This window comes from Furipterus horrens, unplaced genomic scaffold, assembly GCF_987537825.1.
Source record: "Furipterus horrens unplaced genomic scaffold, mFurHor1.1.pri manual_scaffold_3, whole genome shotgun sequence".
NCBI classification, from domain to species: domain Eukaryota; kingdom Metazoa; phylum Chordata; class Mammalia; order Chiroptera; family Furipteridae; genus Furipterus; species Furipterus horrens.
Window position 1 is genome coordinate 78,840,916 of NW_028327173.1, and position 72,089 is coordinate 78,913,004.

The following is a 72,089-nucleotide window of genomic DNA, read 5'->3' on the forward strand; positions in this document are numbered from 1 at the left end:
TTCATGTCCATGGGTCATGCATGTAAGTTCTTTGGCTATTCTATTTACTATACTGTACTTTACATCCCCATGACTATTCTGTAACTACCTATTGGTACTTCTTAATCCCCTCACCTCTTTACCCATTCTCCCCCACCTCCCTCCCATCTTGAAATCATCAAAATGTTCTCCATATCTATGATCTTTGTTCTTATCTGCTCAGTTTGTTTTTCAGATTCAATTGTTGAAAGATATGTATTTTTTGGCCACTTTATTGTTCATAGTTTTGATCTACTTTTTATTAAATAAGTCCCTTTAACATTTCATATAATGATGGTTTGGTGATGATGAACCCCTTTAGTTTTTCTTGTCTGGGAAGCTCTTTATCTACCCTTTGATTCTAAATGATAGCTTTGCTGAATCAAACAATGTTGGCTGTAGGTTCTTGTTTTCATGACTTGGAATTTTTCTTGCCAATCCCTTCTAGCCTGCAAATTTTCTTTTAAGAAATCAGCTGACAGTATTATGGGAACTCCCCTGCAGATAACTAACTTCTTTTCTCTTGTAGCTTTTAAGATTCTCCCTTATCTTTAACCTTTGGTACTTAACTATGATATGTCTTGGAGTGGGCCTCTTTGCATCCATCTTATTCGGGACTCTGTGCCTCCTGGACTTCCATGTCTATTTCCTTCACCCAATTAGAGAAGTTTTCATTCATTATTTTTTCAAATAGATTTTCAATTTCTTGCTCTTTCTCTTCCCCTTCTGGTACCCCAATAATGTGAACGCTGAAATGCTTGAAGTTGTCCGAGAGGCTGCTTACACTATCCTCATTTCTTTTAAAATTATTTTTTCTTCTTATTATTCTGATTGGTTGTTTTTTTGTTTCCTTATGTTCCAAATCATTGATTTGATTCTCAGCTTCATCCACTCCACTGTTGTTTCCCTGTAAAATGTTCTTTATTTCAATTAGTGTCTCCTTTGTTTCTGACTGGGTCTTTTTTATGCTATTAAGGTCCTCACTAAATTCCTTGAGCATCCTTATAACCAGTGTTTTGAATTCTGCATCTGATAGATTGCTTATCTCCATTTGCTTACATCATTTTCTGGAGTTTTGATCTGTTCTTTCATTTGAGCCTTGTTTCTTTGTCTCCTCATTTTGGCAGCCTCCCTGTGTTTGTTTCTATGTATTAGATAGAGCTGCTATGACTCTGTGTCTTGCTTACTAATGTAGTAGGTGTCCTGTAGGGTCCAGTGACACAGCCTCCCCTAACACCTAATCTGGGTAATTCAAGGTACGTCCTTCGTGTGTGATGAGTATACCCTCTTCTTGTAGTTGAGCCTTGGTTGCTATTGGCAGATCAATGGGAGGGATTTACCTAGGCCTGTCAGCTGCAAGGACTGACTGTGACCACTGACCACCAACCTTGGCCCTCCTATGGAGAATGAGCTGTGCTAAGGCAGGGTGGTGGTGCTCCCCCATGGTCTGTAGCTGTCCACTGTATTCACAGGCTCTTGGATTTCCTGGGTGGTGCAGGGCAAGTTCAGTCCCCACTGTGTTTTGCCCAGGGCCACCCTGCCTGAGCTATAAAGCAATCTGAGATGGCTGCTACTTGTGCTGGGCTTGGAGATTCCCAGGCAAAGCCAACCTGTGAATCTAGGCTGGCTGCTGTTAGTGCTTGGCCTGGAACTCACTGAGGCCAGCTGCTGCTTGTTTGATAGGATTTAGTAAGTTGTGAAGTATGAGCCCAGACCAGCCATTCATATGGAAAAGCAGGCTGGGTGGGGCCATAAATTGGGTGGGATGGAGGATCTGGGATCTCTGAGGTAGGTCTAACAGTGTTAGCCAGGCTGATGGAGTCTTAAATATGGCACCAGCTTGCTGGCTCTATCAGGGGAGGGTTTAGAAAAGGGATAATGGCCTCTGCTGGTCTTGGTGCCAGACACTTAAGTTTCTCCCTGCATACCACTGGTGCCTTTCAAGCTGCTACCCAGGTGCTGGAGCTCAGAGAGAATGAGTCTGAGTAGGTGAGTTCAAGAGGAACTGCTTGGGGCTCCAGCAGTTTCTTCCATGGACTTAATTCCCACTGGTTTTTGCAGTGAGAAGTTGTGGAGACTTATCTTCCTGGAACTGGAATCCTGGGCGAGGGAGCCTGGTGTGGGCCTGGGACCCCTCACTCCCAAGATATCCCTTCCGAATTTTTATCCACCACATGGGGGTGTGGGACCAGCCTGTTCCGCATTCCACATCTGCACCCTGCTACAAGTCTGGATTGATGGAGTTTCTTTAATTCTGTAGTTGTCAGACTTCCATTCAACTCTATTTCTGACAGTTCTGAGTATGGCTGTTCTACATTTCAGTTGTAATTTTGATGTGGTTGTGCAAAGAGGTGAGCCATGTCTGTCTATGCCGTCATCTTGACCAGAGGCACATATAAAAAATTTAATTAGAAACAAATTTAACACCAGTTTGGGAAAGGAAACTCCTGCATGCCATACTAAGCAAAGTGCAGGGTGTGCATTCTTGTATGTCTTTGCCAAATCAGTTTCTTAAGGAACCAATATTCATGAAACAAAGTCAACACAGAAAGAACTGAATTCCATAGATACTAGGTGCTAGGGATGTAGAGGTAATTAAACCCAGTCCCCACTTACAGAGAGTCAATTAGTTGAGGAGATTGTCAACAAGTAGTTTCTTGTAATCATACACAAGACAATTTGTGGGTTTATAGCTTTAGTCACAAGTCCAGCAAAGAGAGAAATGAGATGTCTTATTCTATCTTTCCAAGAAAGACAAAGAACCAGTTGACTAAAGGTCTTGGACTCAGACTTATGACTGCAGAGGAATTAGAAAACAATGAAACATGGCTTTCCAGGTATGTTCTTTCATAGATACTACAAGTCATGTGATCAGAAGTATCTTGATCTATGATGAGAAGTTTCTCATTCCATATTGCAAAAGCATTGGTCACTTTTATTCTCTTTAATGAACTGTTTTCCATTTTTAAGTATCGTCGGCAGCCATCCGTCTCGAGAGACGATGGTGTAGCTTCTTAAGAGTCTATCTGCACCGCCGAGAATGGCTGTGCAGTCCGACTCGGGAGTGACACGGTATCTGTCTCCTCCCGTGTTGAATCGACATCTTGCGATGACGCCGGAGTGTCCTCTCCAGTGAAGCTGAAGCTACAGAGCCTGGGCAGGGTGATATGGAGGGTCTGCTGTTGCCCATGCAGCAGACCCCCCCTCTCTTCGCAGCTGAAGGGTCCAAGGGAAAGACGGAGTCAATACAGCTTGGCTTCAGGTGCGCCGCAGGAGTTGCCGGTGTTGACTACAACGTCAAACCGCCTTAGGGACTCCGGCTCCGGATTTTCTGTCGGGGTTTACTCCCTTAGCCTTTCCCCTGAAGAGGTATGCCGCAAGGCAGCGGAGGTTTTTTGGAGTCAGAGTTTTCCTTCTCTGATGTGCCCTGACTGGAAGATCGAACCAGCGACACTTAGCTCGCAGGCCGACGCTCAATCCACTGAGCCAAACCAGCCAGGGGCAATTTGTATAGTATCATCAAAAATAATACTGAGACAGGATAGAGGCCTAGACTGATATGCTCCGTCTCCCTCCACAACTAAGAAGGAATACAACATTTTTAAGTAACTACTACAGTATGATGCATTGAGTTGACAAGTACTCATTGACCAAGTAAATAACAAATGCCAAAGTTAATAAAAATAAAATTTTAGTACCAGACCTCCCACATATGCCTAAAAGTGAAAAAAAATTTTTTTTAATTTAAATAATTAAATAAATGGACTTAGATGTGGTTATGACTCTTCAGGTAACATCAGAGTTGAGATGACAAACATCAATGTATTTTTCACGCTCAGGTAAAACAACATGAATTGAGAACTAGCACTCTAGTTCAAAGTCACTTCCAAGCTTATGTGAATTACTTGAGGACAGAGGCCACATCTGATATAACTTTTTATTCTCAGCAGCTAGCATACATACACCTGACAAACAGTGGGCATTCAATATTACAGTAGATAAGTTTTCTGAATGTACATGGAAGAGAGAAAATATTAAAGGCCTGGTTCTCATCTGTATTACTTTCAGCAATTCAAACACTGAAAATATTGATAATATATTATAGCTAAGGAACTTCTATAAGTGAAGGCAGGCATCCCTGAAAAAAAAGTCACAGCACTCAGGAACAGTGGCTGCAGATACCTACTCCGCACAGCCCAGAGTGGAAAGCATGACTTGTGGGGCAGTTTGGCCCCTTTCCCATATCCAAAATAATTAGTTGCACAAACTATAAGTTTAGTTCCAAAACTGTTTGCACTTTGTTCCTCTATCAACATCTGGGTTCAGCATGACTCCTGACCTCTACCTCAAACTGGCGATTTCAAACACTACAACCTCACTTAACAAGAAAATAATGTCATTAGTCAAAGCCAACGGCACCACACAAACCAGAATTAGTAAAAACACTGCAGAGAAATGACTCTGATGACCCTATAAATGTTTCTAAACATCTAAAATATTAAAAGTACTTTTCAAAAAGAAAAATCTAAATGTATTTTCTCAGATAAAACATATTCATATTATTGAAGAGAAAGATAGTTTCCAGGAAGCTACTTAGGTAAACTAAACTTTTTTCTTTCTAGATAGAGCATAACTTCTCTCTCTGCTGTATAGTTTGGCTGAGAAAACTTGGTTCATAATCTGGGAACTCAAAAACTAATTATTATTAAAAAAAAAAAAAAAAAAAAAAAAAAGACATGTCTTAAACTGACCTAGTTTGGAAGCCTGAATGTCTAAATTGCCAATGACCTGAAACCATCCATGAGAATGGAGCTTTTGAATGCTGAGAATGTTCTTGGGGCTCAGCACAAAGATATTTGGCATTGGTGACTGTAAATATTTGTAAAATTCTGGGTTTAGACAGTGTTTGACCACATTCAAACCTCACTTCCAGCACAGTAGTGTAGGAGCAAGTTATCTAGGGTGATTGATTTGAGGGGGTGGGGAGGAGGCTGTTGGTTGGTTGGTTGAGTTTTCTGTTTGTTTTAAATAAAAAGCCAAGCAACCCAGTTCTGCAACTCAACATCTTTTTAACATTCTCTACACGTGTTTACAGTTTCAATTAGTCAGAGGCTGCTTTTAAAACAGGTTTTTTTTCCTTATCTATTTTCCCCAATTTATGCCCACTACAAAGAATAAAGTACCAGTCACAGGTATACAAGAGTAAGGCAGGAGTTGGGAAAATGAGGCCTTGGATTTCCTAATACAATTCTCTCCAAGTGGCTTTGTGGATCTGCTATAGCTCTAGTTCTTTTTCTCTCCACCTCTTCTCTTCAAATAGTTTTGGAAGTACTTAAAGGACTGCTGCCCATGAAAATGACTAGGGTTGGGAAGGGAGGACAGAGTGAAAAAAGGGGGAACCAGCAGAGGAATCAGATGAAAGGGACCAGAGCTGAAGAGGCTCATCTCAGTGAAAGCTGCAGCCATCTGACACTTTAATTAGCCAACAATTCAGGGAAGATTGGCTGGGTTCCTTCTGCCTCTTACCCACACCCTAAAAACTGAGTCATCTCAAAGTTCATTTTTTGCTCTGCTTAGATACCCCCTATCTGCTGCTTCAGAAATGTTAGATACATTTTTTTTTAAATTCATACCTGGCTATGTTCAAATAAACATCCAGAAATGCCGAGGTTTTCATTAGAAGAACACAGACAGTCCTATCAGGAGCCCCAGCTAATGTTCTGATATGTGTGTAGCAGAAAGAAGTAAGAATGTGAGAGACTATAGTGGAACCATGAAGGCAGAGAACATTTTCCCAAAAAGGGGAATTTATTTCTGAGAAACCTGAATGTGAGAAGTATATGCATCGGAAGCAGAATCACTGAAACTAACAACAAAAGCAAAAGGTACCTTGGAAAGGGTAAGCTAACAGGAATCAGTTTCATTTTAACTTAAATTTGAGAAGAGTAGTATAAGATCATAGTTTCACTTTGTTTTATCAGCAATAACCTGACAAAATAATCAGCATAATGTATGGCCAAGATCCCATGGGTAATGTAACATCTTATTCATATCTATGTGTGTCAATATATTGCTGTCCATTTCCAAGTAACAGAACGTAAACATCTGAGGTTATGCCAACTTTGGTTCTCCCCTTAAAACATTGGGAGGTTTGATCTAACCTTGAATTTTCCAACACATTCTGTAGAGACTGTTTTAGTAGAAATTTAACTAGTTTTTTATACCTTTATGAAGACATCTATTTTTTAAAGCAAACAGGTGTTTAAGGCATTCGGAATGATTTCAATTCAGTATGACTGAAGCATTAAACCCAGAACATAAAGCTAAAAACCCATGGTATCACAGTTTCCTGTCCATTTTGCTTTTCTTAGTCCAAAACCATTCCCATCTTACCACACCTGCAGCTTGTATTTATTTTTTAAACTTTATTTTTATTGCCTGCAGCTTTTTAAAAGCTTGCTAAACCTACCTGGCTGGAAGAGCTCCGTTCCTCCGCTGGGCTTCTCAGCAGCCTCCGGCTCGTACACCGAGGAGGAGGAGCTGTTTCATTCTCTCCCTCGTCCTCCGTGCTCTGCAGCTGACAGCTTTGCACCCTGCAGGACTGTTACAGGACTCGGGCTCCCAGACCTATTGGGCCGGAGGAGCAAGACCTATAACCAACCCCCTCCTGCCTTGGGTAGCTGCTGCGGTGCCCTGGAACCTCGCAGAGCTTGGGGCACAGCTCGCCAGCAGCAGCGCCGGGAGCCCCGCGTTTATTTATACAGGAAGCTCCGGCGCGGCACTTCCTACTTCCCATGTGAGTAGCACTTCAACTGCAGGTGATGGTCTTTTAACCCTGTCTGAACCGGCCGCCAGAGCTCCGGGGCAATCCCGTCTTCCTGCTCTGGCTCCACTTGGCAGGACCTCTCTCTCGTCCTTCTGGGACAGCTGCCGCAGAAATCCAGAGCAGGGTGTCAAGCGGCAGCCCCAGTGTCCTTCAGCCTGCCAGGCGGGGGCATGCCACCTCTTGGCTTTCAGAGCTTGCTGCTTCTCAGCACTGTGTCCTCCCACAGTACCTTGGTCTCCCTCCTTCCAGGCTCTTTAATTTTTTTCTTCTTCTACTTCCAACAACCCAGACCTGCTTTCCCACCTTGCCAGTCAACTGTTTTGATAAACACTTCCATGCACATCTCATCAAAACACCTTGTACCTAGTTATTCCCCATGCTATACTTTACATCCCCATGGCTGTTCTGTAACAACCAATACTTAATCCCTTCACCTTTTTAATCCATCTTTCCAGTCCTCCTCCCATCTGGTAACTATGGAAATGTTCCCTGTATCTATGAATTTGTTTCTGTTTTGCTTATTCACTTAGTTTGTTTTATAGATTCAATTGTTGATAGATATGTGTCTATTGCCATTTTATTGTTCTTTTGATATTTTCTTTTTTGTCATCGTCGTCTTCTTAAAGAAGACCCTTGAACATTTTATGTAATACTGATTTGGTGGTGATGAATTATGTATGGTATCAGATGGGTATGAGAATTATCAGTATAATCATTTAGTAAGTTATATAATGTCTAATCACTGGGGTGTACACCTGAAGCTTTTGTAATATTGTATGTCAACTATAATTGAAAAATAAAAAATGACTTAAATTTAAAAAAAAACACCTTGTACCTGATTTGTCCTTTTGTATCTAATGATAAAATGAAAACTCAGACAAATGAAATCAAGACCATCTTAGTTTACCCCATAAAATACACACACACCTTTATGAAACAACAACTTTTGCCTGAAATGCTTTGTCAACAAATTATGTGGGAAACAGTAACCTAACAAGTTGTACTCTCGATTAAAGAAAATGTAACAAAGTAATCCAGAAACTATGGGGGACTATGATGCACCTTCCTCTCTCCAAAATCTTAAGCCAGTTTGTGTAATGTTTAAAAAGAATATATACCTAGTTGTTCCCCAGATTTCAAAAAACAGTCCCAAATCTGTTGCAATTTAGAAATGCCTTTACTCTGATACAAGAATCTTTACGTGCTCACTCTGCAACCTCACTCTACTTTTTCGACTGCACACAGTAATGTGTTGCTTCCTAAAAGGAAAGGACTAGCAAACCCTTTGTGAAAGGGATCTGAGCATGCCAGCGAAGGAGGAGCACACAGCAAACTGCTTCTCAGCTCTTTCCATGTTGCAGAAAACCTTCAGGTCAAAGCCAGGTGCTGAAGAACAGTGTACCTGTGTGTGGGGGGGTAGGATAGGCAGGAGGACCAGCCCACTAGTGGGAGGGGAAAAAAAGCAAGTGGACAAGGGAAATAAGACACTAGGAATTCACAGTGGGGACACAAAGTAATAGAATCAGAGGATATTTCACTTTGAAAAGTTCTCCTAGCTAGTTTAGTATAAATGCTTAATTTTAAAAATGAGGAAACTGATGTCCAGAGAGATTTAAGTGTTTGGCTAGAACCAAATAGGGGACAGAACTGGAATGAGACCTAAATCTGTCTTAGATGAAAAAGGTACATGTTAATGAAAACCAACCCACAGATGTCTAACTTCAAATTTAGCAGTAGCTTAGGTTCTAAGATAATCAACCTCAAGGTATTTTCTTGGTGTAGTGACCACTGTTGATGCGTATGAATCAAGAAAGACAAATAAAGCACCTTTTAAGAGGTGAGTTTATTCATTAGTGTTGATGCAAAAAGTACCAAAGTTCCACAGAGTCCACTTTTTAAATACCATGCAATTGATTTATAATCTCTTATCAATGGGATAAAGGAAGAAGTTGCTGCCAATATGAATGAAAACATGGGTTAAGCAATTACCAGGCCACCTGTTGTTGGAACTGGCAAGAGGAAAGAAAAATATATTGTATAATTTAAAAAATCAGCATTATTTTCAACCACGCAAGTTTATAAAAATTGCATTCAAATTTTAGTTGAACTAAATAAACATGTAGAATTAGTATTATGTGAACAATTCTTTCCAATCTACCTAATGAGTCCGCTGTATGCATTCATTCATTCCCGCAGGCATTTATTGATCTCCCCCCAAGAAAAGCGCTGGATACTTGGAAGGCAAAGACAAGTTGGATGTGGTCCCTGTCCTCTGAGAGCGCTCAGTCCTGGGAAGAAGTCAGACAAGCAAATCAATTACCACGGTATTCTGATGAGTGATATGATAGACTTACACATGACGTGCCATGGGGGTACAGAGAAACATAATTTAATTTAAGGAAAGGGGTTGGTAAAAAGAATCAAGGAGAGCATCTCTGGAAAAGTGACTGAAAGCTGTGTCCTCAGTAGCTAATTGGGGAAGGTGGAGAAAGGTAAGCTGGTCAGAGGCAATGGCCAATGCAAAGGCCTAGAGATGTGAGGCTTTAGGTGATTCTTTTCATAATTCAGATAGAGTGGATGCACTCAGAATAAAAGAACGGGGGCCTGAATTAACAGTAGTGACAAGTGGCATGAAAAAGAAGGAAACAAATGGAGAGAGATTTCAGAAACAGAACTAATAAGACCTGACAGATCTGACTTAATGTGGGGGATAAGCGAGAGAGGAGAGCCCAAGCTGTTGGTGCCACTGAGATTGGGAATAAAGGAGGAGCAGTTGTAAGGAAAATGACGATGAATCCATTTTAATTCTGCAGGATCTGAGGTACCTCTGGGACACACTGGAAGACTTGTCTAGAAGGCCGGCAACAGAGAGAGATGTGGGGTAGAGAGTCTTTTAGGAATTACCATCCTTTAGGTTGTGGCCATGGATAAGATGACCAAGAGCTGAAATCTTCCACAATAGCTGGCATGCTGTTGAGAGAACCAGACAGAGGCTTTGGACCCATACAAACTCTATCACCCATGCATTATTATGTAAGTTCAAACAAGTTTTTAACATACCCAAAACTCAGTTTTCTCATCTATAAAATATGAATGATGACATTCATCTCACAGGCTGTTGTGAGGTTAAATGAAATGACACTATCTAATTCATGGGGTGCTGCAGTGAATGTCACTTTCTGGAGCTGTGCAGTACTGTACACAACCCGCTCAGCTGTATAGCATGGCCCTGTCCTACTACACAGCAGGAACTCAATCAATGTTCTTCATCTAAGAAGAAAGGAAAAGGGGAAGTGAAAAGAAAGGGATCATAAAAGAGAACCAAAGGAACATCAGCATTTAAAGGGCAAATTAAAGAGAGGCCCTCAAATAAATCTAAGAAGGATCTGCTTCTTTTAGACTGGAAAAATGAATGTAAAATTTGTTATCTCAGACCTAGAAGTAGAATCCAGCCACTATAATCTACAAACATGTTTTTTATCATTCTAAGCAATGACAGACATAATATTACAAATTGTTTACCAGAGATTACCGGAGTCAATGCTGACCTTCATCATAATAAAAAATTATTTCCTAATCAGAATTACAGACCTTCCTAAAGAAAAGGCAAACAATATCTTGACATGAATACTAAGTAGTTCAAATTGTAGTAATTGTATTAACTTCTAAGATACCTAAAGTCATATTAAATAACTAACTAACTAAATAAATAAATCCAAAGCATAGTTTCCCTGCATATGAGGCAAAACTATATAGAAATATATTTACTATATCACTAGATGTTTCTGTGTAAGATACATATAATAATATATGCCATGGTATATAATAGACAATATCAATAGATAGTAGATATATACTATAAAATTCACTGTAGTCCTACATAAGAAGAGAATCAATAAGTGGAATTTATTCTTTGGAAAATATTCTCTTTAATATAAAGAAAATTCAAGATTCATTCTTGTGCTATTGAAGTTAACCTCCTAATCTATCTTAATATGTAAATTATGTAACTTATATGTGACATCTTAGTTATATTCTGTGTTAAAACAAAAAAATTTTTTAATGATTTGTTCAGTTTCAAGAAATCATATGATAGAACACAAGTATTGAGAAACCGGCTTCTGCAGTAAGTGTAATTCTTTCTCCACAGAAAAAAATTTAAGGCAAAGGTCATGGTGTTCTGCCACTGACTATGTGGTGACTTCTCATTTCCAAACAGCTACAATTTCATTTGCATTTTTCTGTTGTATCTAGTGGTGCTCAACTGATACATTCAAGCCAACCTTTATCAAGGATATTGAGTATAGAACTAAGAATAAGACACAATACAAAATGAGACTAAGAATATTACAAAATAATGTGATGTAAACTATGCCAGAGATACATGAGATTGAAATGGAAGTCAAACTGCATGGGAAGTCAAAATTTGACTCGGAAATGATCATCCAGTTACCTCAGACATGATAACTAAAGTTTTTAAAAAGCTGGGGACACGTCATTTGGTTCTATTTCATACATACAAGAGCGTCTCAACAGCTCACAGCTGGGCCCCAAGAAGAAAAACTTGACCAGAATGCAGTCATGGGCTGCATAAGACTTTTCAGTCAACAATGGAACACATACATGATAGTGGGCTCATAGATTATAATGGAGCTGAACCAAAAGCAATAAATGAACAAACAAGCCAAACAAACAAACAAACTCACAGACACAGACAACAGCATGGTGGTTACCAAGGGAAAAGGGGATGGGGAAGGTAGTAAAGGGTAAAGGGAGTCAAATATATGGTGACAGAAGGAGAATTGACTTTGGGTGGTAAAGACACAATGCAATATAAAGATAATGTATTATAGAATTATACACTTGAAACATATATAATTTTATTAACTAATGCCACCTCAATAAAATTAACTCAAAAATCATCTGTTAAATTGCACATTAGGAAAAACTGAAATATACATAATATTTTAAATGACCTTTATTTTAACTGGTGACAAATAAGTATAAAGGAAAATTAAAATCATCAATAAACTCTATAGTATACATTCTTTAAAAAGAAATAATGGAGCTGAAAAATTCCTATTGCCTTGTAACACCGTAGCCGTCATAACATCACAACGCAATGCAGATCTCATGTGTTTGTGTTGATGCTGGTGTAAAACAAACCTACTCTGCGGCCAGTTGTATAAAAGCATAGTGCATACAGTTATGTACAGAACATACTTTCTGATAATGATAATAAACAACTATGTTACTGGTTTATGTGTTACTCTACTACACTTTGTTATTTTAGAGTGCATTCTTTCTATTCACAAAAAAAAAAAAAAGAAATTTGCTGCAAAACTATGCCACGTTATGCTGGCAGCAGCTGCATACATCTCATGTTTACCCTGTCTCTTGATTGCAACATTTTCTCTTGTGCATGATTTAATCTCATGCTGTTCTTTACACTAACATGCTGTACAAGCTTGTAGCCTAAAACAACAGGTGTGTAGTAGGCTATAACACCTAGGTTTAAGTTCACTCTATGAAGTTGGCACAACAAAGAAATCACCTAAAGAGGCATTTCTTGGAACAGATGCCCACTGTAAAGGAGCGCATGGCTGTTACCTCAAACTGTCACTGCTTTTGCACCACAAGAGAACCCACCATGACCCCAGATGGAGAGCTGAATGAGAGCAAGATTCCAAAGGATTCAATTGTTCAAGACTCTTAACATCCCACATATAACACCACTAGAAAGCTGGGCTTACGAGCCCAATGAGAAAATGTATTTCAGCACTCTTGTTCATCACCTAACTCTAGAAAAAAATGACTGCATTAGCCCTGAATTAAGATTCTCCACTAAAGAGTCAGATGAAATAGTCTTGAGAATCCTTATGTTTGCAAAGTTTGCATCAATCCTTCTACTAATATTATTACCATCTCCTCTAAATTCCTGTATTTCAGACAATCAATGAAAAAAAAATCCCCAAAAGTGTTCCCATTTATTGTCACCCCAGACAATATACTAACTGGTGTACAGGACATGAAGAGCTCAGTTTGCACATCCATATCCTATACGATACAAAGGGCTCAGCCTAAAAATCAAACTATTTCTTGGTTTAAATCATGAGGAACTTTATTCTTCAAATTAAGAGTCCACTCTACAAGGACCAAATCACTCACCGATGGGAATTTTATAGATGTTAATTTTCCAGTATAACTTCATTTTAAAGGCAATTTAAAAACTTTTCTTTGTAACACAGATGTTTGATTCCCTTTTTTTCCTGCTTTCTTCCTTTCACCCTACTTGTCCCTCTTCCTGCAAAGTTGTGAATCATAAAGTCCCCAGTGAAATCAGAAGCCAGATAAAACCAATAAACACTATCATCTGCAACAGATCAAAGAAACCAAAATCAAGGGCATGGATCCCAAGGCTAAATGAATGCTGGATAGAGAAATGCAGATACTTTGAGAGAGTCGGATCCTATTCTGTATTCTACAATAGAAAAAAAGAAAAGAAACCTACGCTGGGAAAGTCTATTTCACTCTCATATCTACCAATTTCATCTGAAATCCTCCATATCCTCCTAAGACTGTCTTAGAAGGGCTGGTTCAATATACAGTATTCCCTCACTTATCACGGATATTACGTTCTAGAACACCCCCCGCCCCCATGAAGTAGGAACATTACATTTATTCTACACTCTTAAACCTGCGTAACTTTAACAACATACATATACAGTACCGCAAAATCCCATGATATAGCAAAAAATCCACGATAGAGAATTAAATATAATATTGTTTACAATCCCGCGATACAGTGAGACCGCGATAAGTGAACCGAGATGTAGCGAGGGACTACTGTAACTCCCAGAGCACATGCCACAGCACAGCCCTCACAAGGAGCACCACAGAGATTCTGCTAGGTATTAATAGTTGTAGCAAAAATCATAGACTCTGTACAACAATGCCTTCCTGCATTGCCAAGAAAATGGAATGTCAGAGAGATCTCTTTTTATAAATCAGAGCTCCTTAAGTGGATCCCTCTCATTCCTCCTGGCCCTGGGAGAGGAATCATAATTGATTAACTGTATGAAGATCGGTTTCAATAAGCAATAATTGAAGTCATGTGATATGACTTTGCAAAGTAAAATACCTTTTTCCAAGGGACTCACAATAACTTCTAAACTCGTACTATGCCTGACCCAAATAACTATATTTATCTCATGGAAGTCACTGTGTCACTAGTTGCAAGTAATAAATGATCTCATAAGGCTAGTACTGAAGGAAATAAATTTCTGCCCAGAGTCATTGCCTTTCAGATACATAGGTTTTTCTTCCTCCTCTAATTCAGCTCTCACTTTATTCCTCAACTTGGGCACCCATGGGGCACTCTTTTTATATGTCTAGGTCTCTCAGTAGTCTGTGAGAAGAGCATCATAATATATTTTTTCACCTTCCACTCACATCAGCCCCATCACCCAGGTACCAAATTTAACAGCCTCTGGTGTCTTCTAAGCATTTTTCTCTGTGTTCCTTTAGTCATACTGAGGTATGCTAACACGCACACACACACACAAACACACACACACACACACGCACCATTTGTCTTAGCTCTGTGAATTGTCTTTTCATATTCTTTGTCCATTGTGCTTTAGTATATGTAGTTTAGTTTTCCTATTTATAAGAGCTCTTATAAATATGAACACTTGGCTGCAATACATTTTACAAATACCTTCCCACACATAGGTAATGTCTACTGATTTATTTTATGTTACTACTTTCATAAAATGGTTTTTGATTCTATTTGTTATAATATCCCTTCCTTTTCTAGGGCTTCTAGTTTTAAGATTTCCCAAGCTTCAGATTGTACATGTGTGCTTTCCTAGATATTCTTGTGAGATATTAATTGGTTAAAATGGGAAGTTTTATGTTATGTATATTTTACCACAATTTTTAAAAGAAAGAATTAAATTAAGCATAGATTTTTTTTAAAGTCAACCCTAACTTATTCCTAATTGTCAGTAGCATCCAGTGATTTCTTAAACCCAATGAGGCTCATTACTGATATTCAATACTTTCAGATTTTGTCTTTAGATTTAGATATTTTATAACTGCTCTGATAAGCATTAGTGAATAAAGATGAATAGTTCAGTCATGTGAAACCTGAGAAATGGGGTGAGGAGGAGAGACTCACTTATCTCCCTGGGTAACAGTGAGAACAAATAGAAACAAATGATAGAAACTTTGATTCAAGGTCTCTAGGCCATTCTGTGGGAACTAGGGGGCCCTTTCAAGCACTTGTCCTTCTTTCCTATGACCTCACACACACACTGGCCCCCCTCCTCAGTAGTTATATGGAAAATCGCATATCCAGATTGTCTTCTCTTTGACCAACAGAGACAAAACTGTTCAGAATAATCGATGTTATTATTTACATGTTGTTACTTAAATTCTGAGAAAATAATTCCAACCTTTTCAGCCTGCAATTTTTACACATACTCCCACAGGACCTTGGACAACATACATGTTGCAGTACCTACCTACAGCTACAAAAACCGGAGATGAGAAAGCAGATATCATCGTCAAATAAAATGCTGTCACCTGGGGTGGCTGACTGCCCAGCTCATACTGACTGCTTTAGTTCAACAGTTCAGATTGTTCGAGCTGTGCCTTTGACAGCATACCAGTTTATGCCTCTTACCAGAAAGCATAATGACTTCACAGTCGATGTTCCCAATGAGCAAAATGGAGATACTGTGAGCTACAGCATGCCCTGAATTGCACTATGCTTCATTTTCTACCTCATTCAAATATCAGATGGAGGTTGAAATGACAAAGGTGTGAACACTACTACCACTATTCTACAAAAACTGAATAAACAGTATTGAGCCCCCTCTGAAAACTAATCAAAAACTATATTACTATAGCAATGCTACCTCATCGGTGTTTTTACAAAGATCATCTCATTGAATAGTTATAACAACTTTTCAGTTGAAGTTTTATCATTCCATTTTTACAGATGAAAAACCTGAGCACTATAAAATGAAACCTCTTTCTTGAGGTCAAACAGGCAGTTACTCACACAGCTTCCACTAGAACCTAATAACCAAGTCAAGTGACTTTCTGCTAGAGTACCCATGCCTCCCAAAATAAAGTTATAGGTGAAATCAAGCTCTCCTTGTTTTCGGATCAGAACCTTTTTTGGAACGAGGGCAAAAATAGAAAGTAGATGCAGAACTTTTAATTCTATTTTTAAACATCTACTTAGGGCCAAAGGCCAGGTGTTATGGCAAAACATATTAAACACTACTGGGCAAAAGCCCAATCTTGACCAAGAAGAAAAATATAAAATATACATTGGGAAAGGAGTCTAACACGTCTGAGTATATTAGTTCTCAGCACTGGCCTTCTCCAAGAAGAAAGAGACAAGTTTCCTGGAAGAGTAAACAGTCAAAAAGAATGACTCAAAGACTATTTTAGTACAGGATCTTCTTTCAACCGTTTTGTCCATATGTTTGCTAAGAATGTAAAGAATTCTGGGTCCAAGTCAGAAAAGGGGGAGAAATCATCCACTAAAGCCACATATACAGGGGCTGCGATTACATTACACAGCCACGCAAACAGAGACCAACACGTGCCTTCCCGTTACGTGGCACCTGGCTGGACTGCTGTGCAGTCATGGCATCTCACCCCTGGGAGGTGAGTTCAGGGATTCAGCTAAACCAATGGGAAGTGCTGGAAAATTCTTTATTCATTTACTGCAAGCTAATCTAGAACAAACTCAAAGAATTACATGCAAGAGAAAAGCAATTAATAAATATTTTGAATGAAGGCACTGACTAATGACTATAGGTATTTGTTAAATATTGCAACCAGTCATTCTACCCTGCCAACTGCTCCTCCGCAGACTCTCCTATCCTTCCTATGGGATTCACAAAGGACATCCAAACTCACTACTCCCTACTCTACCCTGCCCTTACTTTTGTGGCATCTAGAAGCCCTGCACCTTTCAATACCTGGAGCCCACACCCATCATTCACAGGCATACCATTCTCCCTACCTCCTTTGGAGTGAAAGAAAATGGAACTTACAGGGAGCATCAAACTTGATAGAAGTTCAGTAACCACTGAAAGCTAATGAGTTAGGGCTCCAGACACAGAAGAGTCCAGATCCCAATTTTAAGGGCAAGAGAATTTCAAGATTATAATTGCCATTTCAGCTATGGTGTAGTCCAAATGCTCATTTGCAGTTTGACTAGAAACCTAAACTAGCAAGTATAATATTGTTTCCCAAGTAAAATGAGTTCCAAATTCTAAACTTACCTGTAAGCAAACTTTTGTAGCATTTAATGCTCATAAGATTGGATCACCTGTCAAGAAAATGCAACAACATTTGTCCTTAAGTTCCCTTCTCTTTACAGCTGCAAAAGAATCTAGAAAGTGTACATGTATATAACTGAGTGCTGAGACCTGACCTTCTTCCCTAGGAGCCATGACAACATATTGGCCAAGCCTGTCCTAGTCTTGTTTTCCCTTCAAACAGCTATAATCATGGGTCAAACCTGGAAGGGGATCCTTAGACATCTCCATGTAACAGTTAGAATACCAGAATGGGTGGTAGTCAAACCAGATGAGTAAGAAAAGACAAGAGTCAGACATTCTACCAGTAAAGAACTGTACCTCCAAATCCCATGGCAGCCATGGTTAGACAATGTAATTCTGCCTCTGCTGGTTGGGCCCAGAATGGATGTTTGTCTGAAATAGAGCCAATCAGGTCTTCTACCAGGAATGTGGAATTGGGATTTAGAGACAGCTACTATCTGTGCTTGGTTAAAGCTGTGCAGCAGCCATATTCCATCACCTATATGAGCAGCAGAAAAAGCCAGAGAGAGAACAATAGAGCCAATGTGCAAGAGAAAGAGTGAGATAAGAGTCAGAGAACAAGAACAGTTTAACAGTTCTCAGTTATAGTTCCTTCCACAAGCCACCCGCATTCCTATATTTAAGCTCCTAAAGACACTTCTTGTCCTTATAACAAATTTTTGTTACATCTAGTTCAAATCAATTTCGGTTATTTGAAATCAGAAACACCCTGATTGAACCATATTGCCATAAAGGAAATCAGCACCATGCTACAAATAGAGTATAGACTTTTGAATCAGCCAATGCTGGGTTCCAATCTCGGCTCCACTGAATAAGATGCTGTCTCATCCAGAGTTAAGTTCCCTAGTCTCTCTCTGAGCCTTGGTCCCCTCACTTATAAAATACAGATAATAACCGCCATATATAATTGTTGTGAAAATCAGAAAAAGTATATATAGAGCCTCTGGCACATAGTCATCATAAATTAAATGATAAGTTCTAGTAGAGTTCATTGGAGCAGTCATCCTGGTATCACCATGATATCTCAATAGCAGTGTTCTATACAAAAACTAGAACTTATGAATACAGAAGATGTTTTCCTTACATTCTGTACTTTACAAAATAATTCAACCCAAGTATCTTTACTGAGATATTCTAGTATGTGCAAAGTATGGCTTGGTTTTAAAATACTTTTTCATGTAGCATCTACCACAGCGTACTTCTGTATTTGTGGGGAAAGTCCTGGGGAAATCCCAGTAGCAATTCTAACCAGAGGATCAGTTCCTTCTCCATCAGTTTACACACTAGAGCAATGGTTCTAATCCTTGTGAAAATCATAGACCCTTTTGGGAAAATGATAAACGTATGAGCTCTCACATCACAAGATTCACATATATACATGAACTTAAAATTTGAACATTTTCCTGTGTGCATGGTGCAGCTGAATTTCACTCATGAATCCCCAAGGATTGAGCAATCCAATAATCTTATTTATTTGACAGTTCTTTAAATAAGTCTATGTGTCACAATGTACCCCTAGGTATGATCCACAGACAAGAGATAACCTGCACTAAGCTTCCCACCCCAGGCTAATATCCATACTGAAATGCAATACAGTAGGTAGGCACTTGTCCAGAAGGGGGATTTGCATGTCTCCCATACTAAAATATAAACGAGGACAGAATGTGTATCTTTTATTTCTAGGATTATGTTATATACAGTAAATATCAATAAATAATAAATAAATAAGCATGTAATATTTTGTAAATACAAATTATGATTTATGCTTGTCTTTCATTCAGGAAGTAGAAAATTCAAGATAGTGTGCAGGCAATAAAATGGTTTTAATCCATTTAAGAATACCCCAAAATATAATTTCCATAATAACCTTATCAGAGCTGAAGGAAGTCTCTGCTTGGTCAATTCTAAATAATTACATTTTTTGGCAATGGATCTCTTTACAATGCACAACTTCTGATTTTCTTTGATTCTCTTCTACACTAAGACATTTCTAAAACATATTCCACCATACACTCAAACTTGTGAACACACACGTACACATTAAAAATAAGTGTCAGATTTTCATGGGATTGTCTTATACCACAATTAGCCAAAATATATTCAGTTGTTGCTTCTGTATATATGTTAAGGGTAGTGATAAAAAGGATTAGAATATAGAAACACTTTGAGGCATGTACAAGGAATGCCCTCATTAAGATTTTGAATGAATAGTTAGCCAAAACACAAAGTTGAAACAAGTTAAAGATAGATACATAGGGCAAACTCTAGTCTTACCTCTATATTATTACTGCCATAATCCATTCATGGGTAATCTATCACCTTCTTACTCAAACATAGCCTTTTATTTATTCATTCAACAAATATTAAATAAATCCTTATTATGTTCCAGGCACAGTACTAGGCCCCAAAGGTAAACAAGGTACAAAGGTAAACAAGAAAGTCAGGGTGCCTGACTTCATAGAGATTATCTATCCTTTCTAGCAGGAAAGACAATTTTTTAAGTGATAATAATTGTGTGCTAAGAGATGCATACATGCTGTGAAAATACTTAGCTGGAGCCCAAACTTAGTCTAATCTAAAGCAATGATTTACAAGTGTGGTCCTCACGCCAGCAACACCAGTGTTACCCTGTGGTTTCAACAAGCCCTCCAGGTGATTCTGATTCACACCCCATCTCAGTGCTGTTAAAATAGGTCACTGATATTTTTAAATGTCCCTAGATGATACACTACTGTGGAACCAAGGACTGGTAACTACTGGTCCACAGAGTGAGGAAGGACCTGTGGATGTGACATTTAAGCTGAAATCTGGGTGAATAGGAGTCAGAAAACAAATAGGAAGAAGAGTTTCAAAGCAGAGAAAATTAGATGTTTAAAGGGCAGAGGGAAGAAACACACAGTGCATTTGAGGGATTTATAGAATTCAGGAGAGCTGGATTATAGAAAGTTTGAGGGCAAGTGCTTTGAGATTAGAGGGAAGGAATTTGACAAGATGGTAAAAGGAATCCATAAGCTTAGGAGTTGAACTAAAAGACACGAAAAGCCTTTTTAAGCAACTTGACATTACCAGGTTTTTGTTTAAATATCGCCCTGGCTGTGGGTGTTGAACTAAGTTGACCAGAAGCAAAACTTAATCAGGTGCTTCTAGGTGAGAACCTGTTTCACTAGTCCAGGTGAGAAATGATGCTGCTGGGAGCAGTGGGGTGGGAGAAAAGTAAATAGCTTCGCACATCACTTAAAAGCCAGAGTTGATAAGACTGGGGAATTAAGATTTTGGAGATGTGAGAGGTCAAGAACTCAATGTTCACTTACATATTTCTGATGAGAGCAATGAGGTGGATAAACACAAGTTCAGATTTAAGGATATTGAATTCAAGGTAAGCTATACAATTGAAAATGTCTAGTAGGCTCTTAGATGACAGGTCTGTGAAAACATCGATGTAGGAGTAGTCTGCTTATTCATGATTAATGAAGCATGAAGGTGAACAATATAACCTAAATAATTTAAGTTTGGGATGAAGAGCACTTAGAACCTAACCCTTTAGGCACACTAATGAATAAATTTGAAAGTGATAACAATGAAAGAGATAGCAAAGGATTAAAAAAAAAAAAGAAGTGGTCAAAAAGAAAGAGAGAGAGGGAATGGGCCAGAGAGTTAGGAGGGAAACCAAGGGACCAAGTGAATGCAGTGCATGAAGCCAAGGCAAGAGAAAGTTCTGAGAAGCAAAGAGAAGACTACAGACTCAAATGCTGGAAAAATTCAGACAAAGTTAAGACAAAACTAGCCCTCTAGACTGATGACATAGAGGTCAATGACAACCTGAACAAGAGAAGCTTCAGAAAGTGGGAGAGATAAATGCCAATTTGGAATGGGCTGAGAAGTAAGCAGGACGTAAAGAAAAGAAGATGGCAAGTGGACAGCATGGTCAAAAAAACTGATTATAAAGATGAGGAGCTAGATTGGTACCTACAGAGGGATGTGGAATTAATCAAATACTTTTTTAAAAAGATTTTTAAAATTTATTTTTAGAGAGAGGGGAAGAGAGGGAGAAAGAGAGGGAGAGAAATATCAATGTGTGGTTGCCTCTCATGCACCCCCAACTGGGGACCTGGCCTGCAACCCAGGCATGTGCCCTGACTAGGAATCAAACTGGTGACCCTTTGGTTTGCAGGCCGGTGCTCAATCCACTGAGCCACACCAGCCAGGACTCAAATACATTTTTAATACATGTTTAAGAGCAAATGTAAAAGACAGATAAGATACCAGAGAATGACAGGATAAATTATAGCACAAGGCCATTGAAAAGATGGAAGGAAGTGGACCATGAGTCCAAGAGATACATCTTCCTCAGGTGAGACTATGCAGTGGGGCACTTGCATCTGTATGCACTTTCATTTTAGTGTTTTCATTAGGAGACTACAAATCCTAGACTATTTGCAAATACTATTGTTAGGCTTATTATGGGAGCTGCTGAGAATGAGTCTTCTCTGGAGCATTTCAGTGTTTCAGTGAGCTCCAATATACATTCTCAGACAAGTCCCTGAGAACAGAAGAGCTGCTGCAGTCAGATCAACCACATAGTGATTGACTTGTCTCAAGTTGCTTGGGAGTTTTCCTGTTTCAACACTAAAATATCTGTGTCCCAGGAAACCCCCTCAGTCTCAGCAAACCGGAGCAATTGATCACACTAGATTTGGCTCAAATGAAGCCTCTTTGAATGTTACAAGTTTATTACTTTTGTATAAATGAGTCAAAATAACCCTTTCACACAAATGGTCAAACTTAACTTTATTTATATTTTTAATCCAAACTAAATCCTGGAATTTGCTGCTTAAGAGGTAAGGTAATACTCCTTTTTATTCCTTTCATGAGCCCTGTAAGAGTTGATGCCAATGACATGATTCATTTGTTCTATTTCCAGCCTTATTCTCTAAGAACCTGGAATGTCATGGGGTGCAAGTCCAGCTTATGGATCTGTTGAAAATTTTTCGCCTAAATGATTATTCAGTGTAAAGTACAAAAATATTGAATCTGTAACAGAAAGAAAATACTTTATCTGGCCTTTAATAATTCAAACTTTTCCTAGCTAGATAACTCTATAGGACTAAATTCCATAAATACTCAAATATGAGAATGATTTTCATTAGAATATACATTATCTAGAAGTAACCTAAAGCTAGGTTACTAATAAACCTAATGATTTAGAAGGAATAGGGAGGAGCCAAGCATTTTAAATAAAAAAGCAGACTTGAATTGGTATGGTTCAATTTTTTAAATAATTAGCTAAAATAAGATGTTTTTACAAATATAAATGACTAAATGACAATCCAAGCAAATTTCACCAAAAAATAGCAATCTCAATAAACAAATATGTACAAAAGTTAGTGCTTTTTTAGATGGCAATTAGATTTATTGTGGTGATCATTTCACAATGTACACAAATATGAAATTGTTATGTTGTATACCTGAAACTAATATAATGCTATGGGTCAATTGTACCTCAAACAAATGCTAGTGCTTTTCAGAAGTATTAATGTACTGATATTTCTAAAGCAGTATATTTTTCTCCAGCTTTATTAAGATTTCATTGACATACAATAATGTGTAAGTTTAAGGTGTACACATGTTGATTTGATACACTTATATACCACAAAATGATAACCACCATAACTGTAGCTGATATCTCTATTACCTCACATAATTATCATTTCTTTTTTGGAATGAGAAGATTTAAGATTTACTGTCTTAGTCACTTTCAAGTATATAATAAAGTATTGTTAACTATAATCTCCTGCTGTATATTAGATCCTCAAACTTACTCATCTTATAACTCATCTTATAACTGAAAGTTTGTGTCCTTTTACCAATATCACCCCATTTCCCCCACCCTCCACTCCCTGGTAACCACCATTCTACTGTTTCTATGAGTTCAGCTTTTTTAGATTCCACACACAAGTGATATCATACAGGATTTGTCTTCCTCTTCTGACTTATTTCCCTAAGCACAATGCCCTCAGGGTCCATCCATGTTGTCATAAATTTTAAGATTTCCCTCCTTTCTCATGCTGAATAACATTCCTCTGTGTGTGTGCATGTGTGTAACATATCTCTTTTATTCTTTTATCTGTTGGTGGACACTTAAGTTGTTTCCATATGTTGGCTACTGTAAATAATACTGCAATGATCATGAAAGTGCATATATCTCTTAATATCTTGTTTTCATTTCCTTCTGACATACATACCCAGAGTGGGATTTCTGGATCATATGGTAGTTCTAATTTTAATTTTTTGAGAAACCGCTATACTGTTTTCCACAGAGGCCGCACCTACAGTGCACAAGGATTCCCTTTCTTAACATCCTCACCAACACTTGTTATTTCTTGTCTTTTTTGATAATAGTCATTCTAACAGGTGTACGGTGATATATCATTGTAGTTTTGATTTCAATTTCCATGATGATTAGTGATGTTAAGCATCTTTTCATGTACCTGTTGGCCATTTGTAAGTTATTTTTTTTAATGTCTATTTAGTTCCTCTGCTCCTTTTTAATTGGATTTTGGGGGTTGCTCAGTGGTAGGAGTTCTTTATATATTTTGGGTATTAACCCCTCATCAGATATATGATTTGCAAGTATTTTCTCCCATTCCATATGTTGCCTTTCAGTTTGTTTCTTTTTGCTATGCAGCTTTCTAGTTTTATGTAGTCCCACTTATTAATTTTGGCTTTTGTTGCTTTTGTTTTTGGTGCATATCTAAAAAATCATCACCAATACCATTGTCAAGGAGCATTTCCCCCAAGTTTTTTTTTTTTTTCTAGTTTTATGGTTTTAGGTCTTATGTTTAAGTATTTAGTTCATTTCACATCATGATCCAAGATGCCTGCTGAAACTCCAGCCATCATATTCGAGATTATAAGAAGGAGGAAATGAGAAAGGAGCAAAAGAATGTCTGTGCCTCCTTTTCAATATTTCTGAACTTTCCAAACACTTTTACTTACATCTTTTTGGTTGAAACTTAATCATGTGGACACACTTGAATGTAATGGAGGCTTGGAAGTATAGTTTTAACTGAGGTGAAGTTCTTGCTAAAGGAAAAAATGAAAATGGAATTTGGAAAGGCAACTAGTAGACTGCCACAGATGGAGAAATCAGCAACAGAGCTCAGGCCCTCTCCATTCCATCTTTCTCTCTTCCTTGAATCAGCCTCATTGTGGCATGGTGTCCTAAACTGTTACTGGCCTTTGAGGACAAGTATGACAGGAAATGTGAAATTCTAAAACTTGACACCATTTTCTTCTGCCATGGTTGAATAAGCTGAACACACCAAACCATGTGCATAGCAAGACCTGTTGTCTATAAAGTCACAATGGACTCAGATTCAAAAATTGGGCTTAGAATCAAGGGATATTCATTTGGTACACAATATCATTACCCTTTGGGGCAAGGTATGCATAAAGCCAAGTCTTTTTTTTAACATAACTCTAAGCTAAGAATAGAGACAGAGATTCTTCTACATCACACTGAGTAGCAGGTATACAAAGAGGAAGTGACCATTGCAATATAAATCATCCAATTTTCTTACATATTTGATCCTCAGGCCATTTTTATAGACTTTGTATGTAATCAAGCAGCTAAAGAAAGATGCCTTTCTGTAATGGACAGAGCCATCTTGCACAGAAAGTAGATTACTACAAATTTATTATTTTAGTGTCCCAATACCTTCTTTATGAATTTTGCCCTGAGCCTTCTCCCACTCCTCCCATATTCATTAGGCACCCAGTGACCTCATGCTGCCCTACTTCCAACTGCCAGTATCTCAAACCATCCTAGAAGAGGCACTCTATTGCCTCACAGCAATGACCATAGAGTTAGTAAGACAAACTAAAGAATACGACCAGTTATTGCCCCTTCTAGGTAATGCCTTGTGAAAATGTATATCTAGGACTCTCTGAAGACTTCCGGCCAAGATGGAGGCCTAGACTGACATGCTCCATCTCCCTCCAAAACTAAGAAGAAATACATCTACCGCAAAATCAGAAATAACCAGAAGTTCCAGAAAATAAACCTACATGGAAGCCCAACGTATGAAGTTATAAACAAGTGGTGCTCATCTGGATGGGTAGGCGGGTTCGTGAAGCCAGGTCAGAGAGGTCAAGCTGTGCTGGCAGCAGCAGCAGCGGCGACGGCGGTAAGCACAGACGTCAGTATTTAAAAAGAGGCGAGAAACACCTGGGAAGCACCCCCGGCTGCAGACCAGACCCATCAGCTCGAGATTCCAATGCCGGGGAAGGCAGACCCCCATTGCCTTGGACTGTGAAGGCTAGAGAGGGTGGGGATGAAAGAAGAAGCTCCCAGTCTCTCAGGGGAGAGTAAACGGCAAGAATCCATATTGGACCCCTACCCCCACACACAAAACACCACAGCGTGGTGAGAAGGGTCACCCGGTAGTGATGAGTACACAGGGCTCCGCCCCCTATAGCATAGGAGGTGCGATATCCCCGCCCAGGAAGGAAAAGTAAACACAAAGCTGTCAGAATGGCACAGATCAGGATAGAGATCCCAATCATGCAGCTGACCAGACAGCAAATATCTGATCTAACAGATCAGCAGATAGGAAATATTTCTGAGGCACAGTTCAGAGCTTGGGTTATAAGAATGCTTACAGACCTAACAGCAGATCTTAAACAAGATGGGGAAGGAATGAAGGCTAGTCCTGCTGAAATGAACAAAAACACATATGAAACAAATGTGAGGGAAGGAAAACCAGGGATCAAATCAACAAATCGGAACATAGGAAAGGAACAAAGAGTCAACCAGTGCACAAAGAGGAAATGAAAAGTGAAGAAAATGAGGAGAGGATCAGAAAACTATGGGACAGCTATAAGTGGACCAACATCTGAATCACAGGGTTGCCAGAAGGTGAAGAAGAAGAACTAGAAATTGAAAAATTACGTGAAAAAATAATGAAGCAGAACTTCCCTAACCTAGGGAAGGAAATGGAATCGCAGGTCCAGGAAGCACAGAGAGTTCCAAAAAAAACTGGAGCCAGGGAGAACCACACCAAGACACATTATAATCAAAATGGCAAAAAATTAACGATAAAGAGAGAATCTTAAAAGCAGCAAGAGAGAAGAAGAGAATTACGTACAAAGGGGTTCCAATAAGACTATCAGCTGATTTCTCAAGAAAACCTCTGTAGGCAAGAAGAGACTGGCAAGAAATATTCAAAGTAATGAAAAACAAAAACCTACAACCACAATTACTCTATCCAGCGAAGCTGTCATTCAGAATAGAAGGGCAGAGAAAGTGCTTCTAGGACAAAGTAAAACTGAAGGAGTTCATCAGATCCAAACCACTGTTATATGAAATTTTAAAGGGACTTGTTTAGGAGAAAGAGGATCAAAACTATGAACATTAAAATGAAAACTGTATCACAACAACCAACAACAGAAGCTAGGGAATCAAAACAAAGGTAAACTAAGTAGGCAACGAGAGTGTGATAAGAAATATAGGTATGGGGAACATTATGGGGAGAGGTCAGCAGGGAGGGGGAAGGGGGAAAGGGAGGGAGATAGTACAGGAATTAAGAAGCATAGTAGGAGGGAGTGGAGTAGACAGGAAGGTGTTGAGAAGAACTATATGCACAACCAATGGGCATGTACTAAGGGGGAGGGGACAACTGGAGGGGGGTCACTGGGTGGAGGGGAACAAAGGGAATAGAAATTGGAACAACTGTAACAGCATAATCAATAAAGCATGTTAAAATTAATTAATTAATTAAATTTAAAAAGACTCCTTGAAGAAGTGTTATGGGCTGAACAGTGTCTTCCCAAAATTCATATGTTGAAGTCCTAACCCCTAATACCTCAGAATGTGAATATATTTAAAGACAGGCCATTTAAAGTGATGATTAAGTTAAATGAGGTCTTTAGTGTGGGTCCTACTCCAATAACACTGGTGTCCTTGTAAGAAGAGATTAGAACACAAACAAATCCAGAAGGAAAACCATGTCAGGACACAGAGAAGATGGCCCTCAACAAGCCTAGGAGAGAGGCCTCAAAAGAAACAACCATGCTCTGATACCTTGATCTCAGACTTCCACTCTCCAGGACTGTAAGAAATAAATTTATGTTGTTTAAGCTACCCAAGCTGTAGTACTTTGCCATTGCAGCTCTAGCAAACTAATACAAGGAGTAACTAAGTATTTCAAATGGCACTAATGTTAGAATTGGTAAGAAGCTCCACTGAAATCACACCAGTTAAGCAGTCTCTACCTTTGCATCCAGGTAGACCTAGACCCCAGTGAATAACTAAAGTCATATATTTCTAACGGACATTTCTTTTTAATCTATAATCTGAATGACAAGAGCAAGTAGTATTGGATTATAAACGAAGCATAATATAGGCATTCATGAGTTCATACTGATATAAATAAATGATGACTTGACCATTCTCCCAGACAGAAGAATTCCAAAAAACTGATGTAGATACTGCACCCTCAAGCATAACCCTTCAATTCATAAGAGTGGACAGTACATAGTGACTTTCTTCTAAAGAGTACGTCAGGGAAAGGGGGAGAACAGAGTAATTTTCAAGTGGAGAAACCCGACAAACACTCCTCAGCCACATAGTCAAGGCCAACATCAACCGTGTCAAGTCATGCTGATAGTATGCACCATCGATATGATATTTTACTTCTGTGGTTGTCCTCCTGAAAACCTATCCCAGCCTAATCATGAGCAAAACATCAGACAAGTTCCACTTGAAGGTCAGTCTCAAAATACCTGACCTGTATTTCTCAAAACTGTCAGGTCATTAAAAACAAGAAAAGTCTGAGAAACTTAGCCAAGAGGAGCCTAAGTAGGGCTGATGACTAAACACAATGGGGTATTGTAGATGAGATCCCAGGAAAGAAAAAGGGCATTAGGTAAAAACTAAGGAAGTTTGAATCGGGCTTTAGTTAATTTAAAAACGATTACAATAATCTATATAATTTGTATTATACAAATCATACATCTATACAAATGCACTCTAAATAATTTCAACAAGCAAAGCTCCTTTTCTTCACCACTGCAAAGACTCTCAGAAGCTGCTAAAGTCCTAGCTGGTGCCAAGCAGCTGGAGGAAGCATGCTCACGCAGCTGGAGAGGAGAAGAGTTCATTGCAGTGCACATGCTAGACTGGAAATGAGCCCCATGCAGTTATCTGAGGCAACATGTAGCGGATCTCAGTGCTGAAATTAAAGGGCAGACCACCTGAAGAAGGCCAGATGGCCAGTGACAGTCCCTTGGTGAATTCACCTCTGCTCAGGGTCACCTCTCAGCCTTACAGTTTCAGCAAACACTTAATCAGTATCTTGATGTTAATCAAACTCATAGACTCTGACTTACACTAAGCATCAGTGAGTATGACAGAGAAAAACAGAATGCCACATTGTCAGGCAAACCCAATGCACTAGGCTTGGTGGAGTGAGGCCTGCGGAGTCCGCATTTCTAACAAGCTCTCAGGTGATGCCAATCCTGCTGGCCCATGGACCACACTTTACATAGCAAGGGGTCTAGACAAGTTAAATGGAAACCAAAATATCAAGTTTACTAGTGAACTGAATATGAGTAAAATCACAGGGGAGGTGGACCACCTGTTTAATACCATCAGGCCTTGATTGCCTGATGCATCCATCTCCCACTACTAGCACTCAGTGGTGGCATCATCCTTGGCTGTTCACCCTTTCCCCTGGATGGGACTCCCATGGGTGCTGCCAATATACAGCTCCAGAGGCCCTTCTTGTGATGCTTTTATACTTACGTCCTCTCACCTCAACTGGGAGTATATTACAGAGTCTTCACATATGCAAAAAAATGCCTTCACTTAGTTTATGAGCTGGTTTTGCAGACCAAGAAGTCATTCCCTCCAAGAGGACCTGATAAATCTCTGTACTGATCTAGTGCATATAATACCCTAGATTAGCTCTCTAAAAACATTGTTGTTTTCCCTTAGTCTTAATGGAAAGAGGAAACGCTGCACTTAACTGTTGCGCAGTAGAGAGGATTCTGATTCCTAAACTATTTGCAGAGCCCCAGCTGTGTGTCAAACACGTGTTAGGCACTGAGGGTGCAGTGGTGAGCAAAAGCAGATGAGACTCCAGCCCTGAAGCAAACTGGCCATTTGAGAAAAGCAGCATGCTTTCTGTCTTTAAAATGGCTACATAAACATTTATGCTTATAAACTTCTATTTTCTCCATTTGGTCACCTCCACTTTTTCAGACCCTTGGTTTAACAGCCTTGAGAACACAGGCATCCTGGGCTGAGCTTCAACCTACTAAACCAGTCAATGTAGTTCACAGCACACTTCCCTGGCGTCATCATCTGACCTGTTATGTTCATGTAGCCATGCAAAAACCAAAAAATAACTCCCAGAAAATTCTGCCAGGTCAAATCAAACTGTGTTAAGAATTACACCATCATCTAGAAACCCCATACCTATCAAAGGAGAGCAAGCAACGAATTTACAAACAGTTCACATAAATAAGCGTGTTTCTAATAGGTCGGTTTAGAAGAAAGGAAATACTGTATTTTTCACTCCATAATATGTGCTCTTTTTCCCCAAAAAGTGGGGGCACATGTCTGTGTGTCTTGTGGAGCAAATATTGTGTCAGAGACCATGATGTGTATTTATTCCGCTAAACCTAGTGCGTCTTATAGTCAGGTCTGTCATATAATGTGAAAAATATGGTAATAATTTTGTTTCACTCATTCAGCCCCTTTCACACATGCCTACTAGGGGAAAACATCATTCAGTGTATAGTTCTTAAAGTCCAGCATGCAGACAAATCACCTGTAAAGTCCGTTTAGAATGCAGATTCCAGGGTCTCACTTCCCCAACCCATACCCCACCTCCTACTACCAGAGGGTGGAATTCAGCAGGCTGAGGCTAAGGCTGAGGCTTATTAATCTTCATTTTAACACAGACCCCAAATGATTCTTAGAAATACTGACTTAATTCTGATTCCATTTTAGTGGATTTCAACTTGACTCACATTACATTTCTGTGAGAAGCATTTATAAAAAAAAAAAAAAAAAAAAAAAGAGCCCTGACTGGTGTGACTCAGTGGGTTGAGCAGCGTCCACAAACTGAAAGGTCTCCTGTCAGGGCACATGCCTGGGTTGGGGGGCCAGGCTGCCCGTTGGGGGCATGTGAGAGGCAACTAATTGATGTTTCTCACATCCATGTTTCTCTCCCTCTCTTTCTCCCTCCCTTCCTCTCTCTCTAAAAATAAATAAATAAATAAAATCTTTTTAAAAAAGAGAGAGGGAGTCCTCATGCCTGTACACAAAGACCTCAAAAACAATCAGATCAGAACATCCAGTGCATGAGACCCAGGCATCAGTATTTTTTCAGGCTTCTCAGGTGATGGAGTATTTAGTGTTGCCCGGTGGTACTACTATTTGTCTGGGTTGTTAGCTATCAGATTCTAAGCCCCTCCCTGATTCTGATTCAGTAGGTCTGCCTAGGACAAGACCTTAGAGTTTGTCTCTAACAAGTGCCCAGAGTGATTCTTACAATGGAGTTTGAGAAATGTGTCTGTCTTACTTAGCTGAGTCAGAAACTCCCATCCCCAGCAAAGCTGTTCCAAAGGACATTTTGACCCCAGTTTTGGAGTGAGCCCCCATTCCATGCATTCAGCCCCAATCTGACCTGGGTTTTCTCGGAGAGAGAGAGACCTTGCCTTACTTTAGACTGTATAGCAATGCAAACCCACTGCAATGACCTCTGTCATAGCCCCGCTTCTATTACTAATATAACAGGACATGTCTCCCACTTTCTCAGTACTAGGTACCAGGCACATGGTCTCACCAGTACCTAATATACTAACAAACTTAATCTTCACAATAATGTTATGAATAGGAACTCTTAACGCTAACTCTATCAGTAAGGAAACTGAGGCACAGAGGTTAAGCAAGTTGCCTGTTACCCAAAGTCATGCAGATGATGAATTTGAACCCTAACAGTGGGACCAAGATCCCCTCTCTTACCCATAACACTGTAATGGTGCTCACCAAACAAGAGTTGAAGAGCCTGCCTACACATTGTTTGCTGTCAGAAAAAGAATACAGAAAGGATCAAGGAATCTAATGTTTATTGTACCCCTACCATGTGTACCAGGTGCTGGGCTAGGGGCTTTATGTATATGACTTCATCTAATCTAAGAGTCAGATATAATCCAAATTATGATGGATACACTCTACTGCCTTACCCAGTGATGGAAAGAGTTAACAGTTGTAGAGTGTTGTGGGAAAAAAATTAAATAACATAAATCAGCCAAAGAAACTTTCCAAGTGGATTTGGCAGGCTGGTTACTGAAGAGCCAGTTGTGGGGAGAGAGGAGGCTGAGCAGAGTGTGACTGGGGCTGACTGTGGAGTAGGAGGAGCCATGGGGATCTTTGACTCAAAAAAAGGCCCAGTATTCCTGAGGTCTCAGGAAGGAACAGGAGTTTCATTCAGACATGCTGCTTCTCGTGGCAAATCTTAACACGTCAGGACAAATGGCAGAGGTCCACCCACTCTGAGGAGTACATGATATGATACTGCCTTTAAAGATAAGCCAATTATCCCACTTTTGCAGAGAAATAAACAGCCATTCCTTTTGTCCTGCCTTAGGCTCCACCCTGAATAGTGGTAAGAGGGGGGCGGGGTGGGAGTGGGTTGCAAATCCAATGCTTTGTACTCCAAGGAACTTAAGCATTTGGCAAGTGGCCAAGAGAGCCTGCCTGTGTGTTTAGAGAAAACAATTGTGAATGGCTGCTGAGTGCCATGTTTTCCCATCTCTAACTGTTGAGAGATAATGACTGTCCCAAGCATCTAAGAAGAGCCACAAGGAAATGTACCTTGCCAACAGGATTCCAGAAGCCCCTTGCTATTAGCCAGGTCACAATATGGAAACTACGCGGACCAGCTGAGGAAAGGGTCTAAAGGAAACCATAGACTTGGATACACAGACAGGTTTCAGAAAGATTGAAAGGGAGGTCTAGGTTTGCTGGCAAAGAACCTGCCTCAACAGCACAAGCATTCAGGATTAACAGCTCTGATCCTAGAATATGAGCTATTCAATTTTTCCATGTGGGCTACGGGCTGCTCTACGCCCAAAGGCGTTAACTGGAATAAAAAGGCAGGCAAAATTATGCAAGTGAATCCCAATCTTAATGAAGCAGGGGTGGAAAAGCTAGGATCACTGTGAGAGATGTGTTCCCATACAAGACCAAGAACAAGTGAGTTAGGTCTGTGAAGGGGCAGGATCACAGGCATGAAGCGAGTAGATTAGAAGGCAAAGTCTATAGAAGGGCCAATGAGCAAAAGGAAACACATGCAATGATTTTCACGGAAGGCAATAAATAATAAGAATAATAAGTAAATATTTAAAATCATTCTATATTTCCCTTTTTTATTGAGCTCCTACAATGATTTATCAACAAATTTGACAAAACAAGCATTGCTGCAACAACAAAAGTTGATTAAAGCTGATTGAAGAGTTTATTACTTTCAAAACCTTCAACTATGTGTTTTATTCCCCCTGGGCCTGTGGGACTGAGTAGACCACATGTATCAGCAAGTCAGAATTAATGTTTCAAGGTTTTTTACTTTCTCTATCCAAGAAATAATAGCTGACAGCATTTATAATTTAACATTGTTTCAAGACAGACTGCTCACATTTCCCACCTTTAATGCATTCTATTTAATATCCACACCTATTATTTTCCCTTTGTATATTATAAAGTCATAATCTCCTTTATGTACTAGACCAATAATGACTTCTCTGGTGGCAAACAATGCAATACCTGCGTGCAACCCACTGAATCTTGAAAACATGTAACACCACTAAATGTTTAGCACATCCTCAGGCATACCAAATAAAAAACAAGCCTATTGTTTCTAAGAATTATTTGATGTAAATCCATGAGCAACAAACCTCAGAAAAAAATGCTTCTGAAAATACCTATTATTGGATTAAGGAAATCAACCTTTCCCCAAACTGGACAAATCCCTATGAGAGCAAATAGCCTGCTACTTTACCGATCTCTTTGTCCCTGTCTCTCACTTAACCATAACCACCACAGGGCAGGGACCTTGTCTAGTTCTTCACCCATTATGCCTAATATGTTACCTGGAACATAACAAATGCTCAATAAACACTGGTTAGAAGAATGGAGGTTGCCTAAGGTTAAAAACAAACCTGTGTTCATTTATGAAATATCCTTGTCTAAAACCATAAAATATAAAGAACTGCATTTGATTAGGCTCTCAAGCAAACACCTACAAGCAGATCTACAGTATATTACATTCACCTGGCACTTGTACACCTTATTTGATAGAAAGGAATACACATGAAAGAGGTTCTTAATGACATTCATTTAGAAAACCACGGAGCATGGCATTAGAATTCTGAGCATCACTGTGCCTTTGTGTGCGGTGGTTCCCTAGGAAATTTCTTGACCTTTCAAGACTCATTTTCCTCATCTATATAATGAGATCACCATAAAAGCTTCCTATGAGAAATAAATATGGTGATAATATCTAACATTTATTGTGTACTTATTATTTGCTAGAAATTGTATTAAACTCTTTATATGTATATATTTTATATTTATGTATTACATAAAAATATAATCTCACTTAATCCTCACAACAACCCTATGATTATTCCCTCCATCCTTCAGATGAAAAAACAAAGGCATTTAGACATTTAGTTACTTGCTTAATGGTTATACATATAGCAAGTATCAAAATCAGGACTAAAATGCAGGTAGTCTGCCTCCAAAGCCTGTGCCCCAATCTCTATGCTGTATTTGCATCTATGGGCCTATATTGTCTCTAGGCACACACACACAAAATAAAATTGGTAATATTCTTGCCTTCCAGGAAAACTAGGTGTCTGGAGTACAGAAAGCACACTTTTAATTTAATACACCCTTATGTATTCCTTGAACTTTATAAGTGTATTCCATACTCTGAAATATATATATATATATATATATATAAGTTTCTTGGAAACCAAATTACTACAAGTTGACAAAATCAGCAACAATACTACCCTTTATATAAAGAGTTGGGGAGGGTATCATTTCCACTATTTAGCACTAAAAGCATTGTGAAATTTTATTATCACACAAAGGCCCACCCATCCAGCTGCCTGTTTAATACATGCTGAAATTTCTAATATAATCATTGCATTAATTCTTTCCTCTACTTATGAAGGTTTCATTGACTGTGCCAGGAGTGTATCCACCTCAGGGTCTTTGTACTTGCTGTTTCTCCTGACAGGTGACAGGAGCAGTCCTCCCCCATTCATCTAGAGGCTCCACCTCCACTGCCTCCTTCAGGTCCTGCTTAGATGTCATCTTCTCACACTCTTTAAAAACTTGCAATGTTTTCTTTCTCCACAGGACATTTTCCCATCTGATGACACACTAGGTTGTTACTTATTTACTTGCTGTATCATCTGTCCACTCATGTTAACTACATGAGAGCCAGAATGCTTGTCTCTTCAGTTCCTGCTGTTTCCCCAGTCCCTAGCAGAGTGGACCCTCATTTAACTGTTGAATGAATGATATGACTGTGGCCTATGAAATCCTCCTACGTTAACATTTTGAAATTCTTAATTTAATATGTTTTGTATTTATTTCACAGGGCCTTCTTTAGGAAAGGATGCAGAGTGACCTATGTAGTATTTTAAGGAAGAAAGAAAATCCATTTGTCAAACTGTCACAATAAGTAACAGTCGACCTTTACAAATTCATTTTTGGGGGCTCCTCTACTGAAAATGTTTTAAATTGCAAAAAGGGGTGTGTCATTTGACCTGAGCTGGTGAAGGAGAAAGACCATAAGAGTTGAGTTCAGACTACAGGTTTCCATGTCAACATGCCCAGCAAGTTATTTCACCTTCCTACTCTTCAGTTTCCTAATCTATAAAAAGTGATCATTATAACATGCTTAACTTTATAAACACATTGTGAGACTTACATTGGTTTAAGTTTGAGTGAAGCATTGGTAAACTGTTAAAATGTAATTATATGCTAACTTAGTGCAGATTCTTGAAAGGAATAACATAAATGTTTCTCTCAAAGTTACCACCAAAACATCTAGTAAAAATCCAGTGAAATGTAAAGAATAGAAGAGAAAGTCAAATTTGGTAGAAAGTATAAACTTAAAAGGTCACGTAAAAAATTAATGCCAGTTTACTTGAGCTTTACATTCTTAAGCTTTGTGAAGCAAATTTGTAACAACCCTACAGAAAATAATGTGGTTTGGCTGTCAGTAGGCACCGTTTAAGAATTTCCAGAGAGGGGAAAACGTTTTTTAACATAGCCCAACTGAAACAAGCATTTATTTAACTTCACAGAAGCAGTGGTGACTTGCTCTTGGTAAGGAGGAAAAAATGAGTGCAAAATCAAAATTCTCTTGCTTCCTTTTCTTCCCATTTATAAAAGTTTAAGTGACAATCTTCTGAAGGCTAGTCAACCTTCATTTAAAGGGTATGGAGTGACTGACAGGTGTTCAACAGTCATTCAATCCTTATGATTTGCATTACAAATCAGAGCATGTGAGGACAGAGCAGGTCTGAGCCTTGGTCCAACTCCCTTGTTTATAAACTGACGCATAGGCAAATTAAATGGCTTTCCCAGCTCTCATATTCATTCATTAAAATAGACACCAGAGTCTAAGTGTTTCATTTAATGTGGAAATTACTTCCTTAAGGAAAAATAATTTTCCTCCTTAGCCAAAGAAATTAAACATATTGGATTAATAAATAGCCCAGAGCAGTGTCCTGGGGTTTTTCTCAAAGGCCACTAACGCTCCTTAATATTTCAGTTGGGGTTTTTCATATAAGGGAGAGTAATCACCTTTTTCTCCCTCTCAAGTGGAAAACTCTGAGACTTATCATTTTAACATATATTCAAGCTCTAATTCTGTGCCTGTCTTGGGGTGGTCACTAGATCCATATATGTAAATGGAAGAGACTCTTCCAAAATATTTTCTTACCATTATTATGACCATATGTAAAATCACCCCCATATTCAAGAGGCAAACTTCAGCCCTCTTTCAAAAAGATGCTCTTCTCTTCAAATGAACACATTATACCTTTAACCTTCAAATTATTCAGTGATCAGCACCACAACTACTGTAAAAGATGCCAATAAATTCAAAGGGAGATGATTCAAGAATAATAAAACAACTACAAGAAGCAAATAATAAACCTGCCGTCCAGACTAATAATTTCCAAATGTCTGGGTACCATTTTCAATTAAAAGCATTTTCCTATGCATCCTAAGGAAAACCAATGCTTTGTATCAGCTATCCAAGCAGAAACTGACACGTAATGAGGCTTCAGGGAAGCCTAAAATAGCCCTAAATATCACAGTTACACTTGTTAATTAATGGAGCCCACTAAATGCTAAACATTAGTATTATATGTTATTCCACCTAATCCAAAGAGCCTGCCAATTGGAATTATCGTCCCCGTTTTTGAGGTGAGAAAACAAAGTCTCCTAGAGGTCAATCATTTGCCAAGATCACCTAGTTAATAGATTAAAGAACCAGGATTTAAGTTTTAATGCTGATGATTCTAATGCTGAAGCAAGAATTCCTTCTCCAGAAATACCATGTGACTTTTCCTCCGCTAGCCTGAAGTTCACACCATGGTTTCCTCTCTTTAAAAGTCTTCAGGAAATATCTTTGTTTTACCTGAAACAGTGACATACTCTTTGGCTAATGCATTCACTCTGATGAATGTATTTGATTAACAATTACTGTCATCTAATAAAAAGGAGACTGTGGGAAGAGGCCAAAGGACAGGAAGGTTTTGCCTGTGCCAAACAAAGCGGAGAAAATTAAAGGCTGGTGGTGGGGGAGGCCTTGGAGGTGGGCCCACACTGGCTGGCTTCTTGACAGAAGGATGGTAATATCCAGATAGCAAGCCACCCTATCATAGATATCTTTTTCATTTTTTTAAAGATTTTATTTATTTATTTTTAGAGAGAGGGCAAAGGGAGGGAGAAAGAGAAGGAAAGTAACACCAATGTCTGGTTGCCTCTAGCATACCCCCAAATGTGGACCTGGCCTACAACCCAGGCATGTGCCCTGAATGGGAATCAAACCAGTGACCCTTTGGTTTGCAGGCTGGTGTTCAATCCACTGAGCCATACCAGCCAGGATTCATTTTTTGAACTAATAAAATGAATTACAGAGAAATTCAGCCCAAACCATTCTATGAAAAGAGCTCTTCTGAAAATACATTTAGGAAACCTCACAAATGACTATATCTAGGTCTGGGAATATGAAAATATTAAAAGAACGTACAGCTACTCCTTAAGAACAGTAAGGGACATTCGGAAATTCCTGGGTGATTTGTGGTAGGCAGTTAGACAGACATGAGCAGAGCAAGGACTACAGGCCAGGTACAGAAGGTGACCAGGGCAAAAAGTCCCAGGTACCTAGCAATGGGAAAAACTGGGAAAACAAGGACCTCACCCCCAGGGTAACCTTGCCTCCCCTAGGATACCACTGGTCATGCAGTATGGACCCCCTGACCTTTCAAATCACTGGTCATGAGGCTGGGGCTCTCCCCTGACCTCCCCTCCCCTGGCATGTCACTAGTCATGTGGTACACCCTTTGGAGGAGGAACAAGGGGCTGAAGAGTGGCTTCATTCAACTCTCATGCAGACCCTTGCATGACCACTCCCTTAAGCATTAACTCCTAGGGGTAACATCTAGGCCTCAGTTGTGTTTCAGCTCCAGGCCCAGAAAAGCAGCAAAACCATCCAGAAATGCCATGGCTGGCATCAGGACAAGCTGCTCTGACAAACAACCCCCTGCCCTGGTGCTAATCCACCAGTGGAGACCATGACCCTGAAAGGACACAACTGGAAAGCTGATGAATATTCTATTAAGATCCTTCCCTGGGATCTCCTTTAAAATCCCTGCCCTTAAAAGCCCTTAGGACAGAGGACCCAGCAAGCTCTCCCTCTCAGGAGTATGTGGCACCTGTTCTGCCCACCCTCATTGTCCCCCTCAGCATGTTACCTTTACCTTTCTCTCTCCTAAGCTTCAAGGGCCCTTCTTTTGCCTCTGTAATGGGTTTCCTGTCCCCATTTCTTCTATGGCTCACTTCTTCTACCTCTGTGACTTACAAATAAACTTTCTCTTGTATTTTGAGTCTTGGCTCTGAATTCTTCGCTAAGGCAAAAACTCAAGTACTAAGGCTGCTGAACTAAGGTCTGGTCTGACTCCACCAGTCTAACATTTGATGACATTATCCCTGCCAACAGATTGTTAACATTATGTCTGAGGAGCTCATTCCTTTAACTAATATATTCAAGCACATATTATGTGCCGGTTCCCAGATATAATTTCCATCTACCATGTTCTCAGGCTGCATCGGGAACTCAAAAATGTCTTCATCTTTAGCCTGAATGGATCATGAACTGTCTTTGACAGAGAACTTTTTGCTTTTTTGGTTCTAGCTGGTTCTAGCCTGTGACTTCAAAGTTACATGAAACAGTCAGTAACACAAGGGAGGATCATGAGGCTGAAATAAAATTGTTTCAGAGCTGAAATGAGCTCTCTCAATCAGAGCAAGCAGTAGCATGCATGGGAGAAGCTTCTAGTATTTTTTGTTCAGAACATAGAATATCCCTTAATGGGTGCCTCCTGCTTCTCTTTTAAGAGAAAATGGAGAAATGGCAAGTGTGTTGTAACCACATAGAAACGAAAGTAGATTACTTGTATGTTCTATAAAATATATTTTAAATATCTCTGTTTTCCAAAGATTCTAATTACATACAAGGAACATGTTGTCTATGAAAGCTGTATATGCTTACTTGACTAAGTATGGAGTACAAGGAAAGTTATTGGAGATGATAAAGTTTATATGGAAAATTATTCCAGAAGCAATGACATACTTAGCAAATTTGAACTCGAGTAAATCATCTAATGCCACCACTCTCTCTATGACAAAACTAACTATTTTTAGTTATAATTATAAAAGGGAACAAATAATAACAAAGGCCAGAAAAGAATAAGCAGAGACACTTTTATTTTACCTAATATATGTAATCATGCCAACAAAAAAGATAAAGAATAAAAGAGAAAAGAAATATTACCATTCAGAAAAGGGAGAAAATCAATGGACTAATACCCTTTAATTACTTTAATGTATTTTTGAAATAAAGGGAGGTCTACGGCCATACCACCCTGAATGCAACCGATCTTGTCTGAAATAAAGGGGGAAAACACTTGTATCTATATATTGGCCTATCTTTATTATGAATAATTAATATTAATTTATCTATGTATAATTAATAATATTACAGTAACAGAATAAGTTCTACCTAAACATAGAAACAAACACTGGGAAGCTGCCAAAATGAGGAGACAAAGAAACACAGCAAAATGAGAATAGACAAAACTCTAGAAAAAGAACTAAACAAAATGGAGATAAGCAATCTATCAGATGCAGAGTTCAAAATACTGGTTATAAGGATGATCAAGGAACTTAGCGATGACCTCAACAGTATAAAAAAGATCCAGCAAAAAACAAAGGATTCAGTAATTGAAATAAAGAACAATTTACAGGTAAACAGCAGGAGGGTGGATGAAGCAGAGAATCAAATCAATGATTTAAAACATAAGGAAGCAAAAAACAACCAACCAGAACAAGAAGAAAAAAGAATTTTAAAAAATGAAGATAGTAGGCGCCTTCCGGCTCTACAGCCTTTTAAAAATTCCGACTTCCGGCCAAGATGGAGGCTTAGACGGACACGCTAGGTCTCCCTCTACAACTAGAGAGGAATACAACTACTTCAAAACAAAGGATAACTAGAAATTCCAGAAAATAAAACTACACGGAAGTCCAACATATGAAGTTATAAACCAGCGGTGCCATTTGGGCAGGTAAGAGTTAAAGAGGGCAGTGCTGTTTGCGGTCGCACCCGGAGCGGCGGGCGGCGAGGAGTCCCGGCTGCGCAAGCCCCTGGCGGTGCGCGACTCCGGCGCTGGGGAGAGCGGCCGCCGCATCGCCTTGAACAGTGAGGCCCAGGGGGACGGGAGGACGGATCCCGGTCTCCTAGCTGAATAACTCTGTGAATCCATCTTGGACCCCCGCCCCCAAAGAAAGCACCACAGGGCTGCGAAATAGGTCGCGGACAGGCAGGCGCCGGTCGCTGATTTGTGACGCCAAACGGCGCCCGCCGGTCGCTGGGTCATTACGAGTACACAGGCACTGCCCCCGATAGCCGGCCCAAGAAAACAAAACGCATCTGTCAAAATGAGGCAGACAACTATAGAAATACCGGTGACACAACTCACCAGACAGCAGATAGAGAACCTGACAGATGAACAGATAAGAAACCTGTCAGAGGCTCAGTTCTGGGCCATTGTTATCAGGTGGCTTACAGAATTCACAAAAGAGCAGGAAAAAGATAAGAAAGAAGCGAAAAAATTTCATAACGAAAGGAACAAAACCGCATACGAGATAGAAGGTGAGAAAAAATCCAGAGTTCATTTCAACAAACTGGAATATGGAGAAGGAACAAGCAGTCAACCAATGCAGCGAGAGGTAATGGGAAGCAACAATGAGAGGATCAGAAACCTCTGGGACAGCTATAAAAGGCCCAACATAAGAATCATTGGTTTGCCAGAGAATGAGGAAGATGAACTAGAACTTGAAAAATTGAGTGAAAATATAATAAAGGAGAACTTCCCAGACTTGGGGAAGGGAATAGACTTGCAGGTCCAAGAAGCAAGGAGAGTTCCCAAGAGACTGGACCCAGGGAGAACCACTCCAAGACACATTATAATCAAAATGTCAAAAATTAAAGATAAAGAGAGAATCTTAAAAGCAGCAAGAGAGAAGAAAAGAATTATGTACAAAGGGGTCCCAATTAGACTATCAGCTGACTTCTCAAGGGAGACCCTACAGGCAAGAAGGGACTGGCAAGAAATATTCAAAGTAATGAAAATCCAAAACCTACAACCACGAATACTCTATCCAGCGAAATTGTCATTCAGAATAGAAGGACAGAGAAAGTGTTTCCAGGACAAAATAAAACTGAAAGAGTTCATTAGATCCAAACCACTGTTATATGAGATGTTAAAGGGACTGGTTTAAAAAAACAGAAGCTAGGGAGATGAAACAAAGGCAAACTAAATAGGCAACGAGAGTGGAAAAGGAACTGTGGGTACGGGAAGCATATTGGGGGGAGGTCAACAGGGAGGGGGAATGGGGAAAGGGAGGGAGATGATATAGGAATTGGGGATTAAGGTAGGAGGGAATGGAATAGACGGAGAGAGGTTGGGAGGAACTGTATGCACAACTAATGGACATAATCTAAAAGGGGGGGACAACTGGAGGGAGGGGGGCCACCGGGTGGAGGGGAGCAGAGGGAAGGGAAATTGGCACAAATGTAATATTTTAATCAATAAAACACATTAAATCTGAAAAAAAAAAAATGAAGATAGTATAAACAGCCTCTGGGACAACTTCAAGAGGTCCAACATTTGCATCATAGAGGTGCCAGAAAAATAAGAAAAAGAGCAAGAAATTGGAAATCAACTTGAAAAAATAATAAAGGAAAATTTCTCTAATTTTGTGAAGGAAATAGACATGCAAGTCCAGGAAGCACAGAGAGTCCCAAACAAGATGCATGCAAAGAGGCCCACTCCAAGATACATAATAATTAAAATGCCAAAGGTTAAAGATAGAGAATCTTAAAAGCAGCAAGAGGAAAGCAGTTAGTTACCTACAGGGGAGCTCCCATAAGGCTGTTAGCTGATTTCTCAAAAGAAACTTTGCAGGATAGAAGGGATTGGCAAGAAATATTCCAAGTCAGGAAGAGCAGGGGCCTGCAACCAAGATTGCTCTACTCAGCAAAGTTATCATTTAGAATCAAAAGGCAGCTAAAGAGCTTTCCAGACAAGAAAAAAAACTAAAGAACTTCATCATCACCAAACTATCATTAAATGAAATATTAAAGGGACTTACGTAAGAAAAAGAAGATCAAAACTATAAACAGGAAAATGGCAATAAATCCATATCTATCAACAAGTGAATCTAAAAAGCAAACTAAGCAAACAAGAAGAACAGAGGCAGAATCATAGATATGAAGGTTCTTATGGCTGCCAGACAGGAGACGAGTATGGAGCAATGGGTGAAGAGGTGAGGGAATTAAGAAGCACAAATAGTTAGTTGCAGAATAGTCACGGGATGTAAAGTGCAGTATAGGAAACAGAATAGCCAAAAAACTTGTATGCATGACCCATGGACATGAACAATGGTGTGGGGATTGTCTGAGGGAGTGGGGGGGGGGTGCTGAATGGAGGAGGACAATGGGGGAAAAATTGGAACAACTTTAATAGCATAATCAATACAATATAATTTAAATAAACAAACAAATAAATAAAACTCACCAGCGCCCTGTTTAAGTAGATCTCCAAATTAACTTCCATATAGAAATAATGTTTACTAAAAAATAAGTAATACAGCTGTGCTAATTTATAGCTCACATATAAATGATTAAAATTCAACCGTGCCCTGGCCACGTTGCTCAGTTGGTTGGAGTGTCATCCAGTACATCAAAAAAGTTGCAGGTTCATTCCTGGTTAGGGCACATAACTAGGTTATGGGTTCAATCCCCAGTTAGGGCACTCACAGCATACAACCAAGCAAAGTTTCTCTCTCACAATGATGTCTCTGTCTCTGTCTCTCTGTCTCTCTGTCTCTCACTGTCTCTCTCTCCTCTCTCAAATCAATTTTCTAAAAAAACATATACTCAGGAAAGGATCAAAACAAAAACAAACTCAACAGTAACCACATCAGCACTTAGAACTTAGGCCAACAAAAGATGTTTTTAAGGGAAGAATATTTTGTCATTGATATTTATTTAGAACTGTCATCACATGGTGATATTTAAAAGCAGACCGATATTTATTGGTTTTGGCTTAGAACTATACACAGATAAGACACCCCTCATAGGGTTCACCCATGGCAGGTCACTCTTACTGTCCTGCCCTTGGTGGGTCATGGCCAGGGAAAAAGGAGTTTTAAGTCAATTCTCGAAGAAAATAAGAAATCTGGACTCACTCACTAAATGGGGAATTATAACAGGAAGAAGAATATATATTTAAATTCTACCACCTTCTCAAGAATACCAAACTATCAAAAAGGAATCTACACTTAAACTGCAATCTATGTAACAGATGTGGCAATTACATAAAAATTTTCTACATAAAAATGGCTCATAGATATTTTTATATTTAAAAATGTAACTGTTGGTGTTATTTTTGACTGCCACCATACATGGAACAACTTGTTCCCATTTTCTTAAAAAGGGTACTGAAGGACACAAAAGTAAACCTGTGCCTCAGTGGAGGCTACAAATAAAGAGAGAGATACCCCTATTGACAGGTTAAAAATTTAAACAGCCTCACCAGGAAAACCTTGACATCTGAGCCAATTGCTAAACTTGTTTCTCAGCCGTTATTCCCTATTGCCACAGTGGCAATCCTTCCTTAATTCCAGAAGGCTATTCATTTCCCAAAGAGCAGCCAATCCACTTGTAAAGCCTCAAGAAACCTGACATTGTTTGTCTGCAATGACAACTGCAGTCCTGGGTGGCATCAAATGTGATGTGCAACCTGGTGTTAAGCCAAGACTGAGGCCCTGGAATCAAAAACAAGGCTGTTCAATGAGACACCTCACAGACTCAGCTAGCAGTCTTATGAGCCCCAAATATTTTGCATGCTCCTGTTCTCTGCACAGGTATTTCATTTAATTAAAATCAATCTATTCCTTTTTTTTTTGAAGGACAAAAATACATTTTTAATTGTATGACTACTTTTCAAATGGCAGAGGCTAGAGAGGTTCCTAGCACTTCACTGCTTTTGAAGCTGTTACAACAGTTACCCAATCGACTATAGTCATGTATCTTATTCATTGAATTTCCCAAGAAGTCTGAGGTGACTGGGATCAAGTTGATAAGGTTTATGATTCAGAGCCTGCTAATATAGCTTTTGTGTTTTATGAACACATAAGGACATGGTGCTATCTTTGAACTGAAACAAAAACCAAAGGAACAACCTACCTGTATTTATTTTCAAGTTGTCATATCATTATAGCCAAAAGAAATGGAAACCTCTTCCAACCTGCCTGCTTCTAATAATACACACAGTGAACTTTGATGTGAATGTCAGACACGCTTACTGTAGGCTTCTGGTCAAATGTGCATGAGGATAATTAAATTCTGAGTGTCCAAAAACCGCCTTTGTGAATTCAACAGATATGATATATTTCTCTGCTTGTACTAAGTTATTGTTTACTGTTTCTCTGAACTACTTCGTCGTCGTCGTCGGCAGCCGTCCGTCTCAAGAGACAATGGTGTAGCTTCTCAAGAGTCTATCTGCACCGCCGAGAATGGCTGTGCAGTCCGACTCGGGAGTGACACGGTATCTGTCTCCTCCCGTGTTGAATCGACATCTTGCGATGACGCTGGAGTGTCCTCTCCAGTGAAGCTGAAGCTACAGAGCTCTGAACTACTTAACACCTTTCATATTGCAATTCAGTGGGTATCAAAGGGTATAACAAGTATAGAGATCTGAACGTGTGTAAACTCAAAACTTGATCCCACCACAATGATGTTACACTAAAACCACATTTCCCTACTCCCACAACACAACCCTCCGCTTCAACTGGTTCACTTCTCCAGAGACCTAGTGACCTCTAGTCAGTTTTTCTTCGCTATACACACTCATTAGTTATATCCTGTCTACTGTGATAAGGTCACTAGCCACATGTGGCTAGTGAGCACCTGAGATGTGGCTAGTCTAAATTGAGATATTCTAAAAGTGTAAAATTACACACCAGATTTTGAAGATTTAGTATGACAAAATAATGTAAAATACCTCTCAATCTATTTCAATCCAAGTAATATTTATGCCTGGTCCTTTGTTAAGACAGTGGGGTCTGGGGACTAGGAATAGGGAAGTAAGTATGAATAAAACAATTATTGTTTCAAAATGCTCTCAGTCTAAAAGAGGAGTCTGCAAGAACCCTGAAATAAAGGTAACAACAGAAGAGAGGCTCTGGTACAAAGGAAACACAGAGGAAAGAGCCATCTGGAGGATTAGGGAAGATGATAAAGAGCTGGGTTTAAAGGACAAACAGTTCACCAGGCAAGAGGCAGGAAAGTTGCCTCAAGTTATATCAACAGTTGTGAAGGTCATGTCCATTTACTTTATCTATGGGTACCTTTAATATTGAATACGTTCTTATTTCAACTAGACAAGAGCCACGAAGAAATTGTAATGTCTGCTTCTCTTGGTACACACATGACAAAATATTTGTGAATAAACACATTTATAAATACATGTATTAGATATCACAATAGGTACGTTAGTTCCACAATATCCCTTAAATATTATGTATGTTATTATCTTTACAGATGAAAGCCCCTTAGTTATATCAAGGTCAACCTGGCTTGTCAACAGCTGAGCCAGATTTTGAACCAGGTTTATCTAATGTCAGTGGTTCTAGTCCTTTTCCCCAATGGTTCTAGTCTTAATCACCACTCCAGATTTCCTCTTTATAAATCACATGCATATCTAAACCAATTCCTTGTTTCTCTATTTAGTAAGAATCTCCAGGTTGACAGAGTTATGTTCTCCTTTTGCTACGCTATGCAACTAGAGCTAACGGTTTCCCTCTCACAATTGCTTAAGTCAGAGCTCTGCCTTTCAGCACTGACCAAATCATAAATCAAATGTTGGACTTACATGGGGAAGTGGAAGAAAGTTTGTAGAACATAGAGCTTTTTTAGTTTGGGGAGTCCCTGCTTCCAAAGCTTCCCATTTTCTGAGCAGCAGAATAAAACTTCTGCAGCTGAAATGACTCAAGAAGAAACTTGAGATCATTTAATATCTCTGCATGCTTCATTCCACTTAAAGTTTTTCTGATACACAGGGTAACAATTTTTAACATAATTCCTGTTGAGTTCGATTTTTAGACTTACCTAGGCATGCTGATTTCAAAATCTCAGTTAGTTTTCTCCTATCACATCAAGTTTTTTTTTGTACAGCTTATCTTAATGCAACCACTCTAGGCTGGATCGAGCCTGGATCGAGGGAAACACTAGTGCTCTCCTATTGACTGAGAGCAAACCTCCTCTGAGTGGGGAGGGGTGGGGAATGACCTTGGAGACCAGCAACAGGTTCATACTTGTCTAGGCTATTCAGTTACACATGAGACAGTGTGGTGAGAGGTTGTGTGCCGTTCTATACAGTGAATTGTATTCTGAAGTGTAGTCCAAGTTCTTGTCCGTATACAAGAAGTAAGTAGAATTAATTTTTTTATTTACATATGTACTTATTTCCTTTCCTTCAGATCATGTCTGCTTCTGCTATTTCTTGTTGTAAGTGCCTAAACAACCCTGATTCATTTTGTTCTATCTGTGGCAGTTTCACCATTCCCAGTCGAAGGATAAACATCAACGCATTTGTCAGGCAAGCCTATTTTGCATATTTTAAAGTAAAACTTGGTGATCAAGATAAGTCTTGGGCCCCTCACAAGGTGTGCAAGCAGCATGTCGAGAGTTTACGGATGGAGACAAAGGGAACACGTGATAAATTGCCAATTGGTATACCTGTGGTTTGGTGAGAGCCCAGAGATCATTCAAGTGACTGTTACTTTTGTATAGTGAAAACGTCAGGATATAACAAGAAAAATAAATGTAAAATAGAGTATCCTAGTCTACCATCAGCTATACACCCAGTGCCTCATTCAGCTGAAATCCCAGTGCCAGTTTTCATTAAACTACCCTCTTTCGAAAAACATGAGTATGGGGAAGAACAAAGTGACAGCAGTGATGAAGATTCTGAAATTGAAGATGACTCAGTTTGTAAGGGATTTGATCAGTATGAGTTGAATGATTTGGCATGAGATTTGGGACTATCCAAAAAGGCTTCAGAACTCCTAGCATCAAGACTGCATGAGGAAAACTTGCTTGAAAAAGGAGCGAAGGTATCCTATTTTCGATCAAGAGAAAGTGCATTTTGACTTTTGAAGTGATGGTGGCTTTGTGTATCGCCACAACATACATGGTTTAATGGAGGAATTGGGAATTCCAATCTAGAACACAACTGAATGGCGACACATCAATAGCTCAAAGTGGAGCTTGAAGCTTGTCCTCCTCCACAATGGCAATTTATTTGGTGCAGTTCCAACTGGCCATTCGGTTTCTTTTCGTGAAGAATATGAAGATATAAAGAGAATCACTGATCTGTTGCAATATCACAAGCACAATTGGATCATCTGTGTTGACCTTAAAATGGTCTGTTTCCTTCTTGATCAGCAATACGGATACACCAAGTATCCCTGTTTTCTGTGTATGTGGGACAGCAGAGCTCATGAGAAGCACTGGGTGGAATCGAATTGGCCTCCAAGATCTGACCTCAAACCTGGTGATCCAAACATTCTACATGAGCCACTCGTTGAGAGAAAGAACACTATATTCCCACCTCTGCACATAAAACTGGGTCTCATGAAACAATTTGTTAAAGCTTTGCCAACTGAAGGAGACTGTTTCAAGTGTCTCATTTTGGCATTTCTTAGCCTGTCGTTTGAAAAGATAAAATTCCTTAATATGTATGTTTGGTAGCAGAACTTTACTACTTACATACAACTTGACTTACAGTAACAATATATAGCCTTTCTATGAATAAAATAACTCTAAATAAACAGTATATTCGGGTAATTTTTAAAAATTTTTCTTTGTATGTATATTTTGTATGATTTTTGGGTCAAAGGGAAGGTATCCTGTACCTTAAAAAAGTTTACATGATAGAGAAAAACCGAGATCATTTTTGGATTCGGATGCCAAAAGAGAGTAAAAAACAAGTGTCAGATCTAACTCAATGAAAACTTAGTTATCCAGTGAATATAGTATGAAAACACAACAGAACTAAATGGACCCAGTGAACTAAACCCGAAGCTCAGAGGGCATCCACATATCACCATTTTTTAAATGCTTATATATATTTTTGTTGTTGTTGTTTTTGTTTTTGTTTTTTAATGAGAAGAAATGGGAGAGGAGAAAGAGTCCACATAAAAACAAAGACCCACTCAAATGCTAAGGTCAAAAATGGAGAATCCCACCTTGACAATTCTTCCTCTTAATGTAAGCTGAGTAAGACTCACCCTTGGTTTCCCAGCCCTAATTCCCTTCCACTACATCTTACCCTTGAACAATATGGTTTTGAGCTATGTGGATCCACTTATAAACAGATTTTTTTCAATAAATGTTTTCTCCTTCTTATGATTTTCTTAATAAACTTTTCTTTCTTCTAGCTTTCTCTGTTGTAAAATTACAGTATATAATACATATAACATACAAAATATGTGTTAATTGTGTTATTGGTAAGGCTTAACAATAGGTTATTAGTAGTTAGGTTTTTAGTGAGTCAAAAGTTCTATGTGAATATTTGACTATGTGGGAGGTCAGTGCCCTTAATTCTCATGTTGTTCAAGGATCAACTGTACTTATAAAAGAAAATAGTACATGGTGGTCCACTTAATTTCTCCCATCATCTGAAACAGCTCCTAAACAACTAAATCTAGGATCTTTGAATGTGGCACAATTTTCTGGCTTTTTAAGGAAATTAACTCAAATTGTGGTTGGAAAAAGAACTGACTAAGCATTCTTTTAAAAGTTCAGAACACTCTAAATGATGGGTTTGGACACACAAGAAAAAGAAAGTTTTGTTTTGTTTTAATCTGATTTTAAACTGAATTAGTTGAGGCTGCTGAAAAGATGAACCATATAATTACAGAAATCTATGCAGATAATACAGCATAGTAAGGAATACAGTCAGACTCAAGGACAGAGACCTAAAACGTTTCTCTCGCTTTCTCCACTGAATAGATCTTTCTTTTCAGTAACAGAAAGAGAAAATGCAAATATTATATTGCATAGTTAATGTGAAAAACCTGATGACATTAAATAAATTTAAAATCAGATTTCTTACAAAATATAAATTTTACCACTTCTTGTAAAATAAGTGTACCTTTTCATGGAAGAGGAGAAATTATTCCTTAAAAATTTACTAAATGTATTTATTTACACTTAACATAGGTTTCAAACACATAAACAGGCGCCATTTAGCAACAGAGATATATCCTGAGAAATGCATTGTTAGGTGATTTCGCTGTTGTGTGAACATCATAAAGTGCACTTATACAAACAACAGTATAGCCTACTACATACCCAAGCTCTATGGTATAGCCTATTGTTCTGGGCTACAAGACTGTACAGCATGTTACAGTAAAACAGCATGATATTAAATCAAGCACAAGAGAAAATGATGGAATCAAGAGACTCAGTAAACACTGCCATTAACATGACATAACATACTGTTTTACAGCAAACATTTTTAAAAATAGAAAGAATGCACCGGCAAAAAATGATAAAAAGTATAGTATAGTAAATACAAAACCAGTAACACAGTCATTTATTATCATTATCAAGCAGTATGTATACGACATCACTAGGCAACAGAAGTTTTTTAGCTTTGTTATAATCTTATGAAACCACCATAGTATATGCAGCTCATCACTGACTAAATCAATAACACTTATAATACATATAACAGGAAAGGACGAACACTGCCTGAAGACTCATTCCTATTGCAATTTCTTGATTATTAAAATAATTTTTAAGCAATGACATCTTGTTATTAACCATTTTTAAAAGTCATGCTTAATCAAATTATTATTCCCACTTAACTTTTAGAACTGAAGAGAATCTCAAAATGTACTGACTATCAGAGAAGGGATACAAAAATCAAATTTACACAAGAGACTTTTCATTGTCATACCAGCATAAATTGGACATAACTGAACAAGGTTTAGAAATAAGAAAGGCATGCTGTCATGAGTTTGAATATTAACTTAGAATGCCTCTCTAATGTTCAACCTAACATAAATATAACATGAGTATCAAAATACAATGATAACACATATTTTTTAAATTGACTTGTTTAAATGTTTTCATTGAAACTAAAACACAACTAAATAACTTGTTTAACAGATTTCAGAGGCAGCGAGAGAAAGCCACATCTAGTGACACATATCTAATCACTCAAGGAAGGTGATTAAAGCAAAAAGATAAGAGAATTAGGCATCATTTTCCTCTGAATATCCAGGGATCGTGTATTATTGACCTTTTATACATAGTACTTAGTACCCATTTTTGTTTGTGCATGTATGGTATATAGCTTGAAGCCACTAAATCCCCTCAATGAAAAGATGTAGGTTAAAAAAAGCTTTTAGGACTTCTGGCCAAGATGGAGGCCTAGACTGACATGCCCTACTCCTTCCACAACTAAGAAGGAATACAACTACTGCAAAACCAAAAATAACCAAAAGTTCCAGAAAATAAATGGAAGTCCAACGTTTGAAGTTATAAAGAAGTGGTGCTTGTCCAGACGGGTGGGAGGGTTGAAGCCGGGGAGGAGAGGTCAAGCTGTGCTGGCATCAATAGCAGCAGCAATGGCGGCGGTACAGCGGTAAGCAACAGAGACCCGTATTTAAAGGGAGGCAAGAAGTTCCTGGGGAGCACCCCTGGCTGCAGACAAGACCCGTCAGCTTGCGATTCCAATGCCAGGGAAGGCAGACCCCCATTGCCTTGGACTGTGAGGCCTAGAGAGGGTGGGGACGGAGGAGGAGGCTCCTGGTCTGTCATCAGAGAGTGAACAGCAGGAATCCATCTTGGACCCCCGCCCACACAGAAAATACCACAGCATGGTGAGAAGGGTCGCCCGGTTGTGATGAGTGCACAGGGCTCTGCCCCCTATAATGTAGTAGGTGTGACAGCGCCACCCAGGAAGCAAAGGAAAACACAAAACTGTCAGGATGGCACAGATCATGATAGAGATCCCTGTGACGCAGCTGACCAGACAGCAAATATCTAATCTAACGAAGCAGCAGATAGGAAATCTTTCTGAGGCACAGTTCAGAGCTTTGGTTATAAAAATGCTTGCAGACCTAACAGCATATCTTAAACAACACGGGGAAGGAACGAAGGTTAGTCTTGCTGAAATGAACGAAAAACGCATATGAAACTAGTGGTGAGGGAAAAAAAACATGGATCAAATCAACAAATTGAAACATAGGGAAGGAACAGTCAACCAGTGCAGAAAGAGGAAACAAAAAATGAGGAAAATGAGAGGATCAGAAACCTATGGGACAGCTATAAGAGGGCCAACATCCAAATCATAGGGTTGCCAGAAGGTGAAGAAGAAGAACTAGAAATTGAAAAATTATGTGATAAAATAATGAAGCAGAACTTACCTAACTTGGGGAAGGAAATAGACTTACAGGTCCAGGAAGTACAGAGTTTTCAAAAAAAAACTGGAGCCAGGGAGAACCACACCAAGACACATTATAATCAAAATGGCAAAAAATTAACAATAAAGAGAGAATCTTCAAAGCAGCAAGAGAGAAGAGAATTACGTACAAAGGGGTCCCAATAAGACTATCAGCTGATTTATCAAAAGAAACTCTGCATGCAAGAAGGGACTGGCAAGAAATATTCAAAGTAATGAAAAGCAAAAACCTACAACCACGATTACTCTATCCAGCGATGCTGTCATTCAGAATAGAAGGGCAGAGGAAGTGCTTCCAGGACAAAGTAAAACTGAAGGAGTTCATCAGATCCAAACCACTGTTATATGAAATGTTAAAGGGAGTTGTCTAGGAGAAAGAGGATTAAAACTATGAACATTGAAATGAAAACTATCACAACAACCAACAACAGAAGCTAGAGAACCCAAACAAAGGCAAACTAAGTAGGCAACAAGAGTGGGAAAAGAATTATAGGTATGGGGAACACTATGAAAGGAGGTCAGCAGGGAGGGGAAAAGGGGAAAAGGAGGGAGATGGTGCAAGAATTAAGAAGCATAGTAGGAGGGAGTAGACAGGAAGATGTTGAGAAGAACTATATGCACAAGCAATGGGCATGGACTAAGAGGGGGGACCACTGGACAGAAGGGGGTCACTGGGTGGAGGGGAGCAAAGGGAAAATAAATTGGGACAACTGTGACAGGATAATCAATAAAGCTTATTTTTTAAAAAGCTTTTAAAAATTGTTTTTTCTCACATTATATGACTTCAAGGTTGTTAACCTGGTCATCTCATGCTAATTAGAAGCCCTGATTGGCAGCTTTAGATTTCTTCATTAAAAACCTAAATAAAGACTTCCAGTCAAGATGGATTCATAGGTAAACATTCTTCACCTCCTGCACAATCATAGAAAGGATTACAACCAAATTTCAAAAAACAAATAACAACCAGTACCATCAGAAAACAGAGCTATACGGAAGTCTGATAACCAAGGATTTGAAGAAGCCACATTCATCCAGACAGGTAGGAGGGGTGGAGTTGCAGAGATGAGGCAGAGAAGCAGTGGAGGCAGTGGTAGAACTGACGGTCCCACATTCACATGTGGTGAATAAAGATCAGGAGGGATACCCTGGGAGCAAGCAATCCCAGGCCCAGGCCAGACCACACTGCCCAGGGTTCCAGCACCAGAAAGATAAACCCTTATTACCTCTGGATGTAAAAACTGGTGGGGGTTAGGATGACAAAAGAAACTGCCAGATTTGCCACTTAAAGGGCCTTCAAGGTCTTAGAACATATGCAGACCTCAGGGCAGCATCTGGAACGGTGTCAATAGCATACAGGAAGTAGGTGAAGTGACTGGAAACAGGGAGAGTGCTGGGAAAATTGCTAGAAGCCTGGCAGCAACAATATCCCCTTTCTGAGCCCTCCACCACACAAAGAGCCAGAAAGCAGTGAAGTCGATTGTCCTGCCCTGTCAATTACCTAAGGTTCTGCCCCACACAACTTACAAGTCCTTTGCTACATAGGCCATGCTACTAAAACAAGGAGTAAAAGCAGTTCTATCTAATACACAGAAACAAACACAAGGAGGCTGCCAAATTGAGGAAGCAAAGAAATACAGCCCAAATGAAAGAACAGAACAAAACCCCAGAAAAAGAAATAAATGAAATGGAAATAGCTAACCTATTAGAAGCAGAGTTCAAAACACTGGTTATCAGAATGCTCAGAGAAATCATTAAGTACAGGAAAAAAATAAAGGAAGAAATGAAGTTTACACAAAGTGAAATAAAGATATATATACAGAGCCAACAGTAAAGGGAAGGAAGCCAGGATTCAAATCAACAATTTGTAACAAAAGGAAGAAATAAACATTCAACCAGAACAGAAAGAAGAATGCAAAAAAACGAGGAGATGCTTAGGAAGCTCTGGGATAACTTCAAATGTACCAACATCTGAATCATAGCAGTGCCAAGAGAGGAGGAAGAACAATAAATTGAAAAATTGTTTGAAATAATAATGAAAGAAAACTTCCCTAATTTGTCAAAGGAAATAATCATACAAGTCTAGGAAGCACAGAGAGTCCCAAACAAGTTGGACCAAAAGAGGACCACACCAAGACACATCATAATTAAAATGCCAAAGGTTAAAGATAAAGAGGGAATCTTAAAAGCAGCAAGAGAAGAGTTACCTACAAAGGAGTTCCCATAAGACTGTCAGTTGATTTCTCAAAAGATACTTTGCAGGCAAGAAGGGACTGGCAAGAAGTATTCAATGTGATGAAAAGCAAGGACCTACAACCAAGATTACTCTATCCAGCAAAGCTATCATTTAGAATAGAAGGGCAGATAAAGTGCTTCCCAGACAAGGTAAAGCTAAAGAAATATATCATCATTAAGCCATTATTATATAAAATGTTAAAGGGACTTACTTCATAAAAAGAAGATCAAAATTATCAACATTAAAATGACAACAAACTCACAACTATCAACGATTGAATCTAAAAAACAAAAACAAAAGCAAACTAAGCAAATAACCAGAAGAGAAACAGAATCATAGGTATGGGGATCATTTGGAGGGTTATCAGCTGGGAGGGGGAAGGGGGAGAATGGGGGAAAGGTAAAGGGTTAAGAAGCATAATTGGGACTTCCGGCCAAGATGGAGGCTTAGACGGACACGCTAGGTCTCCCTCTACAACTATAGAGGAATACAACTACTTCAAAACAAAGGATAACTAGAAATTCCAGAAAATAAAACTACACGGAAGTCCAACATATGAAGTTATAAACCAGCGGTGCCATTTGGGCAGGTAAGAGTTAAAGTGGGCAGTGCTGTTTGCGGTCGCACCCGGAGCGGCGGGCGGCGAGGAGTCCCGGTGGCCAAGCCCCTGGCGGTGCGCGACTCCGGAGCTGGGGAGAGCGGCCGCCGCATCGCCTTGAACAGTGAGGCCCAGGGGGGCGGGAGGACGGATCCCGGTCTCCTAGCTGAATAACTGTGTGAATCCATCTTGGACCCCCGCCCCAAAGAAAGCACCACAGGGCTGCGAAATAGGTCGCGGACAAGCAGGCGCCGGTCGCTAATTTGTGACGCGTACACAGGCACTGCCCCCGACAGCCAGCCCAAGAAAACAAAACGCATCTGTCAAAATGAGGCAGGCAACTTTAGAAATACTGGTAACACAACTCACCAGACAGCAGATAGAGAACCTGACAGATGAACAGATAAGAAACCTGTCAGAGGCTCAGTTCTGGGCCATTGTTATCAGGTGGCTTACAGAATTCACAAAAGAGCAGGAAAAAGATATGAAAGAAGCGAAAAACTTTCATAACGAAAGGAACAAAACAACATATGAGACAGAAGGAAAGGAAATAAAATCCAGAGTTCATTTCAACAAACTGGAATATGGAGAAGGAACAAGCAGTCAACCAATGCAGCGAGAGGTAATGGGAAGCAACAACGAAAGGATCAGAAACCTCTGGGACAGCTATAAAAGGCCCAACATAAGAATCATTGGTTTGCCAGAGAATGAGGAAGATGAACTAGAACTTGAAAAATTGAGTGAAAATATAATAAAGGAGAACTTCCCAGACTTGGGAAAGGGAATAGACCTGCAGGTCCAGGAAGCAAGGAGAGTTCCCAAGAGACTGGACCCAGGGAGAACCACTCCAAGACACATTATAATCAAAATGTCAAAAATTAAAGATAAAGAGAGAATCTTAAAAGCAGCAAGAGAGAAGAAAAGAATTATGTACAAAGGGGTCCCAATTAGACTATCAGCTGACTTCTCAAGGGAAACCCTACAGGCAAGAAGAGACTGGCAAGAAATATTCAAAGTAATGAAAATCCAAAACCTACAACCACGAATACTCTATCCAGCGAAATTGTCATTCAGAATAGAAGGACAGAGAAAGTGTTTCCAGGACAAAATAAAACTGAAAGAGTTCATTAGATCCAAACCACTGTTATATGAGATGTTAAAGGGACTGGTTTAAAAAAAAACAGAAGCTAGGGAGATGAAACAAAGGCAAACTAAATAGGCAACGAGAGGGGAAGAGGAACTGTGGGTACGGGAAGCATATTGGGGGGAGGTCAACAGGGAGGGGGAATGGGGAAAGGGAGGGAGATGATATAGGAATTGGGGATCAAGGTAGGAGGGAATGGAATAGACGGAGAGAGGTTGGGAGGAACTGTATGTACAACTAATGGACATAATCTAAAAGGGGGGGACAACTGGAGGGAGGGGGGCCACCGGGTGGAGGGGAGCAGAGGGAAGGGAAATTGGCACAAATGTAATAATTTAATCAATAAAACACATTAAATCTGAAAAAAAAAAAAAAACCCATATAAATATACATGCGTTTTAAACAAAAATGACTCACACTAGATATCATATTATATAACTTGCTTTTTCCATCTAATATTTAAATTATATGTGTTTTCATGTTGCTCCATGTGGATGTACCTCATTCTATATAACAGTGACCTAGCATTCCATAGTAAGGTTGTAACATCATTTGTTAAACTGTTCCCCTATTAACAGACATTTAGGTTGTTCTCTACAATCACAAACATGTAGCATTGAACATTTTACCACTTCTATCTTTATACACATGGGTAGATAAGTTATGTAATTTATCTGTAGGATAAATGCAATTAGTATGTCAAAAACATTTACACTAAAGATGTAAACACTGTCAGGTTACCTTCAAGATAAATTTTCACATTTAACATTTTTCAAAGACTCATTCTCCAATGAACGTAATGAAAATTGTCATTGTTCTCAGTATTGCATACCTTTTCTTTTGGTGTCATTTGATCGGAGGTTTATAGGAGGTGAGGGAGATAACCATGCCACTATGGAATGTGCTAGCAAAAAAATCACTCTGAGCATCCACTAAGTTTACGTGTGTGGACTTGTGTGTGGTGAACTGACACTCAGTGATTGAAATGGTAGTTTTTTCTCCTCACTTTTGCAGCTCATTCTGCAATCACTTATTGAGTGTCTACTGTGTGGAAGGCAAGGCGATGGTCACTAACGGTGTTGTAGAGATGAATAAAATAAATATGGCCAACTCTAAAAAAAAAAAAAAAAAAAAAAAAAGAAGCATAATTGGTAGGAACAAAATAGGGGGATGTTAAGAACAGTATAGGGAAAAGCCAAAGAACTTACACGCACAACCCATGGACATGAACTAAGGTGAAGGATTGCTGGAGGAAAGGGGGGTACCAGGTGGAGAGAGGCAAAGGGGAAAAAATTGGGAAAACTGTAACAGTAAAATCAATAAAAATATGCTTAAAATACAGAAAAGGAACTAAATAAACTGATTTAAGTTTTAGGTACCTTTCAATAATAAAGAGGTTCTTGGTGAAAAGATCAGAAACTGTTCTATTTTGAATTAATACATGCATCGGTTATTGCCATTTTTATTAAATTCAAAAAATATCTGGCAAATAAATTTTCAATCTTAAAAACATGTTAAATTGGTACATTATATATTAAAGTGCAACACGAAGAACATAGCTCCTTTAAAGACTTCACAATAAATTTTAACTTATTCCTCATACAAATTATATGTAAGACCAGGGTGTTTATAATAGCAGCAATGCTGCTGTTCAAATAATAAGCAGGCAATATTGTTCCCACTGGCTTAAAAGAATGAGAAAGAGCTTAAACAAGGAATTTTCAAATGCACAGAAAATGTGGTAAGGAACTAGAAAATGGGACATGGAAACATTGAAAATAGTGAAGGTAATTCACTAACCAGGAAATGATATAAAAATAATCAACCCATTCAGTGAAAATATATTGCAGAATTAGGTCAGCAACACTGAAAACATAATACAGAATTAGGTCAACAACACAGACCTAGAAACCTCCTTCCTGTCTCCCAACTCCGCAGGACTTCATTCAGTCAATGCTGGCTACCTTTTCCCCAGCCAACCCAATGTAAAGCTAGGAAAGAACAACACTGAGATGAAAGGAGCGCCACCCTCCCACACACACACCATGAGAGTGTCAAAGTATGTAAACCCATGCGGAAGTCTTTACAAAGTCACAGCCATAAGATCTGAGAGCTGGAAGTGAACATGTTAGTACGGCTGAAAGGAACATAAACTCTCCACAGAGTTTTTTCTGTTTTGCACTGCTTAACCGAGAGTCAGCCTTGGAAACTTCTTCATGGCTCCATCTCCAGAAAATCTGCAAAGGAGAGAGGGAAGGAAGTTGCAAAATACAGCTCTCCTCACTCCCTTTCAAGACTCCAGGTGGGCTGGGACCCTTAGATGTTTTAAATGACAGCTGCTGAGTGGGCTACGAAGGTGTCCCACCTGGTCCCTGTTAAGACTGCCCTTCTCTGGATTCCAGGTTCCTCATCTCTCCCTCCTTCTCCCCAGGCACCTGGAGCTTAGGTGCTATCCGAATGAGCTGCTGTATATATGCTCCAGAGCTTCAGCCTTACCCTACTCTGCACTCCAGCTTTGTAATTCCTATTTGCTTAGTTCAGCTGGGAGTGCCAGAGAATGATCTGAAGACAGGAACTCACATTAAAGTGTGCATACTTGACAGGCCTTCTTCCCACCTCAACTCTGCACTCTCTCACTGTGAAATGAAGTCCCTGTATTTTAGGTAACATGGATAATGAATCTGGGGACAGGTTGGAGGTGAGAAATTTTTTTGCTATTGCCCCATCAATCACACACTTGCTAGCCTTGGCAATGGCAATGAAGCAGCCAGGCAACAACTGGGAACTTGCTGGAGGGCAGGAGGGCTGACCCCTGCTCTGCTCACCCCCACTGCCACCCATGGAGGGCAAGCCCAGACGACCTCATGCCATCTCCTCTCCAGTCTTCCAATTTCAACAAAGAAATGAAACGCTAACACATGCTACGACATGGATGAACCTTGAGCACATTATTCCCAATGAAAGAAGCCAGTTACAAAAGCACAAATATTGTATGATTCCATTTATATGAAGTACCTAGAATAAGCAAATTTACTGAGACAGAAACTAAAATGGGGGTTATTGGGGGGTGGGGGATGGGGAGTTTCTATTTCAAATGATGGAAAAGTTCTAGAAAACAGTCATACCTCAGAGATATTGCAGATTTGGTTCCATGTTACCACAATAATGCAAGTCATAATCTTTTCGCTGATGGAGGGCCTTGCCTTCGATTTGTAAAAAAATGTAACATCTGTGATGCGCAATAAAGAGAAATGCAATAAAACGAGGTATGCCTGTAACAGGCACTGTGAATGTACTAATCCCAATGTACAAATACACTTTAGAATGGTCAGTTTTATGTTATGTATATTTAACCACAATTTTAAAACTTCCAACAAAACAAAAACAAAAAAAGGCCCTGCCCAATGTGGCTCAGTTGGTTGGGCGTCATCACGCAAAGCATAAGGTCACTGGTTCAATTCCCAGTCAGGGCACATGCCAGGGTTGCAGGTTTGGTCCCCAACCGGGATGCATGTGGGAAGCAACTGATTGATGTTTCTGTCTCATACTGATGTTTCTCTCCCTCTCTTTCTCCCTCCCTTCCCCTCTCTAAAAATAAAACCTTATTTTTTAAAAAAGAAAGAATTAGCAAAGGGAGACAACCTCACATATACCTCCCCTACCCGCACCTCACCCATCGCTCACTGAAACCAGCTTTAGTCCTAGCACCTCAGTGTCTATCTTACCTGGTTAGGGTGCCACCCAAGGAGGTCTGGCTTCTACAGCAGACAGACAGAGAGGCTCAGCTGTTCCTGATACTTGGTGTTAGAGAACAGAGCTGTGGAGGATATTTAAGCAATGTCTCCTCCTTGCATTTTACCTATTCTCTCAGGAAGGGACTTCATTCTTGTTCCCCTTGCTCTTATATGCGGCCCTGAGCCACACTCCCAACGGTTGATTAGTGGTGGCCTTGAATCCATATTTACTATTTTCAGGTAAGCCTGATGTGACCCAGGCAAATGTATTCCCCACCTTGAGTGGACTCCACCAGACCCCTGGGAGCTGGGTGGATGCATCAAATTATTGAGCTAGCTGCTGGGAGGTGGGGGGGGGGAGGGGAATATAGTGTTTTCCATCTTTCCTTCTTTACCATGTGCTTAGTATCTTTGTAACACAATAGTTATTCATTCATTAGACATTATCCACTAATTATTAAGCATGCAACTGTGTGGTACAGCATAATGGTTAAGAATACATGACTGAAGACAAACTCCTCTGCACTAGTGCGTGACCCTGGGCAGTCTCCTCAACTCCCAATGCCTCAGTTTCCTCGTCCATAATGTGGAGATAGTACTCATGCCCATCCCATAAATTTGGGTGAATATTAAATGTGTTATATGTAAAAGGTGTAGGAAAAAATACCTAATGCGTATGTTACCTGAGTCAGTCTGACACCCTCAATCTTCATTGCTCATTGCTGATGTGCGACATTTTTTTATTCCCAATGTTTGACACACTTGTCCCACAAAAGTCCAGCAACAGGATGCAAGAGGATGACTTTAATTTATACTTTATAATTCTACAGGGGTTTTTTTCCTCAGTTTTTTAGTACATGCTCATCCAACCAAAGTTCTCTACCTTATTAGATTTCTCAAGAAAGATAGTCTTTTTAAAAACTGTAGGGTCCAAAACTGTAAGCAGAAGAAAACAGAGATGAGGGGCAACATCTGAAACGCTGGTCCAGCTATTCCTGTTTCCACCCTCTAGACTTCCCAATTATGTGAACCCATAGGCTGGTTTGAGTGGAGTTTCCGTCACTTGCAACTACGGGAGTCTTGACTCATAATCTTGAAAACCATGTCATTAAAAACAATAGTGGAAATATTGATATCTATTTGATCTCTCTCTTCCCTCATTAAAAGTATGTCAGAAACATACTTTTTAGCTAAGTGACTGAGGAAATCATTATAGTCCTTAAATAAGTGAAGACTATCTAAGGAACAACAACAAAAACAGAATTCACTCTTGAAGTCAAGTCTGCCTGCTCATCAAAGACCTTATAAAGCACTAAAAGAACCGAGAGGTCCATCTCTGCCAGGCACTTCTGCCACTCCCCAGAATGACCCTCCCCTCGACCACACTGCTCACGATGGCGGTTCATGCTCCCTCCATTCACATGTCTTCCCTTGTCTTCCCTTGAAAGACACTGGGCATTGCATCCTCAGTGAGGTCTTCTGTCCGCCCATAGCCTGAACTGCGGAGGTTCCCATGGCACTCCGCTTAGCATTTATGATTTTATCATGGCGTATGTCTCTGTCTGTTTTACCTGCTAGTCCTTAAACTGCTTGAGGTAAGAAACTGCCACATTCATTTCATCCATTGTAGTACCTGGCACAAATGAGGCATCAGTACAGGGTTGAAGAATAATAGATAGGTTGCATCTTCCTGACACTGGCCTCCCTAGCCTTCCACTTGTGTCTCCTTGCAGACTTGACTAGTTGTGTACCTACCTACCCAAGTCCCCCAGAATGAGACCCATCAGCACCCCTGCCTTACTCCACTTTTCAGTTTAGACTGTCTGCTCTCCTCCCCTACTCTGCCTGCTGCTTCTAAGACTCAGTTCAGACATTATGAGTCATGAAGAAATTATCAATATATGGAAGTTCCCTTTGGGTTTTCCTTAATTTTGATTTCACCATCACAGACAGGGAACCATGAAGTATCGAGAAACTTTCAAGATGTAAAACAAGTTATCATCCAAGAGTTAGTTACTAACTGTAATGAATGTACACTTGAAGTATGAATACAGAGATATGTCTATAGATACAAGACATGAAAATACATGCACACAGACACACACATACAATCACATAAAGACATGCACACAGTTACTGAAAATCTTACAAATTTAGAAACATGCTAAGAATCTTCTTTGTGTGTGTATATAGACAAGAGTTGTACAATCTCACCAATCAAATTATTTTCCTTCCAACAGAGGTGAATGTTGCTAACATTTTATTTTTCTGTGTAAATTATACATTATTCAGCAATATATTTGTTTTATAAGGAAAATTCAGTTAAAAATGTCAGAGCACTCTTCAGGTATTAATAACCTGTGTGGCAACACTGTTAAATCAAACACCAGATCACTAAACAGTCTGGCCTTAATTATATGAGGGCAGATGGGGCTTATATCTATCTGGGAAATGCTTATCTCATTTGTTTTCATAACATAAGAAAGACTAATTAGACTGGATTTAAAATCTCAAGTGATTTTTGGTCTCTCACTTTTTATCTAGTCTGAATCTTAGTCAGAAAGTTAATGAAATATAAGCACTTGACCACCATTTTTGCTTCAAAGCAAGTTTGAGGTTGGGCAGCAGTGCCCATATGATGTGCTTCCTGGCAGTGACAAAAGCTATTTATTTCTAACGTTAAACAAGCCATTATAAAGAACTTGATAGGAACCACCTACCTCCCCACGTTCTTCTGATCCAGTTGATCCAGTGACCCAGATTTCACAGTTTGAGTTGAAGGCAATTTCTAGACATGATACCTATATGCAAATATAAATTGGAGACTAATCAAAGTTAAGTAAAAGACTCAGGATTAGAGAATTTCAGACTTAAAAAGAGACTTAGGAGTCATTTACTTCAACCCCATCATTTTATTAACAAACATTCCTAGAATGATTGTAAAATCTGCCTAAAGTCACAGAGGTGGGGACAAAACCACAGGCCCTAGATCAGATGTCAGGTCAAGCATTTCCTTCCACGGTTCATAATGCTTCCCTAAAGACTAGAGTACTTGCCTTAATAATCTACCCTTACTTGTCAACACTTCTGATGAGAACAGTAGGCACCACATGTACATAAAATAATACCATTAGGTTCATTTCAAAAGAAGAACAATACAGCTAGTTGTTTTAATTGGCTTATAGCACTTCCTCCCCGCATACCCCCAAGAAAAAAATAAAATCTGTTAGTGAGGGCAAACTGCAACCCAATCTTTAACCTTAAGGCACTCCTGAATATTTTTTTTAAATCTTGAAGTAAAACAAAAATAGAATCATCATAACCTTTAGCACAGGGTAGAGGTGGAAAAACACCAAACAATTGTACTGAATTTTTTCATGTTCTTAGAATATCAAAATCATCTGATATGTATTTACCTAAGCAAATATACCATTTACTATTTTATGATTATTTTTAAAGTTTACAAACTATAATTCATTATTGAAACTTACTAATATCAATTTGTTACTGAATGTGTTACCTTGTGTAAATTAAAGCAAAATTTTTACAGTCTAAAGCGCCCTCTAGCGTTCCAATGTAAAAACTCCTTTTCAGATAAAGTGCCATCCTTTCTGGAAACAGCCAGGGTCCCCTTTTGCCCTGGCCAGTCCTGGTTTGGACCTATTGTCCTGCCATCCTGTTTGGTTAAACATTTGCCTTGATATTTTCACTCTAATGAAGAATTACTACTAGTAGCTGCATTAAAAGATACTGGGATTGGTTGAGTAGTCCCCCACTTTGTATTTCCAAGCTTCTCTCATGGTCTCACCCAGCACTATGTGAAGCACATGAGCAGTGATATGGACTGAATGTTTGTGTCCCCTTCAAAAGCTTTATGTTGAAGCCCCAATTCCCAATATGGTGGTATCTGGAGGTGGGACTTTGGAGAGGTAATTAGGTTTAGATGGGGTCATGAAGTTGGGGGTCCTCACAATGGGATTAGTGCCCTTACAAAACAAAGGGCATGTGGGGATATAACAAGAAGATGACGAACCAAAAAAGCTAGGGAACCTAAACAAAGGCAAACTAAGTAGGCAATGAGAGTGGGAAAAGAACTATAGGTATGGGGAACATTATGGGCGGAGGTCAGCAGGGAGGGGTAAGTGGGGAAAGGGAGGGAGATAGTACAGGAATTAAGAAGCATAGTAGGAGGGAGTGGAGTAGACAGGAAGATGTTAAGAAGAACTATATGCACAAGCAATGGGCATGGACTGAGGTTGGGGGGATGACTGGAGGGAGGGGGATCACTGGGTGGAGGGGAACAAAGAGAAAAGAAATTGAGACAACTGTAACAGCATAATCAATAAAGCATATTAAAAAAAGAAAGAAAAAGCTAGAGAAGGTCATCACCATCAAACCAGTATTACATGAAATGTTACAGGGTCTTCTTTAAGAAAAAGAAGAAGAAAAGTATCAAAAATGTGAATAAAATGGCAATAAATACATATTTATCAACAATTAAATCTAAAAAACAAAATAAACAAACAGAACAGAACAGACTCATAGATACAGAGAACATTTTGATGGCTGCCAGATGGGGGTGGGGGGTATTGGAGGTAATGAGTGAAAAAGGTGAAGGAATTTAGAAGTACAAATTGTGTTTACAAAATAGTCATGGACATGTAAATTACAGCATAAGAAACATAGTCAATAATATTCTAATAACTATGTCAGATGGGTATGAGATTTATCAGGATGATCATTTAGGAAGTTATATAATGTCTAACCAGAGGTACACCTGAAACTAATATAACATTGTATGTCAACTCTAATTGAAAAATAAAAAATAACTTCAAATAAAAGAACCTAGGAGAGTCACTTTTAACTGATGTCTTTCAAGGCAAGGGTAACTTTTGTCTGTGCTATCTCTAGTTCTACAAAACCTTTTATTTTTCATTCAATGGTATCCTATACACAGGGGTGATCCATAATGGAGGGGTCTTACATTAATGCGAATTAAATAGTACAGTAATGTGCCACAACGACTTTTTGGATCAACAACACACTGAATATACAGTGGTGATCCCATAAGGCTATAATTGAGCTAAAAAAAAGTTCCTGTTACCTAGTGACATTGTAACTGTGTAACATCATAGTGCTACTTATTTACAAATAAATTTATGACACAAAAAAAGAAACAAACCAAGTAAACCACCATGGACATGTTTCTGAAAGGAGTGACACCTCCTCAAAAAGGGCCACAGGCAGTGCTTGAGGAGGTGTTCCAGAAGAAGGCACTGTCCTCATAGGAGATGACAGCTCTGTGGGTGTTATCGCCCTGAAGACCTTCCAGTGGGACAAGATGCAGAGGCGGAAGATGGTGATATTGGTGATCCTGACCCTGTGTAGGCTTAAACTAATATGTGTGTTTGTGTCTTGGCTTTTAACAATAAAAATTTGTTAACGTAATTTTAAAACTAGATGAAAGCTTATGGAATAAGGATATAAATATTTTTGAACTGTAAATTGTGTTTGTGTTTTAAACTTTTATTACAAGAGTCAAAATTTTTTTAAACTAAAAGCTATAAAGTAAAAAAGTTATAATAAGCAGAAGTTAATTTATGATTGAAGAAAAATAAATTTATAAATTTAGTGTAGCCTAAGTGTACAGTGTGCATAAAGTCTACAGGAGTGCACAGTGCTGTCCGAGGCCTTCACAGTCACTCACCACTCTCTCACTGATACACCCAGAGCAACTTCCAGTCCTGCAGGCTTTATTCATAGTAAGTGCCCCATACAGGTGCACCATTTTTATCTTTAATACCACATTTTTAGTGTATCTTTTCTATGTTTAGATACACAAATACTTTTCATTGTTACAGTAGCCTATAGTATTCAGTACAGTAACATGCGGTACAGATCTGTGGCCTGGGTGCAATAGGCTCTCTCATATAGTCTGGGTGCGCGGTGGGCTGTACCATCTAGGTTTGTGTAAGAGCCCTCTATCATGTTCAAGTGATGGCGAAATCACCTAATGATGTATCTCTCAGAATGTATCCCCATTGTTAAGTGGCACACGACTGTATTTGACCTCAGACCTCACCTTCACTAAAACTACAAATTCTTTATAAGTCCCTGGCTATCCTATAACATAGAAGATGGTATGAAAAGCACGAATAAAAGTATAATTATGAGTTTAGTCACTAATAGCACTTGGTATATACTCTACTGTCTTTTTTTTTTTTTTTTTATCCTCCCCCAAGGACATGCTCATTGATTTTAGAGAGAGGGGAAGGAAGGAAGAAGAAAGTGGGGAGAAACAGCAATGTGAGAGAGAAACATCGATCAGCTGCCTCTCGCATGCACCCTGACTAGGGAACAAACTCACAACCGAGGCATAAACCCACAGCCCTTTGGTTTACAAGACGACACTCCAACTGACTGAGCCACACTGGTCAGGGTATATTCTACTGTCTTTAAGTGTCACTATCAAGACTGGAAACTCTTAAAATATGATCATGTTTAACTGAGATACTTATTTTTCTGATGCTTTTATTATATTTTAATTGTTTCAATCATGTTTTAGATGTACAAAAGCTTTCCTTTAAAAAAAAATAACAAGGACATTATTTAGCAGACAATTAACAATATGTACTACAAGATAATGAAAATCTACAGGCATGCCTCCAAGATACTGCAGGTTCAGTTCCAGACCACCACAACAAAGTGAGGATCACAATAAAACAAGGTGTAATCTTTTTGCTGCTACAGGGTCTTACCTTCAATTTGTAAAAATCCCAACATCACAAGCACAATAAAATGAGGTATGTCTGCCTGTATAAAATACAGTAGTTCTCCCTTTTCCAAAGTTTTGCTTTTCTTGGTTTCAGTTATCCAAAGTCAACCATAGTCCAAACATGTTAAATTTCTCCAACGATGACATTCTTCACTCCTGACTATTAACCATCAACACCATCATGCTCAATGATCCAAGATTACTCAAAGCAAATGACCGCCCTTCTGATATAACATCAGTTCAGTAGCAGCCATCACAATGCCTATGTCATTCACCTCACTTCATCTCATCACACAGGCACTAGGTCATCTCACATCACAAGAAGGATGAGTACAATATGCCAAGATATTTTGAGAGAGAGTACTCACATAACTTCTTAGTACAATATAATTGTTTTTTTTTTAAGATTTTATTTATTTTTTGAGAGATGCAAAGGGAGGGAGAAAGAAGGAGAGAAACATCAATGTGCACGACATATATCAATTGGTTGCCTCTTGCACACCCTCAACCACGGGACCTGGCCCACAACCTAGGCATGTGCCCTGACCAGGAATTGAACCAGTGACTTTTCACTTTGCAGGACAATGCTCAACCCAGTCAGGACTGTTTTATTTTATTATTAGTTGTTGTTGTTAATCTCTTACTGTGCCTAACTTATAAATTAAACTTTATCATAGTTATGTATGTATAGGAAAAACATAGTGTAGAGAATTAGGTACTATTTGTGATTTTAGGCATCTATTGGGGGTCTTAGAACAAATTCCCGGTGAATAAAGAGAGGACTACTGTTCCTATTAAGTGTATTAAACCAATAAAAACCAATAATGTTTTTTAACTGCCAAGGATAATAGATTAAAATGTTGTTTGAAGGCAAGAGGTTTGTTTTATGTTAGGTATTGCCCAAAGGGATTTGGTTTGATGTGAGACAAAGATTTGATTGCAAATAGTTTATTAGGAAGGTTCAGGCTTTACTGGTATAGGAGCAGCAGGAAAGGGAGGACAGTTAATAAAGGCTGGGTTGTTATGTCATGACCACAAATTAACTCCACAGGCCTCCCAATCATCCTACCCAAAGAGGGAGGGAGCTGGAGTAATTACACTCTAACTTCCACCAGCCACTGACTGAGTCAGTGCTGGAGTTGCTGTTAATTCCACAGAATTTCCATATAATCAAAGTTAGAGGTCTGAAACCAATGGGCAGGGCACTGGCAGTATAAATATATTAATGTGTTCTTACATCAAGTAATTATTCAAATAACATGCTAACTGCCTGCCCACTTCCCACATCAAAAAAAGTCCAAATCTAGCAGTGAAGGTTTAAGTAATTATAGCCAAGAAAAACAGTTCTAAGTTTAGGCATCCTTTCCCAAATAAAAAATTTCTACAACATCAAATAACATTATTATATGAAAATAACAGAAATAAAGATGTAATTTAAACTTCTATTGGGCTTTGGGTTGCCGAATATTTTGAGAAAAATCTATGAAGTTGACCCTACTAAAATATAACAAGGATTTCTGAGCCTAATCAGATCCCAACAGTGTCAACAAATGGTTTATTGATTGAGCTGGAGCTGAATATAAACAACTAGAAACAGAATTCAGCTGTATATGTCAATGCTTCACTTCAAATAAGGAAGAAACTTGCCCATGGCCTCCTAATTGATCCAATTTTTTAAAGAGAAAAATTGTAGTTTTGATAGGGGAATTCAATAGTTAACGATTTCAGTCTTAGTTGATAGCCGTAAGTGACTAATGCATATGGAAAGCTGTTATTCCAGGAACTGGAATGCATGACCATGTAACTCCAGGAGGTCAACAAGCAATTAATTTAACCTTTGTGCCCCAGAGGTCTGCAAGCCATGGAGGTGGTATCTGAGCTACTGTGTACCAGTGAGGGAGATAAAGAATTGTTGATCAACAGATAAAACCCAAGGAAAATCAATGGCAACTCTTATTCAATTAACCTTTTTTTCAAACTTCTTACCTACTCTTCTATCCAATTAACCTTTTCCCAAACCCCTACCCACCCTTTTTTCTCCTTATAAAAATGTCAGCTTGAAATGAGATGTTAAGACAGTTTTTGAGGGTACTGGACCTGCCATCTTCTCAGATCGACAGCCATTTGAATAAAATACCCTTAAAGATTCAATCCTTGTCTCTACTTATCAGTTCTGGTAGTGACTGGCAGCATGAATGTAGACTTTTCTAGTTTCAGTTTCTGTTTGTTGCTTGGTGATTTAAATATCTGTTGAAGAACAGCACTGTTGCATGATGTATATATATATTCATAGTGCATACAGCACTGCTGCCATTTCTCATTTCTGAAATCTAATACCCTGCCCCTCTTTTCTCCTTTGTCCAAACATGTCTTATATGCTCAATGCTGCCTCACTGTTTAGAATTTTCATGCTTATACAAATTCCCTGTATGCATATATTAAAACTTGATTTTCTCCTTTTAATCTGTCTCAGTTAGATCACTAGCTCAACCAAAAGAACTTAGAAGGTCGGAGGAAAATATTATATTAATATTTTTTTAGCCCTGCAGTATGGTGAGCCAGCCAGGAGAATTCACTGGCTGAGACACTGCTGGATCCCAGGACTGCTGCAGCTAGGAGATCATGGACATCTGACCACAGCTGGTAGAGGTGGTAAGAATTTTACACCATCAGCCTTTCTGACCTCTTGTCTGGGCAGGGTTCAGTGGAAGTTGGAAGTGCTGAGTCCTTTTCTCTTTTCTAAATTTAGATTGGCAGGAGAAAATGTTTGTGAAACTAGTTTTTTATGTGACTGGTGAAAACTTGTTTTGAGTACTCTTGTGTTGATCCCATTCCTTCCAGAGGTGGTCTATTATCTTAACCAGCTGGATGATGCATATTTTTTGCTTTGAAAGCATACTGACTTGAGTCTCCAAAGCACTGTACACCTAAGGGTCCCCAAGTTCAGGCAGATGAGCATTCTAAGAGCTGCTCAAAGGAATGCAGTTTTCTCTTGATAGCGGATGGCAAGCCTATAATCTGTTGAAAAATGTTTCATCAAGTTTTCTCCTTTGTATATTACTCCCTGATTTTACATCTAGCCCCCCTCTAAAAAAAATGACAAGCATTCCATGGTCACATCCTGGGTGGATATTAAAGAATATTGGAAATAGCATATGCAGCTGTTAGCTTCTACAAATACACAAAGGCATTTAAATGCCCAGTCAGCAATGCTGGCAGTGAAAGACAAGAATAACAGTTACATTTTTTTTTTTTTTTACCAAAGATAAATACCAGATTATGCCTGCAAAAGGCACGATCAGACTAACTCCTAGGTGGAGAAGAACAGCACCAATGTCAATGGTAGGAAAAGGTTTCCGGGGAGGATGCACAGACTCAAATAATTGAAGGCCTTTTAAAAGGAGAAGAACTTGGTTTTGTTAAATTTGGGGGGAAAAATATTGACCTCAATTGCTTTTTAAAATTAAGAACAAGATTTTATGGATAAAGAAGTGGTGCATATATACAATGGAATATGACTCAGCCATTAAAAAGAACTAAATCTTGCCATCTGCAACGACATGGATGGACCCAGAGGGTACTGTCAGACAGAGAAGGAAAAATGACAGATTATTTCATTTATATTTGGAACCTAAAAAACAAAACAAATGAACTCATAGATACAGAGAACATCTTGATAGCAGCCACAGGGGTGGGGGTTTGGGCGGTTAGATAAAAAAGTTAAAGGGATAAAGAATTAGAAACTGGTAGTTACAGAACAGTCACAGTGATACAAAGTACAGCATAGGGAATAGAGTCAATAATATTTTTAAATTTATTTATTTTCAGAGAGAAGGAAAGAAAAGGAGAAAAAGAGGGAGAGAAGCATCCATGTGCAAGGGAAATACCCATCGGCTGCCTCTCACAGGTCCCCAACTGGGGACCTGGCCCACAACCCAGGCATGTGCCCTGACCAGGAATTGACTGGCATTCTTTTGCTTTGCGGGACAATACCCAACCCACTGAGCCACACCAGTCAAGGCACAATAATATTTTTTTAAGTCAATAATATCTTTAAAATAAAAAAAATAAAATTAAGAAAATATTTTAAAGTATATACAACAAAATGTTAGCTCTGGTTTTCTTTGGATGATGGAATTTCAATGATTTTTCATTTCCTTCCTACATACTTAAGCATTACTTCAATTTTTGACATGGATATGTACTTGTACTACTTTTATAATCAAAGAAAACTATAGCTCTGGCCTGGTGGCTCAGTTGGGTAGGGCATTGTTCCAATACTCCAAGGTTGCAGGTTTGATCACCAGTCACGACACATACAAGAAGCAACCAATAAATGCATCAATAAGTGGAACAATAAATTGATGTTTCTTTCTTTCTCAAATCAATAAAGTAAAACAAGAAAAGAAAATTATGTAAGTTATTTGGCTTTGAAAAATGAGAGGAAGAAAAATATAGAAATAAAAGAGGGAAAAGAAAAAAGAATATAAACTCATTCCATCATTTAATCATTTGACAAGTCTTTAGTTAGACACCATGCTAAGGCACAATTATAGATTGTGGTTGTTGTTATGGAAACAAATAAAGGGCTTAAACAAGGGGTAGAGAGAACTGTGCATAGAGTGGTCAGAGAAAGCGTGTCTGAAGAAATACTTAAGCTAAGCTCCCTAAGAATCAAAGCCAGCCCTTTGAAAAGGGTGGGGAACAGCATGTGCTAAGTCCCTGATGCGGGGGAAACCTTGGTGACTTAGAGCTGACTCCTGGGGCTGGAATTCAGAAAGAGGCCCGGTGGGACGGAGGTGGGAATGAGGGAAGGGAAGGGAAGGGGGTGGTTAGAGAGATAAGCATGTGCCAATTCCAAAGCCCAGGATAAGGAATTTGTATTTTAATCTCAACACAATGGAAACCATTGAAGAACTTTAAGCAGGAGAGAGGTCATGTGATTTACATTTCAAGTTGATCACTCACTGCTCAGTAGATTAAGTGGAGAAGAAGAGCTGGTTGTTGTAGTAATAGTAATAGTAGTAATAGTAGTGCTTCTGCTACTTTCACAGGCGTGAACTCCCCAAACCCCCAAATCCTCCAAATCCCTGCAGCCTTAGATCCTACAACACTGTCCCACAAAAGTCATTAGATGTTTTTAGGTCTTCATTCTGCTCCCAGACATCCCTCCAACTTTCACCCAAAACCCATTAACCCCTCCAAACCAATGCCCCACTCTCTCTAGAGGTCCTGCCACACGGATCCCACCTGCTCTTGCTCCACAGCTTCCATCTGCAGGCCTCTGAGCGATTAAACCCGATTCCCATAACCACCATCTCCTCTATTCCTCTACTTACCTCCTACTTAAAACTCATGCCACCTTCTGTGTCCCTGACTCCTAGGTGTCACCACGTTTTCTTTGCAAATTATTTTATTTCATGGAATTCTAAACTGCCTGCAGTTGAAAAGGACTTTAGAGACTTCGGGGTTCAACCTGTAGGTTTTCATGACAAAGTAAACAGGCCTGGCATGATCAGGTCTCAAATGTTAGAACTCCTGACTTCCCATTTAGAGTTCCTCATGTGATTTTAAAGCAATTTTTTTTTAAAGACCACTTACAAAGTGCTTCATGTTTCACAGATCACTTCTATATACCATCTCGTAGAATGAATCATTGCAGCCCCCTATTAACAGATATAATGAAACTAAGAAAGACGGAGGGCTGAGGACTGGCTAAGCCAGACTTGGACACAGGTCTTCAGGCTCCAAGTACAAGAGCATAAACTACAAAAATGTCCCTATAGTTAGAGGAACTTAGGCCAGGGCCATCAAAGTCAGAGGCTTCCTATTTTTACTCATTATTATTGGTTAATTATACCTTTGCATAATCCCTGTGTATTAGTTTTATATTCCATCTGAAAATTAGATTCTTTACTGTGGTTAAAGAGGGACTTGATCCAATACTGGAGGTTTACTGGAATGTGGGT

The 72,089-nt window shown here is 39.2% G+C and overlaps 1 long non-coding RNA gene across 1 annotated transcript; it reads left to right on the forward strand.

Annotated features, from left to right (window-relative positions):
• Window positions 1-6,586: 6,586 nt before the first annotated feature.
• Window positions 6,587-10,363, forward strand: LOC150015361 (uncharacterized). Its single transcript, XR_016509727.1, has 3 exons — window positions 6,587-6,814; window positions 9,041-9,168; window positions 9,658-10,363. It is a non-coding gene; the product is annotated as an uncharacterized LOC150015361 (long non-coding RNA).
• The last annotated feature ends 61,726 nt before the right edge of the window (window positions 10,364-72,089 follow it).